This window comes from Capsicum annuum, chromosome 10 (genome assembly GCF_002878395.1).
Source record: "Capsicum annuum cultivar UCD-10X-F1 chromosome 10, UCD10Xv1.1, whole genome shotgun sequence".
In the NCBI taxonomy this organism is placed as follows: domain Eukaryota; kingdom Viridiplantae; phylum Streptophyta; class Magnoliopsida; order Solanales; family Solanaceae; genus Capsicum; species Capsicum annuum.
Genome location: NC_061120.1, coordinates 97,638,323 through 97,710,411, shown reverse-complemented (window position 1 = coordinate 97,710,411; position 72,089 = coordinate 97,638,323). Strand labels below are relative to the sequence as shown.

The 72,089-nt window shown below is 33.4% G+C and overlaps 1 protein-coding gene across 1 annotated transcript; it reads right to left on the bottom strand.

The window, feature by feature from the left end:
* Nucleotides 1-37,652: 37,652 nt before the first annotated feature.
* On the bottom strand, nucleotides 37,653-41,630 carry LOC107845883 (squamosa promoter-binding-like protein 8). Its single transcript, XM_016690381.2, has 3 exons — nucleotides 40,703-41,630; nucleotides 39,816-39,976; nucleotides 37,653-38,000 (listed from the first exon to the last, which is right to left on the bottom strand). The coding sequence occupies exons 1-3, from the start codon at nucleotides 41,344-41,346 to the stop codon at nucleotides 37,906-37,908; spliced, it is 900 nt and encodes a 299-aa protein (XP_016545867.1). The 5' UTR covers nucleotides 41,347-41,630; the 3' UTR covers nucleotides 37,653-37,905.
* Nucleotides 41,631-72,089: the final 30,459 nt, after the last annotated feature.

The window sequence follows — 72,089 nt, the reverse complement described above, 5'->3', positions numbered from 1 at the left end:
GACCTAAGAAAGAAAATATGCAAACCAACAGTTAATTCCTAAACAAGAAATGAAAATAAAAATAAACTTAACCTCAAACTAGACATGCAAGTACACCACCCCCATAAAAAAGAAATACATTGTACTCAAAGTATCAAATAAAGTACAAAGAAGTAGGTATACTTGCATTGCCTCTTATTCATCTGAGGCATTTGTGAAGTGTGGTGAGGCTTCAGTATCCTCATCGGGTGCAATATTGACCCCATAGTGTTGGGAGTGCTCAAAATCTCTCCCTCTAAAATCGAAGGTACCACATATCTGACAGGATCTAAAATTTACCCCCTAGCTGGGGCGGAGCTTGTAGAAGTACCTACAGCTTTATCCAGCAGTCTCTTCTTCCTCTTTTCCTCTGATCTGTTCTATTTTTTAATTGCCTTCTATATTTGATAGTCTTTTAACTCTTCGGGTGACATGGATGAAAGTTTTCTTTTCTTCTCTACTCTCTTTGCAGCTTTCTCAGCTTTTTCATCTATTTCTACTGCTTTTTTACCCTTATCTTTGATCGGTCAACCCATTAAGTCAACAATACCTTCGTCCTCGTCACTTGCAATTTGGACTGGATCAAGTATAGTCTGTTGTGGCTACTAATTCATTTTATCTATATTTTTTTGAATTTGTTTAACTTCCTCAATCAATTTTGCAAAATCTGGGATGGACATGGTATCCAGCTACTTGTTGATTTGCTTGTCCATGTTGTCCATTCTTAGCTGGATGTTCTTGAAAGGACGTACTACTTCTTCTATAATTCTTTCAACAAAGGGTTTGAAATCTGCCCCCATATAGATAATTGCTTTTCAACCCTTTTTTGTGCTTGGACTACCTTTGTGAATTTCTCCTGGTTCAGCCTATAATCTGAATATTAGGGTGAAACTGATACAGAATCTGCAGTCCCACCCATGGGCATCGAATCTGAAACTGCAGAGGTGGTAGGAAGCATGCACGTAGCAAGGGGTAATGGCATACCTGAAGGACCCTCAAATGATTCAAGAATTGGCGCAGACTAAGTTTGCTGAGCTGGAGGCCTATTGACTCGCATATCGAACTTCGTGTCATCCCTTGTCTTTTTAATATCTTCCCTATGCACTGCCCGAACCTCATTATCAAGTCTTCTAATCAAAGGAACATTTGATTACTTACATAAATCAGTGATAAGACATAGAAATAGAAGCGCAGTCGTGGTCTTGTGAGCTCTGAAGAATAACTCATCAGCAATAAGGTGACCGAAATCTACTGTTAATCCTTCGATCAATGCAACAAACATTACCTCTCTAGTGATGTCTAAACGGTCGTCACCTCCTGTTGTCATCAGCCTCAATCTCACAATTTCCCACCAGAACTTGGCCCTAAAGCTCAAGGACGACTTAGATATCCGTTCGCGTGGGTTGTGTAACCACACAGGCTCTCCTTCGTCTGTCAATACTCTGGCCAGCTACGACCTTTGATTCTTTGCTTTGAACAGTCGATGTTCCAATTCTGGGATTGTACCTAGTATTCGATAGTCAAGCCCGAACAAAAATCTGTTCAATGTATGCTCTAAGATATCTATGTCGACTCCACGAGCAGGAACTATATCCATCCTTTTCATGTCGGCTGCTGACGTACCTGGGGGACAGTTCTTCTTCAGCAATGCCAAGTAATTGATGAAAAAGTCACGTACCAAATTGGGTTGATAGGATTCGAGTGGCCTGCTCATTCATGCCAATTCAAATTTATTGAATCGGCGCTCAAGTTTCGAATACTCGTGCAGTGTTGTCGTTATAATTTGATACTACTAAAAAATAGGTCTCTTTGTATCCAACCTATCTATAGGTGCAAGTCCTTCATAGAAATACTTCCGAGCTCCTTTGACTTACCATCTTATATCTTCCCATAGTTGGGGGTCCTTGCGTCGAACCATGTTCGGGTACTATTCAAGAATATTCTCTTAGACGGGGTTAGATTTTTCAACCCCTTCCTCAATTAGAATGTAACTTAAGCTGCTGCTGCTACTGCTTTCACCCTCCTCTTAAAACTGAGAGGATGAAGAAATCACCTGATGATTTCATCGAGTATTGCATGCTGGTACATCCGAACTTTGTGATGGCCCTTGCCTGACTTATTGGCCTCTACCCCTGCCTCTAGTTGGTTGTAATTTGTTAGCCATAGTACCTAAAAGTACAATATTTATCAGTCCACAGACTCAAACTAGATGATAGTAAAAAATTTGACCAGCGAAAATTAGAGTGATGGTCCATCGACCCAAATCGTCGGGGATATTCTAGTAACTTTGTTTCTGAGAAAGTGGTGATGGTTTCAGGTAACGGGTCGTTGGGTATCCGATTGTCCATCGCACTGACCGTCGCCTGCGATTTTCAACTTCAAGCCTCATTTTGGTATTTTATCAAACACTTTGCATGCTCTTAATGTAAACACGATTCTCAGGGCATTTTCATAAATAATTCATTACTAATTTTATTTTTCTTGATCCATGGGCTACTCAAACTTCACCTAGGATAAAGTTTTACGAGATTTCAACTCAGTTTAGACCACCACAGAATAACTCAAAATTAAAGAGGATTGCTTCAACATTGAAGCCTTCACATGATTTTTTGGTTCTTATTGATGAATAACATGGAGAGTAATGGAGAATTCATACCTTAGTGTTGCAGTACTTGATCACTATCCTGACTTGCACTCTAAACATGGGACACAATATGACACCTACTTTTGTGAAAAACTTTTGTTGCTTGTGATTGAAAGAACAAAGAGGGGGAAAAGTTTAAATAGATAGGGGGAAAGAACAGAAGAAGTTTAAGAAGGTAATGAAGAGTCTCAGATACGTTGAATACAGGGACACTACATAGTCTCAGGCACTTGAACAGTTGGGGCTCTATTTAACTACTCTTAATTATCCATTTAAACCAGTTTGAATTGAATAAGAATGAAAATTTTGGCAATTTAAATTAATTCGACCCAGCCTGATGGAATAGGGTTTCATGCGATGATTTGTCGTATGTGCAATGATCCATCGGTCAACCCATCGTCCCTTTCCAGTGAACTTACCTAGAGATATACTGGCGATGATTGAGTCGATGATCCATCGAGTATGCGATGGTCCATCGGTTAAACCGTCGCTACTCTTCCAGTAACCTTATTTCTGGACTTTGTTGCAATGGCTACCATGATGGTTTGTCGAGTTATCGACAGTTCATCAATCACCCCCAAACTCTCTCAGCTTCTATTTTCCTACACTGTCAGACCTGCATACTTAAACAAACCCTTCAGCTTGCATAAAACAACGAAATAAACTTAAACTAATGCATTACAACAACACACTATGGGTTGCCTCCCACTAGCACCTGATTTATCATCGTGGCATGACTCAGTTACCTCGATTACTTAGAATTTATCAAGATATACATCATCAATACTCTTTATCGAGTCTATTGGATTAATATAGAGTTTTACATGCTGCCCATTTACCTTGAAGACACTTTTGTCTTCATTTTCAAGTTCCACTACTCCAGATGAGTAGATTTGACTCGCTTTAAATGGTCCGAACCATTTGGATTTGAGCTTACCTAGGAACAGTTTGAGTCTGGAGTTGAACAGAAGCACCAAGTCACCTCTCTGGAAATCCCACATTTCAATCCTGCGGTTGTGGTACTTCTTCATTCTTTCTTTATATAGATCAGCCCGATCATAAGCTCCAAGACGAAACTCGTCCATTTCATTCAGCTGCTCCAATCTCATATTCGTTGCCTCATTCCAATTCAAGTTAAGTCACTTCAGTGCCCACACCGCTTTAGCGACATGCATGTAGGTGTCTTGAAAGCCGTTCGATATAACCATAAGGCATCATCCAGATTCCTAGACCAATCCTTCCTGCTAGCATTTACAGTCTTGGAAAGGATAGCTTTAATTTCTCGATTAGAGATTTCTACCTACCCACTGGTTTTCGGATGGTATGGTGTAGCAAATTTATGCTGCTTAACTCCATATTTTGCCAAGGTATCTCTGAACATTTTGTTGCAAGAATGTGATCCTCCATCGCTGATAATGGTATGTGGTACCCCAAAGAGAGAGAAGATGTTTTTTCTCAAGAATACTACAACTCTCTTCCCTTCATAATCTGCTAGAGCCACTGCCTCCACCCATTTTAACACGTAGTCAATGACCTCTAATATTTACTTCATCCAAAATGAGCTCACGAAGGGCCCCATGAAATCAATGCCCCAAACATCAAATAATTCTATCTCCAACATTTTTGACATCGGCATCTCATGGTGCTTTGAGATGGACCCTTGCCTTAGACATTGGTCACACCTCTTCATGAACTCATAGGAATCTTTGAATAAAGAGAGCCAATAGTAGCCATTCTGAAGCACTTTCATTGCATTCTGATCACCTGCATGGTGACCTCCAACTGGGGAAATATGAATCACTTCCAGTATACTCAACATATCTACTTCTGGAATGCACCGTCTAATAATACCATCCGTACATGACCAAAAAAGATACGGCTCATCCCAGAAGTAATGGGTCACATAATGGAGAAAATTTTTCCTTTGATAAAAAGAGAGATTATCTGGTATCACCTCGCTCACCATATAATTTGCGAAATCAGCATACCAAGGTATCTTTTCCATAAAAGTATCTAAGATTTCCTCATCAGGAAATGCATCATTGATCTCAAATTCATCTATAACTGCTTGTTCACATTCAAGTCTGGACAGATAATCCGCAACTTTGTTTTCACAACCCTTTCTATATTTGACTTTAAAGTCAAATTCTTAAAGAAGCAGCACCCATCTGATCAACCTTGGTTTTGCATCCTTTTTATCCATCAAATATCTCAAGGTTGCGTGGTCAGTATGGACCATCACCTTGGTTCCTAGCAAATAAGCTCGAAACTTCTCAAAAGCATAGACTACTGTAAGAAGTTCCTGTTTTGTGATAGTGTAGTTCTTTTGAGCTCCATTCAGCTCTTTGCTAGAATAATAGATTGGATGAAATAATTTTCCTTTCTTTTATCCCAGCACAACTCCAAGGGAAACACCGCTTGCCTCACACATGATCTCAAACGATTTTGACTAATCCGGTGCAACAATAATAGGAGCATCAACCAGATTCCCTTTAAGGCATTCAAATGCCTTCAAGCAATCATCATCAAAGGAGAATTTGACTTCCTTCTCCAAAAGTTTGCAATGGGGGTTTGCAATCTTTGAGAAGTCCTTTATAAACCTCCTATAGAAGCCAGCATGACCAAAGAAACTACGTACCCCCTTTACTAAAATAGGAGGTGGAAGCTTCTCTATAACCTCAACTTTGGCTCGATCAACTTCAATCCCTTTTACTGAAATTTTATGTCCGAGAATGATGCCCTCCTTCACCATAAAATGGCATTTCTCTCAATTAAGCACAAGATTGAAATCCTCACACTACTGCAAGGCCCTACTCAAGTTCACAAAACATAGCTCAAATGAATATCCTACCATAGAAAAATCATCCATGAACACCTCCAAGGTGTCTTCAACCATGTCTGAGAAAATAGACATCATGCACCATTGAAAGGCAGCGGGTGCATTACACAATCCAAACAACATCTGCTTAAATGCAAAAGTACCATATGGACAAGTGAATGTCATTTTCTCCTGATCCTCCAATCGATCAAGCATCTGATCCATGAAAGGCATTGGAAGTGGTCCTTTAATGTTTATGAGTTGAGTTTTTTTGTAATCCATACACACCCTCCATCCAGTAATAGGCCTGAGTGGAATCAAATCGTTCTTCCCATTAGCTACCACTGTCATGCCCCCTTTCTTGGGCATGCACTGAGCAGGACTTACACACTTACTATCTGAGATGGGATATACCACTCCTGCATCTAGCCACTTGATGATTTATTTCCTTACCACCTCTTGCATAGATGGGTTTAGACGATGCTGATACTTAATAGTCGAGACACAAGCCTCCTCTAGCTAGATTTTATATGTGTATATACCAGGAGGAATACCGATAATGTCTACAACCATCCAACCAATAACCCTCTTATATATCTTAAAAATAGAGATAAGGGCTTCCACCTATTATTTACCTAAGTCAGCCACAATAATAATAGGTAGTGTATTCTCGCTGCCTAAGAACACATACCTCAAATGATCGGGCAACTCTTTTAGCTCCGAATTAAGTGGTTCTTCAATAGAAGACTTGGCTGGTGGACTTGGATAATTTTTAAGTCCAAATCCATCTTCTTGGGTGCATAAAAATAAGACCCCATGCCTGTCAAGGTATATACAGTCTCCTCATAATACACATCCACAATAGAAAATACGCTCATATCTTTATGTTGTTTCATGGATTGGCATACATCGAATTGAACTACTTCATCATTTAGCCTAAATAGTAGCTCATTTGCCTTTAGATCAATAAGTATACTCCCGATTGCGAGGAAAGGTCTACCCAAAATTATGGGCACCTCGAAGTCCACCTCGCAACTGAGAATGACAAAATCAGCTAGAAATATGAAACTGGCCACCTTAACTAATACATCATATAGAATCCTCACGGGCTACTTCACAGAACTGCCTACTATAACTAATCTCATATCTATGGGAGTAGGATTCCCCAAACCCAGTTTTCATCCCCCAAACCCAATTTTTTATACAAAGTAAGCGGCATAAAATTTATATTAGCTCCCAAATCACATAGAGCTTTTGCAAACTCAAGACGCCCAATAGTGCAGGGAATAGTAAATGCTCCTGGGTCTGCCTTCGTCTACACCAACGACCTTGTGAAAATAACACCACAATGATGGATATTGTCCTTCATCTCATAACTAACTGTCTGCTTCTTCATAACAAGGTCTTTCATGAACTTTGCCTACCCAGGAATTTGCTTTAATGCCTCTACTAACAGTAAGTTAATTGTCAACTACTTAATCATGGCCATAAACTTCCCAAACTTTGTATCATCAACCTTCTTTTTCAACTAATGGGGAAATAGAGGAGGTGGTTTGGTAGTATACTAACCACCACTTTGGTATCCTTTCCCTTGCTCTTCTCTAACTCATCAACCTGTTGATGGTTGGATGGCGTATTATCAATAACTTCATCCAATTTTTCAGACTTCACTGGATAAGTCTCTTCATGCTCAATATCCTCTGCAATCATAGCTTTGCCCATAGACAGGCCTGGTAATACCTTACCACTCCGTGTGGTAATTGCCATAAAGAAGCCATCATTTTAAGGATTCTGAACTGTATCACTTAGCAAAGTTCTATTTTTCCTCTGATTTAATGCTGATGAGAGTTAGCTCATTTGCTGCTCCAACTATTTGATAGAACTAGAGTGTAAGTTTACCAACTGACTCATGGAAGACAGATCACTCTTCATAGTAGTCACCCTAGAGTTGATAGTCTCAACTCCCTTTAATAATTTCTCCATCATGTCCTCTATGGACATCTTGCTAGAGTTAGTTGAAGCATTATCTCTGCTTCAAGGAGGTACATATAGTCCAATCCTATTATTTTTTCTCTTCCAGTTCCCTTGATCTCTATCCTTGTAACCAACCTTATCATAATAATTCCGACTTTGATTTCCTTGGCTATTGCCTCGAAACCCCCTTGATTATTTAAATAGTTCGCCTCTTCTTCTAAATCAAAATTAGCTCTTCCCTAGGATGCTTCTCCATTTTTCTAGACAATAGATGCTTAGTCAGCAAATCCATATATGTTTTTAAATGTGCCATATCCTGGTCATGTTCTTCCTTCTTGCGTTGCTCTGTAGTTATACTACCAGACACAGTAGGGTTCACTACCACAGAATCCCTAGTATGCCAAGGTTTACTCTGTTTGATCATTCGATCAAGTACCTTCGAGGCCTCTGGAAAAGTAAGGTCAACAAATGCCCCTCCTACAACATTATCCATGACTGGCTTTGTAATAGAGTTCAAAGCCTGATAAAGAGTCTCTATCAAATAAATATCCATCATGTTATGATTTGAGCATTGCATCAGTTCTTTTTAAACCTCCTCCAGGTCTCATGAAGAGCTTCAGTGGGAAGCTATCAGAAGTTACTGATTTCATCCCTCAATTGTCCCCTTCTAGAAGGTGGAAAAAACCTTTTTAGGAAAGCCTCTTTCAATTGCCTGCAGTTGGTTATGGAGTCAGAAGTTAGTTCATTTAGCCATAGTGCTGCCTCTCCAGACAAAGACAACGGAAATAAATGCAGGCGAATAACATTCTGACCCACTCTGGGATTATCAAAAGACTTGTAAATGGTGACAAAATTCACCAAATTCATGTTTGGATCATCTCCAGGAAAACCACCGAACAACCCCTTAAGATGAAAGAGTTGAATCATCATACTAGTAATATTGAATTTAGCTCCTGGTGCTAGAGGTGGAGGAATGATAGCTTCAGTTGCACCTACTCCATCCATTCCATCTTCGTCGTTGTTCAGATCAAACTACACTGGTTGGCATTCTTGCCTTACCCTAAAGGGGCAATTTTTTTACCATTCCAATTCACTAGTATAGCCACATTCTCTACACGCCTTGGGTTACAGGATTTAACAAGTTTTCATCCCCCAAATCATCATCATCATCAGGTTTAGGATGACGTGCCTACTGGCTGCCATTCTGCTGATTAACTGTTATAAGCTCTATACAGAGCGGCTAGTCTTTCAACATCTTGGGGCTCTACCATTTTGCCAATTAACTGCGGTTCTAGATGTATTGGTAATAATGGTTCACCCGATCTCCTTGTACTTGGCATACACAATAACTCCCCTGCACAGAACAAAAACAAAAACCAAAAGTAAAATTTGGTAAAATTGACCAAAGGTTAATTAACAAACACAAACTTAATTGACAGTCGTTGTCCTCGGTAATGACACCGAAATTTGATAAGCCCAAATTACAATTTTCTTACAAAAGTGTAAGCGGTCGCTATCAATATAGAACCCAACTGGGTTGGGTGTCGAATCCCACAAGAATACTATGTTCACTAAGTATTGTGATTGTTATTAGACTGTTGATCTAAGGTTCCTGAGTAAAAGAGGGTTTTGATGTGTTAATAAAGCTCTTTCATTCTTGTATCACACAACGGTCCAGCTAATGAGAATTAATGTAAGTGTAATTTCAATGAAAATGAGTTAACTAGAGTTATGCTCACTAAGATGTTCAAACGGTTAGGGTTGTGAGCTTGTGCTTGAATTCTAACTTATAATTTCAATTGCAAGAAGTATTAAAATCTAAGAATTACCCACTTGTTTATCAACCTAATGGGTGTTTTACCCTTTCTCTATTTCAAACTTAAAGGATCTATGTATCACTCAATAGAAATCTCATTAGGGCTCACCCGTTAGGGCATCAACCCTTGACCCAAAGGGTAAACCTATGGATTTCATGTGAATCACCTCTTTTCCCAACATCTACTTTCTTGTCAGACAAGTAGTGTTCATAGGCTCACTTCTCAAGTTTGCAACCAAGAGATCTTATTATAAGGAAGAGAGATTCATGCAATTTAGATAGATAATAAAAATTAAATGGATTCACAACCCCAAATAGTTCTCTACATCAAGGCTCCCATAACCCTAGTTATGGGAGTTTAGCTACTCATATCCATATAAGATATCAAAGATATATTGATGTTCATAAATAAGTTCAAGAGAGTACATATAAAATTTACAATATTATTCTTCTTAATCTTCAATGAAAACAAATAGAAAATAATAATCAGATCTTAATTTCTAGCTTCTAATCTCAAGAAAAAGTGTTACACAACTCTCAATAGAGAAGAAAGTATAAAACTACTGTTAAAAGATACGGAATAAAATCTAATACTTAGTATTTATATGATTCTAGAACTGGAGTTTTAAAATTCAAACTCAAAGTTGCCGCTTCAGGCTTGATGGGTCGAGTGACGGTTCATCACTAGAGTGATGGTCCATCACCTAGACAGTCGTTGGAGCTCTAGTGAGTCAATATTCTGCTTCTGGGCGACAGGTAGGGTGACGGTTTATCGCAGGGCCGACGGTCCATCGCCTGATCCATTGCATGACTTCCTGTGAATATGTATTCTATCTCTTGGTAACGGTTCAGGCTAACGTTTTATCGCAGAGTTGATGGTCCATCGCCTGGACTATCACAGGATGTCCAGAGTTACTGTCTTCTATTTTTGGGTGATGGTTTAGGCTGACGGTTCGTCATAAGGTCGACGGTCCATCGCCTAAGCCGTAGCTGATCATTTTTCCTTTGTTTTGCCCAGTTCATCCAAGTTATTCTTCATACTCAACTCTTATCCTGAAAACACCAAAGTACATTGTTAAATTCAATAATAGTTACTTGAAAACACACAATTATCTTAAGAGAAAGGCGTAGAATGTTCCATCAAAATCTGGGACATCAATTGTCATTAGGATCACTATCATCACATGGTCTTCTTGCATCCATGGGTGAAATGGGTCCACTAGCTGCATCACCTGGCTACATAAAAATGCAAAGTATAAAAACCAATCAGATAAACTTTTAGTGCTTATTATATTTACATCTGCGTACAACTAAAAAACATCATGATAAATATAAATAGATCAATCACAAGTTCGCAATTTCAAGTAACTACACTTAATCATTTTCAAGTCACTACACTTAATAATTTTCAAATAACTTATTCACTAGTACACATTTCAAGTCACATCACTCAAACCATTTTCAAATAGCTAATTGACATTTCAAGTCACTATACTTAACCATTTTGAAGTAACTACACTTAACCATTTTCAAGTCACTAGTACACATTTCAAGTCACTATACTTAACCATTTTTAAATAACTAGAAGACATTTCAAGTCACTACACTTAACCATTTTCAAATAATTAATTTACATTACAAGTCACCATTTGTAAAAGAATAATTCACATTTCAAGTCACTATACTTAACCATTTTCAAGTAACTACTTCACATTTCAAATAACTATACTTAATCATTCATTTCAAGTCACTACACTTAATCATTCATTTCAAGTCACTATACTTAACCACTTTCAAGTAACTAATTCACATTTCAAGTAACTACACTTAACTATTTTTTCAAATCACTAGTTCACAATTTCAAGTAACTACACTTAACCGTTTTCAACTCACAAGTTTGCAATTACAAGTAACTACACTTAATCATTTTCAAGTCACTACACTTGATAATTTTAAAATAACTTATTCACATTTCAAGTCACTACACTTAAACCATGTTTAAATAGCTAATTGACATTTTAAGTCATTATACTTAACCATTTTCAAAACACTACACTTAACCATTTTCAACTCTCTAATTCACATTTCAAGTGATTAAACCTAACCATGTTCAAGTCATGAATTCACATTTCAAGTGCCAACACTAAATGAATTTCAAGTCATGAATTCACATTTTCAAGTGATTACACTTTACTAATTTCAAAACACAAGTTCATCTTTCAAGTTGCAAATCCACTTCTCAAGTGACTACACTTGATCAATTTGAAGTCACCAGTACACATTTCAAAATACTACATTCGTAATTTAGTATTGGAATCAAATAGTCCCAGTAAGAGACGTAGTTATTGAATTTTACCCTCCACTATCTTGTACAACTCCCAATGACCAAAAGAAAGGTAATTAAACCAACTCAAGATGACATAGAAACTAACACAATTACTTCTATTGTAAAAAAATATCAAAGATTTGGGAATTTTTCACATGTGACATCATACATTATTAATCAACACAAATCACAAAGATTTTAACAAAGTGCTTAATCAAATTAAGCCAATCACGAAACCTGTCAAATTAGAAAGTAGAAAAATGAATTAAGAGATTAAACCTGTGATGGGTTCTCAAGAACCCATCAATTTTCCGACAACACTTGATCGGAGCAAGCGGCGGCGAAGTGGCAGAAGAGTTTCCCATTGTTGCAATTTGGTCGGATAAGAGATGAAAATAAGGAAAAGGGATGTCAGAGTATTGGCGACATGGTTGAGCAGCTGCAATAAGAGAGGAGGCTGGTTTGGCGGTGGTGTCTCGGTTGGTTCATCGGTGGTGATAGCGTCGATGGCACAACTAGGGTTTGACGGGGAGCCTGCCGGTAGTCACATCCGTCGAGGCTTATCAGCGTGAGAGAAGAGCGAATTGAGGGGGAAGAGGGATATGGAGGCGGTGGTGAGCGTTGGGCTTCGCCGACCGGTGGCGAGGAACAACAAAAGTTTAATTTCTAAGAGAGGAATAGAGAGAGAATTGAGAGAAGGTAGAGAGGTGTGCGACTGTCCTTTGTCAAAAATAAGGGATCAGTTTTTCTTTAGGTTTAAAAAAGGTAAGAAGAGATGATTTCATCTTGGCCGTTAGATCAAATTTAATTGATGGCTGAGATTAAAATTAAGTTTAAAGGGGTCTAAAGATTAACCTTCAATTTAAGCTCAAAATTAATATCAATTTGGCTATAATTGCCATCAATTGGATATAATATTGGCTAAAAATTAAATATGCAGGAAAAGTTAAATGAGATCGGCTTATAATAAATATGATAATGACGAGAGAAATAAAAAGATGTCGAGATTAACATAAACTAAACATGTAAAAATTAATATTACATAAAATTATTATATAAAATTGTTGATAATAATAATAATAATAATAATAATAATAATAATAATAGACAATCCATTTGTAAATTGTGAGTGTGCACATTTACGTGAAAAATAATTTAATAAATATTAATAAAATTATGTAAAATGTCGAATTTGAATTAAAAATGATACTAAAAAGTAATAAAATAACTTATACATTTTGAAGTCATGAATGTGACACGTCAATGTTTGTTCGATACCAGAATAATGTGTCAAATGCTAACATTTAAAATAATAATTTTGCTAAAATAGTAGACTAAAAGGAATATCGAGAGGTCAAAAATTGCATGTCAACACCAGTGCCATCGATTACAGCTCAAAAACCTGTTGAAAAACCGTATTGATTATAGTCTCAGTTTGAGATAGCGGGTTAGGGAATTGACATATGACGAGGAGAGACGAGGCACTATAAGCGATCCATGAGTAACCAGTGAAGTTCGGTTGCAAGTCAATTGGTGGCTCGAATTTGGAATGAGAAACCACCGATGAATGGAAATTGAAATTGAGTTCAATTAAACATAATTTGAACTAGAATTGTAATAATTTGAATAAAATTAGGCTAAAATTATTATAAATTGGCAAAATCAGGTTAGAAAATAAATTGATTGAAAAAAATTAAATAGATTAAAATTATTGATGTGACACATCATTATTTATTTGATATCAAAAACGTAAAACTATTAATGTTAAAAATTAATAATTTTTAATAAAATATCAGCCTAAGAGGAGCATCGGGAGGTCAAAATTAGGTATCAACAACCAAAATGAGCATACACTGTACAATTATTGTTGTTCAGTGTTAAGAGTTCACTTCAGAGTTTTATACGTATAAACTGCTACTTCATGAACTTAATACCAAGAGTAGTATGAGAAAAAATTAAAAATTATCTTACAAATATATCAAGGCTACTATTTATATATAATAATAAATTCATAGTAATAATAAATTAAAAAATATTATAAAAATTATTATTCTTACAAATAAATTATGTATGTCACATAGAAAATATTATATAAAAATTATCGATAATAAATTTGAAATAAATTGAGCATAATAATAATAATAGTACTAATAATAATAATCAATCAATCAATCAAGGTAACATCTTTTGATTGTTTTTTCTATGAGATTTTGAGAAAATAATACAACAACTAACTCGATTTAGTCCAACAAATTGGGGTCTGTAGAGGATACAGTGTACGCAGACCTTACCGTTAAAATAAATAAGTTGTTTTCAATAGGCCCCCAGTTCAAGAAAAATAGTCTGAAGCTATCCAATTTCAAGAAAAAAATAGTGAAAATTGATTTAACATTGACCGTTGATCAAATATGATGAACGGTTGAGATTAGAATTGGTGAGATGAGTTAAATTGGGATTAGAAATTGGGTTAAAAAGGATTGAATTGAGGATTTCGATTGAGTTAAATTAAACTCAATTGACACAAATTGAGTATAATATGGCTAGAATTTAAATAAATCATAAAAATTAAATTGAATTAGGTTGATATTTAATAAATATAGTAACTATACAAAGTTAATTTTTATTTATTTTTAACAAAAGCGACACTGTACGTTTCTTTTTGTAAAAATACAGAAAAAATAAAAATAATTAAAAATTACGACGGATGGCGTTACTTTTCAATAATTAATATTTTAAAAATAAAATATTATAGCAACGTTGTCCATCGATTTTAATAAAAATAAAAATTAAATTTAAAAACTGACAGACAATATCGATTTTTATGATAAAGTTAATTTTAATTTATTTTTAACAAAAGCGATACTATCCGTTGATTTTAATAAAAATAAATAAAAATTAAATTTAAAATTAAAAATAAACGGACAACGTCTCTTTTTAAAAATTAATTATTATTATTTTAAATAAATAACGACGCTATCCGTCGCATTTATTAAAAAAACCTATAAATTGTTTGTTAATTAGTTGGCACAATAATCCGCAAAAAAAGCGACGGATATTAAGATGTTGGCCATCAATTTAAATAAAAAATAAATAAAAATAAAAATTAAACTAAAAAAAGAAACGAACAATGTCGCTTTTCTTATTGCTTTTTAAAAGCGACACAGTTCGTCGCTTTTTGTCCCTTTTTAGTAGTGTTTTGGGGGAAAAATAGCGAGGTAATTTTTTTTAAGTAAAAATGAGCCAAGTTTAGGCACTATTTTTTCGATGGATAGAGGGGATTTTAACCCCCAATATCCATCGAATATATTTACGGGGGTTTTTAACCCTCGATATCCATCGAATATATTTGTGGGGGTTAAAAACACCCGCAAATTTATAAATTTTAGCGGTAAGTTTTTAACCCCCGCAATTCATATAATTTTACAGGGGGTAAGATAATCCCCGCAAATAACCCCCGCCATTAAACCTATTTTTGTAGTACTTGTTCTCAGAATTTAATTGTAAAGAGTCTTCTCCTATCTCAGAATCTAAATGGTTAAGGCTATTTTTTCATATTCAAGATTTTCTGCCTTTTTTGTAAGAAGATCCTTCTCAACAGTAATCTCACATAGAGAATCAATCGAGATATTTGCAAGTTTTCTTAACTTCTTAGGAGTGTAGTCATTCAAATTTTGTTTAATGTTAAAAGGAGTTATCTCATCTTCTTCTTCATCACTGACCTTGCTATGAGAGTAAAAAAAGAGTTAAAAGTAGTTTCACCATCTTCTACAACCATCACAGAGGCATCTTTGGGTTTTTTCCGACTCATCTAATTCACTTGATGAATCTCCCTAGTAGCTAAGGCTTGCTTCACTACATAGTCAACTACAACTTTTCTTCTAGACTTGTTAGGGACTCGGTTCTTTTTCTTAGCTTTGTCTCCTCCAGATTTCAGATATGCTTGATAATCTATCTTGTCCAAGGGACAATTCTTGATGAAATGTCTTGGTTTGCCACAAATGTGGCATAATTCATTTGCACCCGTTAGCCTGTTACTGCTTCCCTTCTTTTGAAAATTTTCATTCCTCTTCATAGACCTAGTGATTTTTTTAGCTAAGTAGGCAATATCCTTATCATCTTCACTGGCGTCAGATTTGGAAGCTTTTAAAGCAAAGGATTTCTCCTTTTAGGCTCTTTCTTCTCTTGATCTTGTTTTTTTAGTTTATAGGTCTTTGGATTCCCAATCAAATCATCCATAGTAAGAGTATTATGATCTCATGCCTCAGAGATAGCATTCACCTTACTCTCCCATAACTTAGGTAGTACTCTTAGAATCTGTCTCACCTATTTGCTAGGTGAAATAATATTAGCAAGGCAGTATAATTCATTTGTGATTGAAGTGAACCTGGTGCTCATATCTTGAATAATTTCACTTTCCTTCACAGTGACGACCTCATATTGGGTAGTAAGCATTTCTACCTTGGATTCCTTGACTTAACTGATTTGTTTATGAACACTCCTTACACAATCCCAGATTTTCCTTACACTTTCACGAGTAGAATTATGATTGTACTCATCAGGTCCTATTCCACATACCAAAAGCTTTTTGGGCTTGAAATTTTTTTCAATCTTTTTGAGATCCTCCTCATTGTATTCCCTTTGAGTTTTGACAACCAACCTAGTAATTTCTCCTTTCATAACTTCTCTCATGGGAACATGAGGTCCATCGTAAAATAGATCCCACAGCTCACTATCTTCAGTCATAATAAAGTCATACATTCTTGTCTTCCAGCAACCATAATATTGTCCATTAAATATGGGTCGTCTGGTGGTTAACTGTCTTTCCTCCAAGTTTGGTGGTGCTTCCATATCAAAGGATTCACTCTAGATGTTAATCGTTTAGAGTTAACCACTCCGATACCAATTATTAAATTGTAAGAGTTAATCACCACTAAGGGACTAGGTCTCTGAGGAATTATGAATAACGATAAAACAAGATCACAAAGTAAATACTCAAAAATAAACACAAGAGATTTTTATGTGGAAACCTCCTTGCTCAAGTGAATAAAACCACGACCTATCCTCATAGGATTTCCTAAGCTCCATTATAATCAAGAAACTCTGATTACAGAATCCAACAAGATTTAAATCTAAATCCTAAAGCTTGTAATACCTCTATAAAAAACCAACCAAAATAACTCTATCTCACCCTTCACTCAATCGACTACTCTAGTCAAACATCCTTAGGAAAATCTACCTACGCAAGAAAAATGAAAACAAAAGGAAAGTTTACTCACAAACACTAGAGTGAATCATTTTTAGAACAATACTCAAGATAATGCAAATTAAATAATAAGAGAATTTCTGGACCTTTTGTAAGAGAGCTTTTGCTGCATTTTTGAGAAAATGAGATTGCAAAAACTGAAAACCAAAGCTACTCTCCTTTGCTTATATATATGCATGAGAATTTTAGTTGGAATTCAATTTGACTAGGTGTAGCATATTTACACTTTGCACCTGCACAATATTTATGCTATAGGACAAAACTGTGCAGAGTGTAACAGTGTACAACTGTCCTTCAATAATCTTTAGTAGGTTGATCTAGCGGACCTAGTTTCTGAGCATGTTACTTAGTTTTCATCAAAACATACAACAACAATATCATTCAAAATGGTACTACACTTGTACTAGACTATCATTTGGCATTGTTACAACTTTTTGAAGCAGGTGATGTTAAGAAGGCAATTTTCACCATAAATAGTAATAAAAGTTAAGGTTCTGATGGGTTCGATAATGGGTTTTATAAGTTTGTTTGGTACATAAGTGGTGATGCAATAGTGTAGCTATGTTAGAGTTTTTTTAAAATGGGAAAACCTAAGCAAATAAACTTTACACTTATAGCTCTTATACCTAAGTTGATAATTCAGAATATGACAGCCAAATTATAGTTATTTCTTATTGTAATGTCATATACACATGTGTTTCTAACATGATTTACAAAAGATTGTAGCTTGTGTGAATAACTTAGTGGATGAGAATCAAGATTCCGTTATTCAAGGAAGATCTATGATCCACAATGTATTGATATGTCATGATTTACTCAAGCAATACTATGGGAAAACCTATACCAAATGTCTTGTGAAGATAGATTTAAAGAAGGCTTATGACATGGTAGATTGGGATTTTTTAGAGAAAGTTATGATGGGGTTTGAATTTCCTGAGATATTTGTTAGATTGGTGATGACTTATGTTACTTCTACCAGTTTTTCAATTAAAGTGAATCGTGAAAGCAATGGACTCTTTGAAGGAAGAAGAAGGTTGAGGCAGGGCGATCCAACTTCTCCCTTTCTACTTGTGCTAGTTATGGAGTATTTAACAAAGTCAATAAGGACATGAGTATCTTATCTGATTTTAAATATCATCCATTATGTAAGGTGTTAAGACTTACTCATTTGAATTTTACTGATGATGTAATGATATTTTGAAAGGTTGTCGCTGGTCCAATTAATAAAGTGATAGAGGATTTAACTCAGTTTAGTGATGTTATAGGGCTAAAGGCTAACATGGAGAAGTCTAGCAGTTTTTAGCAAGGGTGACTGATGTAGTAAAAGCAAAATTTTTGGCAAGAATAGGCTTTTGTGTTATACAGTTTCCTATCATATACTTAGTCTTACCACTCTGTTCAAAGAAGTGGAGTAAGCTTTAATGCAAATAATTAGTGGACAAGGTTACAAACAAGAACACAGTGGTGCCTTCCAAGCAATTGTCATATGTTGGAAGGCTTCTAGTGATTACTGTAGTGTCCTTCTCCATTTATAATTTCTGGGGATCTATGTTTATTTTACCTCAAAGTATCCTAAAAGAGGTGGATAAGAGGTACAAAAAATACTTATGGAGTGTAATCGATCAAAGGAAAAAAATTCTTATTAGTGGTCTGGGATACCATCTGTCATCCCAAGAAAAAAGGTGGTCTGAATGTAAAGAATTTTAGAATCTAAAACATAACTTCAGTTGGTAAGTTGTTGTGGCAACTTATTATAAGGAAAGATTTCTTGTAGGTTAAATGATTTTATGAATCCTACATGAAACAATGAGAAGACATTTGGACACATAAAGCACCTACTGACAATAATTGGTACTGGAGGAAATTGCACTCTCTTAAGGAGAAATTACAGAGTTGGTATGTTAACAAGAAGTATAGGCTTACATTAACATAGGACTAATCTATCACTAAGAGTTATCTAGAGTTAATAGGCGAGTAGAGGAAGGTGAGAAGTGTTGAATTGATATGGACTAGTGTAGCTAAACTATCACGACCCAATTTACGAGTCATGATGGCACCTACTAAATCCCGCCAGTAGGAAAGCCAATACCATAACCCAGAGCTAACGCAATGGGTTAATTCAGTAGGGAAATTCCCAGCATGGACCGAATTCAATGAACACAAGTCATAAGTAAATAAATTGTTCTAAATAAATAAACAATCAGCACAAGATACCAATCCCACAACCTGATAAAGCTAGTACAAGAGCATATAATGTCAATAACACAACCCAAAAGACTTAGAAAATAGTCAATACATCTATTTCAATGTAAATGGCTAAATAATAATAAGATAGATGGAAATGGGAGACTCAAAACTCCAAGAGTTCACCCTATCTCTGAAAGATCAACTCTGCACGAACAAAGGTCAATGACGACAGCTACTACTTGGATATGCACTAAAAAAGTACAAAAGTATAGTATGAGTACCAAAACAATGGGTATTCAGCAGACATCATTGACCGACTGAGCTAAATCATGATATAAAGATGATACAATGCAAGATAATCTTAACTAATTCAGGATACAGAATCGAACCTGAATCATCCTCATCATCACTATGCATAGTTAGTACATAAACCAAAATAATAACGACAACATAATGTAAAGAGTCAAATATATGCTAACATACAGACAAAATTGGTGTATAAAGCAAAGAAATCATCACAACATCCCACACTACTAGAGAGTACACCCAAGAGAAGAGCAAAGCAACTATTTGGCATTATGGTTAGTCATTTGACCATCATTCCACAATTTCTGATACCTAACAACCTTATTATCACTTATGCACTAGTCGTCATTTATAACTAACTCTTTATTAGTACATAGTCATGTTACTACAAGATTCCACTAATGTCACGCCACATTATGACTATTACCTTATTTTTTGATTTAGTTAAGCCACTACCTTCAATTTTACATTCTGATATCATCAATCATATTATAAGTGCATCACCATATTATAATAGGCATATCCAAACTCAAATTGATAATATCAATATCCAAACTTGAATCAGTAAATATAGTCGATAGATGGACTTAAACCGATAATATAGTCAATAACCGGACTTGAATCAGTAATTTTAATTAATACCCAAACATGAACAGTTAAATATAATCAGTACCCGAACTTGAACCGATAAATATAATTAATAACGCCATAATCATCCTCTGAAATTGAACTAGGTATATTCATACATAATCCTTATCATAATTAGCATCACTAACAAAGTAACTAATAGCATAACCAATGGGATTCAACCCTCAAGTTAACCGACATAACCATTAAATATAAAGATTTATCCGTTTCTCATCCATATGTCTTTCCAAGAGTAAAATAAGCATAAAGGTTTACCAAAGATACCATATATCTTAGCCTAAAGTGGATTAAGAGGCCAATTCTAATCCATGAGTTTCATTTTAGGCAATTTCTACCCCAAACCTAGGCCGAAGGTATTTAATTCTGCTTTTAGATGTCAACAAGCCTTGATATCCCTTAGAAAATTAGCCTAAACATAAGTAACTAGGTTAATTATACCTACTTTGAGTAGTCTAAAATATTCTCATGCTAAGCATGAGGAATAAGGTTCAATTCATCTAAAGGCACAATGAAATAGGCTAAGTGTCAAGGTTACGTGTCAAACGAGCCTAAACGACTCAACTAACTCCAAGTCTTTAAATTCATCAAACCAACACCTAAAACCCCTCCCAATCCAATATAATATCATAAATATATATGAAGTAGCTCAAATTAACAAGAGTTAAACCTAACATACCTCAACCCTGAAGAATGCTCAGCAATCCACTAAAGCTTGACTTTTTTCTTTCAAGAAGCCTCTTCAAGATGCAAAGCTATCAAAAACACGTTTTACTCATTAATACAAGAACATTGATATCCATATTTCACCATTTTGCTCCTGGTCCAAGAATCATACCAAAAATCTATGTAGATCCCACTTTAAAAAATCATATTTTCGAGACAAACCGAACATGATATCAAGCTCATGAAATCAAAACCCCAAAAAATTGGTGAAAACCAAGGTAAGTTTAGGGATAAATCAAGCCTTAAAGGATTTGGGGCTTTGGTAAAAAATTTAAGAAATTCAAACATGAATTTGAAGGATTCTTAACCCCAAGACTCAATTCTAAGTTATCATACTCTTTTATGGTTCTTGTCTCTCAAGGATGAGTGAAAAATGACCAAAATGCGGCCTAAGGGGTCATTTTATACCCATACCAGGTAATCACGTAGGGCTAAGCACAACAAGGGTGGAATCGCACTACTTGAGTGCAGGAGCAGGTATGGAGATCGCCATCCTTCTTTGTGTGATCGCAGCACTTGTTGTCAGCACAGCTGAAAACTTGGAAAATTTCCAAGTTTCCACCAATGCCTTAGAATTCATTCGAATCCAATATACGCAAATGAACTATGTAACTATACTATATTAATCGTTCCATACGCAATGGCGATGTTAGATTTTTAATCCGATGTCGTTTTGACCAAATGTGGGTCCTAAACTCTTATTTCTAACTTTTAAAATTTCCAACCAATAGGTCAAAATGAGCTCGGGTGCGTTAGGACCTGAACCAAAGGTCTACCTAGCCTAAAATTGATATTCCAGAGCTATTGGCACAGTTAAAATTTGCATCCAAGATCATTTTACTGAAATTTTAACCCAGTAGCCATTTCAAACCAACGAAGACTTCTAAATAGGTAATTGTCTCTAAAAACCAAATGAACTGCCCGGTAACTAAACTGTTAGCTCCAGGACGTCATAAATGACTTGGGGCATCTATGGAAAAGCTCTAACAGCAAAAATAAGTGGTAATATGGAAAATGAATTTAAGGGTCATTACAATATCCAGTACTAAAGGAACTTTTGTCCCTAAAATTTAAAGATTAGAAAATACCTGAAGTCTCAAACGGGTGAGGATACTGGGCCTGCATCTCGCTCTTGATATCCCAAGTGGTCTCCTCGCCTAGAAGGTGTCTCCACTGAACCTTTACTAAACGAATCTCTTGAGAGTCCAATTGCCTAACATCATAAGCCAAAATGAGCACTGGTTCCCCTATAAAGGTCAAACGCTCATCCAACTGGAGTAAATCTCATCCAAGCATATGCAACGAGTTAGGAATGTACCGTCGCAACATAGAGACATGGAAATTTGGATGAATGGAAGAAAAATTTAGAGGTAAAGCTAACTCATAAGCTACCTCACCAACTGTGTGGAGAATCTCAAAAGGGTTAATATACCTCGGACTGAGCTTACCCTTTCTCCCAAACCTCATCACACTTTTTATAGGCGATACACGGAGGAACACATAGTCAGCAAATCCAAATCTCAAGGAATGAAGCCTACGTTCTACATAGGCCTTCTTCATACTCTGAGCCACTCTTAACCTATTTTGAAGCACCCTGACACTATCCAACGACTCTTAAAGTAAATCGGTACCACAGGGCCTTATCTCAAAATTCTCAAACTATCCAACCGGAGAACGATATCTCCTACCATATGAAACCTCAAAAGGTGTCATCTCAATGGTCAAATGGTAACTGTTTTTGTATGAAAACTCTACCAAGGATAAGTTTTGATCCCACTGGCCCCCAAAATCCATAATGCAGGCTCGGAGCATATCCTCGAGCACCTGATAGTCTACTCGAACTGACTATCGATTTGTCGATGAAAGGCTGTATTAAGATCCACCTAAGTTCCTAACTCCTCCTAAAATACTCTCAAAAACCTCAAAGTGAACACCGAACCACAATCTAAAATGATAGAAATAGGCACCCAATGCAACCGAACTATCTCCCAAACATAGATATGGGCTAATCTCTTAGCACTGAAAGTTATCTAAATAGGAATAAAATATGCTGAATTGGTCAAATAGTTCATAATAACCCAAATACCATCCAAACCATATGAAGTATGAGGTAAATCACTAACAAAATCCATAGTAATCCGTTCTCATTTCCACTCATTAATGGGCAACCTTTGAGATAATTCACCTGGTAGCTGATGCTTGGCCTTTACTTGTTAACAACATAAGTAACGAGCTACATAGTATGGCACATCTCTCTTTATACCACTCTACCAATAGTGTTGCCTCAAATCTCTATACATTTTAGATGTATCAGGTGAATAAAATATATGGAGTTATGAGTATCATGTAAAATCGACTAAACTAAATCATCAATCTGAGGAACACAAATATACCTTAAAAACTTAAAATCCCCTCAGAATCAATAGTGTTCCTTTCAGACTCACCATTCAACACCTGGTCACGAAGGAAACGAAGCTAACCATCCTTAAATTAAAAATCCTAAATTCGCTCAAATAGAGAAGACCTCACCTCAATGCTAGCAAGTATCCTCTTAGGATTTAAAATATTAAGACAAACTATCAAATTTGCTAAGGACTAAATGTCTCGTGCCAATGGCCTCTGAGAAACTGAAATACAAGCCAAGCTACCCATACTCACTGCCTTCCGACTCAAGGCATCTGCTACCACATTTCCCTTGCCCAAATGATACAAGATGGAAATATCATAGTCCTTAAGCTACTCCATCCATCTACGCTGTCGAGCATTGAACTCCCTCTAGGTCATAAGATGCTAAATACTATGATGATTAGTGAAATTCTTACTATGCACACTATAGAAATAATGCCTCCAAATCTTAAGTGCAAAAACTAGTGCCACCAACTATAAATCATGAGTGAGGTAGTAGCATTCATACACCTTAAGCTATCTAGAAACATATGCAATAACATAACCATGTTGTATCAACACACAACCTAGGCTAACACTAGAAGCATCACAAAATAGGGTGAATATTGTAAATAGGAATAGCTAACACAAGAGATGAAGTAATAAAGTCCTTAGGCATTTTGAAGCTCGACTCACACTCCTCGGACCATCAAAAAGTAACTTTCTTTTGAGTCAATCTGGTTATAGGGGCTGAAATAGTAGCAAAACCCTCAACGAAACATCTATAATAACCAGCCAAACTAATGAAGCTACAAATCTCATTCGAAGATGTGGGTCTAGCCCAATCACGAATTGCCTCAATCTAGGTAGGGTCGATCATAATACCTTCATTAGACACCACATGTCCAATAAATGTCACCGATTGGAGTCAAAACTCACACTTGGAGAACTTGGAAAATAGAAAATGATCCCTCAAAGTCTGGAGCATAATCCTCAATATTGTGCATGCTCCTTACTACTCCTCAAATACACAAGGATGTCATCAATGAACACGATCATGAAGGAATCCAAATAAGGCCTGAATATGCAGTTCATCAAATCCATGAATGTGGTTGGGGTATTAGTCAACCGAAAAGACATAACTAAGAACTCATAATAACTATAATGGGTCCTAAAAGCTATCTTTGGGACATCCCCACCTTGAATCCTCAACTGATGGTAACCAGACCTCAAATTAATCTTAGAAAACATGATTTTACCGTGAAGATGGTTAAATAAATCATCAATGCTATTCAAACAAATCATCAATGCTATGCATAGAATAACGGTTCTTCACCTTCACCTTATTAAGCTGCCTACAATCAATGCACATACGCATGGAACCATCCTTTTTCTTTCACAAACAATACAGGAGCTCCCCAAGAAAACACTCGATCTAATAAAACCCTTACCAAGAAGATCTTGAAGCTGAGAATTTAGCTCCTTAAGCTTAGTAGGAGCCATACAGTAAGGTGCCAAAGAAATAGGTTGGGTGCCAAGATTGAGATCACTGGAAAACTTAATCTCACAAATAGGGGAAATACCAGGCAAGTCGGTAGGGAACACATTAGAAAACTCACAAACAATAGGAACAGAGTCAAACGATGGACTCTCCACACTAGTATCACAAATATAAGTGAGATAAGACTCATAACCCCTTTAAATAAGTCTACTAGTGTACATATAAGAGATAATCCATATTGGCTCATGGCTAATAGCTCCCTTCCACACGATTGGGGGTATGCCGATCATGGCTAAGGTAACAATCTTGGAAAAATAAACCATGACTGTTGATAGTGGTATAACTAGTCCATGCCCAAAATCACATTAAAATCTAATATATCCAGAATAATAACATCAGCACAAGTATCAACATCATTAACTATTATAAAACATGATCTAAATACTCCATCCACTACTAATAAATTACCTACGAGAGTGGATACATGCAATGACACCGATAATAAATCACTAAACAACTCCAACTGTGGTGCTTAATAAGTAGAAATATAAGAATAAATAGATCCTAGATCAAATAAAGCAAGGGTCGGCTGGCGATATATCAAAATTATACCTGTAAGAACAACATTCGAAGTCTCATCCTCGGGCCTAGTAGGTACTCCATATAACTGACCATGTCTGCCACATGGATGGGCACCTAATCAATCTCCTATCCTGCCTGTCGAAAAATATCCTCGATCCCTCTGAGAACTACCCTACGACCATGAGAACCATATCTACTCGATGGAAAAACTACTCTAATAGAGAAAGCACCCTAGGCTGAAATAACCATCGCCCCACGATAAGGGAACTCACAAAAAAGTGACAAGGAGCTCTACAAGTATAACAGGCTCCTGAGTTGAACTAGAACTAACAGATCAGATAACCCTGAATAATCACCATGACAATAATAACCAGAGGAAGAACCCCTCGATGACAGAATAATTAGAGAAAGAACCCCTCGATGACTGACCACTGCCCTAATGGGTGATCACTGGTACTAGACTTACCCCCTTAGTAATCTGAAGAGCAACTTGAACTGATTGACTGGGACAAACTTGAGACTGATAGGATGGACGTGGAGAATACCTACTATGAAAACACTACTTCTTAAATAGGAACTACTATGGCTTCTACTGAAACTACCTTGATATCTACCCCTCTTATCATTGCCCCCTTGGGACTCACTTGCATCTCATTCATTAATTGGGCATCATCTGAAACCTCAACAAAAGACCTACCTGCAGCGACCAAACTCTGAGTAGCCATACAAATAGGGAGTCTTAACCTTCTAACAAAGAAATAAACTCTCGATTAATCAGTGTCCAGAATAGATGTTGCATGCCTAGCCAACTTGTAAAAATGAGCCCCACACTCGACCACTACCATGGAGCCCTGCACCAATCTAGAGAAATAATCCCTCGATCGATGTTGCGAGGCATATATTTCTCTCAGAACCTCAAAAAATTGAGTCCATGACAAGGGAGAAAACCCAGCTGGCCTAGAATTTAGACAACCTCTTCACCAATGACGGGCAAACAAGTCCAACTAAAATATAGTGTAATCCATAACGCGATTCTCAACAAGGCCTAAACCATGAAGGCTATCTGAGGCATTAGAAAATCTAGGTAGAGCCAATCTCAAGAACCTACTTAACATCTTCTATTCCTCAGAACACATAGCAAGTTGGGTAACCACTAGGTGAGCATCTAATGGATGAATAACTAGTTGTACAGGAGAAACCTCAATTCTGAGAGCCACAACTACAGGCTATGCCTCTACCTCAATACCACTCTAATCAATAGACTATACACCATCAAACAATAAACTAATAACTAAACCCAACAGTTGAACCAATATATCTCTGAGCAATAAGGAAGGAATAAAACCTAATGGAGCCTAGGCTGGTCCCTAGACCACCGCTAGTTGTGGTAGAAGAATCTCTAGCTTAGGTGTAGGAATAGGGTCTGAGGAAGGCAGCCTATCCTGGCCCCTAGCTAGGGATACATCACGAGGTTGTTCACGATCTCTAGATCATCCACAAATAAAAGAATAATCCCTAGGCTCGGTCTCAGGACCCTCATCTCGTGTAGCAGTAGCACATGTCCTGTCATCTGTGAAATAGTAAAGTCAAAGTAATGCTTCTACAAACCAACTCAGACTCTTGCACGATGTGAGTGAAAGAAGTAAAGAACTCCTAATAATATCTCATAGCCTTCTTAAGATAGAAAACAAACATTAATATTCCAATCCACAGGACTCTACTAGACACTTAATCTTGTACCAACAATATCGGTAAAACCTAGGCTATGATACTAATTTGTCACGACCCAATTTATAAGTCATGATGACACCTACTAAATCCCACCAGTAGGTAAGCCAATGCCATAACCTAGAGCTAACGTAATGGGTTAATTCGATAAAAAAATGCACACTATAGGCCAAATTTAATAAACACAAGTCATAAGTAATAAAGTATTCTTAATAAATAAACATTCATCACAAAATACCAAACCCACAACTTGGTAAAGCCGATACAAGAGCATCTAATGTCAATAATACAACCTAAAGACTTAGAATATAGTCAATACATCTGTATCGATACAAAAGACTGAGTACCAATAAGATAGATCGAAATGGGCAACTCAAAATTCCAAGAGCTCACCCTATTTCTAAAAGATCAACTCTATATGAAAAATGGTCAATGGCAACAGCTAGTACTCAGATCTGCACAAAAAATGCACAGAAGTGTAGTATGAGTACCAAAATAATGGGTACTCAGTAGGCATCATCGGCCGAGTAAGATAAATCATGATATAAAAACAATATAATGCAAGATAATCATAACTAAGTCAAGGTACAAAATCAAACCTGAATTATCTCCATCATCACTATGCATTATTAATACATAAACCAAAATAATAATGACAACAGAACATAAAGAATCAAACACATGCAAACATACGTACGAAATTGGCTCTGGTGCAAAAAGTAAAGAACTCATCACATCATCCCATACTACTGGAGAGTACACTCAATAGAAGAGAAAAACAACTATTCGATATTATAACAAAGCTTCATCATCATTTGACCATTATTCCATATTTTTTGATACCTAACAACCTTATCATCACTTATCCACTAGTCATAATTTATAACTAACTCATCATTAGTAACTAGTCATGTTTCTACTAGATTCCACTTATGTCATGTCAAATTATGATCATTACCTTATTTTTTGACTTAGTCAAGCCATTACTTTCAATTTTACATTCTGATATCATCAAACATATTATAAGTTCATCACCATATTATACTAGGCATATTTGGACTTGAACCGGTAATATCAATGTCCAAACTTGAACCAATAAATATAGTCGATAGCCAAACTCGAACCGATAATATAGTCAATACTCAGACTTGAACCAATAATTATAATTAATACCCAAACTTGAACTGGTAATATAATCAATACCCAAACTTGAATCGGTAACTATAATCAATAAAACCATAATCATCCTCCGAACTCAAATTGGGTATATTCATACATAATCCTTATCATAATTAGCATCACCAATAAAGTAACTAATAGTATAACCAATGGGCTTTAACCCTCATATTAACTAACATAACCATTAAGTATCAAGATTTAGCCATTTTTTTATCCATATGCCTCTCCAAGAGTCTAATAAGCATAAAGGTTTACCAAAGATACCATATATCATAACATTAAGTGGATTAAGAATCCACTTCTAATCCATGAGTTTTCTTTTAGGCAATTTCTACCCCAAAGCTACGCCTAAAGTATCTAATTCTGCTTTTAGATGTCAACAAGCCTTGATAGCCCTAATATAGAAATTAGCCTAAACATGAGTAACTAGGTTAACTATGCCTACTTTGAGTAGTCTAAACTATTCTCATGCCAAGCATGAGAAATAAGGTCAAATTCACCTCAAGGCACAATGAAATAAGGTAAGTGTCAAGTTTACAATGTCAAACTAGCCTAAACGTCTCAACTAACCCTAAGTCTTGAAATTCATTAAACTAACACCTAAAACCCCTCTCAATCTAATAGGCACAATGAAATAAGCTAAGTGTCAAGCTTGCGATATCAAACTAGCCTAAATGGATCAACTAACCCTAAGTCTTGAAATTCATCAAACTAATACCTAAAACCCCTCCCAATCTAATATAATATCATAAATATAATACGAAGTAGCTCAATCTAACAAGAGTTAAACCTAACCTACCTTAACGCCGAAGAATGCTCAACAATTCTCTAAACCTTCATTTTTTTTCTCTTCTAGGAAGCCTTTTTAAGATGCCAAGCTATCAAAAATGCATTTTACTCATCAATATGAGAACATCGATACCCATATTGCACCATTGTGCTTTGGATTCACAAATTATCCCAAAACTACATGTGGGTCCCACTTATGAAAAATCATATTTTAAAGACCAACCCAATATGAAATCAAGATCATAGAATCAACCCCCCCCCCCCTAAAAAAAGGATGACAACCAAGCTAAGTTTGGGGCTAAATTAAGCCCTAAAGGATTTGAGGCTTTGGTAAAAAAATACAAGAAATTCAAACATGAATTTAAAGGATTCTTATCTTAAATCCAAAGATTCATAAAAATATATGTTTATCAAGATCCCAAGCCACCCCCACGACTCCATTCTAAGTTATCACACTTTTTATGGTTCTTGGCTCTCAAGAATGAGTGGAAAATGACAAAAACGTGATATAAGGGGTCATTTTATACCTATAACAGGTAATCATAGTAACAACATGGAGTGAAATTGCACTACTTGAGTGCGGGATCAGGTATAAAGATCGCCATCCTCCCTTATATGATCGCAATACTTGTTGTCAGCACAGCTGACAGTGAAAGTTGGAAAATTTCTAAGTTTTTGCTAATGCCTCAAGATTTATTCAAAATTTTATATACATAAATGAACTATGTAACCATACTAAATTTAACGTTTCGAATGCAATGGCGAAGTTGAATTTTCAATCTGAAGTTATTTTAACCAAATATGGGTCCTACACCTATATTTTCAAATTTTTAACTTTCCGACCAATAGGTCAAAATGAGCTTTGGGTGCATTGAGACCTAAACCAAAGGTCTAACTAGACTAAATTTGATATTCCAAAACTGTTGGCATAGTCAAAATTTGTGTTCGAGATTATTTTACTAATTTTTTTGTCCGATGGCTATTTGGAACCAGCAAAGACTTTTAAACAGAGAATTGACTCTAAAAACTAAATAAACTCCTCGATAACTGAACTGTCAGCTCCAACAAGTCATAAATGACTTGGGGAAGATATGAAAAAGCTCTAACAGCAAAAATAAAAAGTAATATAGAAAATGACCCGAAGGATCATTACATAAACCAAAACACAGATTCCTTGTTTAGTTAGCAGTGCAGAATCAACTCCTTACAAAGTATAGGATGCAGAAGATGAATGTCCCTGTGGATAATCAATGTTGTTGTTTAAGTGTTAAACAGGTTCAAGATATTGTCTATCATTTATTTATTGTATGATTGGTTCAATGAGGTGAAAACAGGATGGAGAGGATTATTGGGCTTAGTTTGATTACATGATAATGTCAAAGAAAAGAGATGCAACAACTTTCAGAAGCAGATATTGGTAGCAATTTATAAAGTAGCATACTATAATGTTTGGAGAACTAGGAACTGGAAATTATTTAGAGGAGTTCATCTGTAGCCGACTAATATAGCAACACAAATCAAGAGAGATGTTCTAGATAGATTAGAGAATAATACTTCAAAAAGAGCATATGGACGTAGATGTTTTATTCATAGGATGAGTAGTTAGTTTTCTTTTTGATTGTTTCTGAGGGTTGACTTTTATACACTCTTTTGTGAGGTGGTCTATTGGTTAGGTTCTCTTTAGTTTGTAATTTGGATGTGAGTAAATTCAGTAAATAGTCATCCATGTTTAAGAAATTACCTAGTAATATTACTTTTTATTTTTTTAGGACCACAATATCATCCAACTATTCCTAATTCTTTTCCTCAAAATATACTTGACATAATACCAACATCCTTCTCTCTCCTAATAGGATGCCATGTCATATTTTTCTTTTTTAATAATAATATTTTTAACTTTTTAAACCACTCTAATCTTTTATATGTGAAAAGAAGATTACAAAGAGGTAAAAATTGTCTAATCAAAAAAAGTTTTCTAGGGTTCTGAGGTAAATTCTAATATGAAATATTTTAGTTCTTCGAGGAAAATGTGGGTTCCTTTAGTTCTTCAAGGAATAAATTAATAAATTATATCCCGAATAGCTATATACCTTTGATGTCGACCAAAGAGATTGCCACAAGGTAAAATTCAATCTTTTTTTAATCTTTGAAGTGTAAACTGTGAAATAATATGAATACTTAAAATCATGATTTTTGGAACTATCTAAATTTTATCATCCAAAAATGTGGGTGGATTTACAAATGAATTTGAACTTAACGAAGCAGTCAACTAGAATCAGGTAATGAGTTCTTAATTAATTTTTTCCATTAATTTTATTGCCAAGTTATGTTTTTTCCCATTAGTTTCATTGCTTAGTTGTTTTGTTTTTCTCTATTGTTGGCTCAGGGAGGTGTATATGCTAAATTTGTTAGATTGACCTTCTTTTATAACAAAGAGATAGCAAGGAGAGAAAGCTATTTTGAAAGAGAAGTCATGACAGATTATCTAGTTTTGCAGAAGAAAAAAAAAAGAAACTCTAGTAAAATATAGGGATTATGTATTAGTATCTTTTGTTAGTTATGTGAAGCACTTATTTAGACACATTATGTGTCTTCTTTTGCTAAAAACTCTATTGTTGTGTTGTATCCTTTTGTCTGTTTCTTCTGTTACGGGATAAAACCACCATCTTTTGTCTCAGCATTAACAATTTGTGCGGTAGCATTATTGTTGTGTTTTTGTGCATCTATGTTGGTCTTATCATTCACTTGCTCATATATTTTTTGTACAAACTTCAATGGTGTTTTTTAAATGAATTTTGCTTTGATAACTTCTATTTTGGGTCTGTCCATTGTGAATTTCTCAACCACCGTACATCTGCATTCATCCGCCATCACGTCATAATAGTCAAAGGCTATAAAGATGACAACTGGTTTGCTATTATGTGTGGTCTGTCTCGCCATTACAGTAGGAGAATTGGAGCTAATGCTCAAGCTAGGACCAATAGTAAGAGTTATGGAACAAGTTCCTTTTTTCAATTGGTTCCATTGGTGGTCAATTCTCCACGGGAGGGTCCTTAGGCTGCGTGATATGCACAGGAAGACTGGCCTAAGTAGCTTCCATGGAGGAGGCGCGTCGATTCATGCTCTACTCGTTGGGAGAAAGATCGTTAGGGGGAAATGTTTAGAGAAGGAGATTTTTTTTTCTTTAGGCAAAATTTTGAATAGATAGTCTCTTATAACCACCTAATTAGGCAGATTATTAGAGTGAATTGAGTGGTAAAAAATTTAGGTGGTTTAAAAATTACAAAAAAATCATTATTAAAAAGGAATAATGTCGTGGCATACTATTAGGAGAAAAGGAAGGATGTTGGTATTATGTCAAGTATATTTTGAGGAAAATATGAATAGTTGGGTGATATTTTGGTCCTAAAAGAAACAAAAGTGATATTACTAGGCAATTTTTCAAATATAGGTAACTATTTAGGGAATTTACTCTTTGGATGTTGGTTTTGGTAATAATAGTTTACAGTTGGTATAAAAAATATAATGACAATATTAATTTAAGTTCACAAGTAATTGAGAATTACTTAACCAATTTAAGTGAGAAAGAATTAAGGGTGTGTTTGGTATGTAAAAAAAACAATTTCTACGAAATTTTTTTTCCTAGAAATTTTTTTTCATGGAAAATAAGTTTGTTTCTTACTTATTTTCTCATGTTTGGCTGGAGAATAAAAAATATTTTTCAAAAAATATTTTCTAGTGTTTGTTTGGTGAATGAAAAATATTTATCAGACTAATGTTTTAGCATTTGGCTAGAGAGTAAAAAATTACTTTTTAGGAAAATAGTTTCTGGCTCGGCAATCAACCACGACGATCGATCTAGGATCAGACTCCGACACCAAAATTTGGATCTGATTCAGACAACCTATTCAAGACCCAACCCGGACTTTAAATTTGATAATTGAACCGATAGTCAAACCGGGACCCAACCCTAACACCCAAGAATTGACCCCGAGACTCAACACTGACACCCAACTTAGAAACCAACTCCGACAACCAACTGGGACCTGACCCCAGCACCTGACCCCGACCACAACTCTTGATCTGAGACTCAACCTTAGCAACCAACTCGAGACCTGACCTCGACTCTAGACTCGAAATCCAATCCCATATCTCAACTCATGACTAAATCCCAAATCCTAATTCCCAATCCAAGACCCGACCTTGACTCTTGACCAGTGACCTGTCCCTAACTCCTGACTTGAGACCTAACCTTGGCTCCAACTCGAGACCCAACCCTAAGTCTAAACCTGACTCCTGAATCAAGACCCAACCTCAACTCCCGACCCTGGCATCCAACTCGAGACTTGACCTCGACTCTCAAAAGATAATTTTGACTCCTGACCCAAGACTTGACCCTGGCATCCAACTCGAGACTTGAACCCGACTCTCAAAAGATAATTTTGGCTCCTGACCCAAGACTTGACCTAGACATCCAAACTTGACTCTTGACTCGAGACCCGATCTAGACTTCTAACTCGATACTGGATCCCGACTTCTAACTCGAGACCCGACTCTCGAATTGAGACCCGATCCTAACTCTAGACTCGAGACCAGACCCCAACTCTCGACTTGAGGCCAAACCCCGATATTTGACTCGAGACCCAACCTTGACTTTTGACCCGAGAATAGATCCTAACCATGACTTGAGATCCAACCTCGACTCTCAATTTCAAATCAAACCCTACTCTCGAGCCTGACTACTAACTTGAGGCTCAACCCTGACTTTTGACTTGGGATCCCACCCTAGCAACCGACCTGATATCCGACCCCGACTTTTGAATTGAGACCTGACCTCGACTCTCAACTCGAGACCCAACTTAGACTCCCAACCTGAGATTCAATCTTGACTCCCAAATCGAGCCTTGATCCTCAATCTCGAATCGAGACCTGAACCCGACACTCAATTCGAGACCCGACCACGGTACTTGACCCTGACTCTCGATCTGAACTTGACCTAGACTCCTAACCCGAGACCTGACTCCGATCTCTACTCGACAGCCGACCCTGACCCCGACTCCAACTTCTGGCCCCAATACCCAACACCGATATGTGACCATGACATCTAATCCTGACTCTCAATTCAAGATACAATCCCAACTCCTGATTTAAGACCCGAACCTGACTCCTGACTCGGGACTCGACCTTGCCCCCCAACCCGAGACCTAATTCTAAAACCCAAAGTACGACCCGACTGTAACTCTCGTCTCCAGACCCGATCCCAACTCTTAACCCTCATTTCCAAGTCGACAATTAGGGGTCAAGGTCGGGAGTTGGATCTGGTGTTAATATAAAAAATTGGTACCCGAGACTTGGGATAGGGTGGAAAGTTGAGGTATGGGGTTAAAAGAGAGGTTTGGGAAATATTTTTCTTACTTTTTTAAGAAAAATCATTTTTCTTAAATTTGAGAAAATAAGTTGATTTGGAAAACATTTTCCTAAACCTTTAAGTCAACCAAACATGAGAAAATTCAAAACATTTTCTGAAAAATGTTTTTCTTTATACTAAACATACTCTAAGGGGTCGTTTGGTGTGAGGTATAAGTAATAATATCCTTGGGATAAAATGTGGAATTATTTTATCTCATGTTTGGTTGGAGTTATTAGTTTGTCCCGAGATTATTTATCTCATCATTTACACCATAGTGATGGGATAAGTTATCCCATATACATGGTGGAATAACTAATTCCGAAAAACTAATTCCAGAAATAATTATCCTGGGATAAATCTTTCCCAACCAAATGACGAGTAAGGGTTACTTAAGTTCTCAATATCATGGATAATAACCTTTTTTAGGCCAAACCCATCGACAGCCCCCTGAACTTGGCACATTCTTTCACTTTGGCACCTCAAGTGGACCTTGTTCATTTTTGACATCACGAGTAGCTTTAAAGTGTGTCATTTTGACACTTTTTGCTGAATCAACAAAAATCGTGTGCTACACGCACGAAAAGTGCGTTTGAGGGGCATTTTTGTAATTTTTTTGATTTTCCTCCTCGCTCTTTCTCCTTTTCCATCATTTTTTCCTTTACAAGCTTCCATTGTTGAGGAATTCATTTTCTTCACCATTAATTTTAATTTTTGATATTAATGGATTCTCTCCTTCATTCCTCAAACTTTTGATAAATTTTAATAATATTTTATTGAGTTATACTATTAATTTTATTTTTTTTTAATTTTAATTTGATACAACATACAACTTTTCCACCATGAACAATACACACCATGAACACAAAATAATACTCCTTCCATTAATCAACGGAACACACCCACTGTTATTCCTAACACTCAGACTTTTCCTAAATATATAGTATTAACATAATTTAAACTGTGCATACCCATATACTTTTCTTAACACTTCAACCAAATGGCATCAACTACTTAATGGCTGTAGGAATTTTTTTTAACACAACATGATACGTAAACCAAAACACATAAGATGTCTTCGGTGAGCTTTGGGTGTGCACGTTTTCGGTGAGTCCTGTATGTGTAGCTGTGTGTATGTGTATTCAGATGAAATGGAAGCTGTGTGTGCATTTTCGTGGCGAGGTAGGTGTCTCGATTTGGGGGTGAGGTGGGTTGAGAAAGATGATAGGGCGGGGGAAAGGAGGTTGCCAAACAAAAATGGTAGTTTGTAATAGGGGTGGGGGTGGGGGGAGGAGGGGAGGGGCGGGGAGGGGAGGGGGTATGAAGAAGATGACTTAGGAGGTTTGGGGTGGGGGGTGGGGAAATTAAATTTTATAATTTTTTTATAATTATTTAAGATAAAAATTGCCAAGTGGCAATATTTGATTGGTGTTTTTTTATTTTAATTAAAAATAGATATTTAACAATTAATTTGGAGAAAAATGACAAATGTCATAATATTATTGATCATTTTACACATCATCAGCACGTGTAATACACGCACACGATATATTTTTTGCTGATTCAGTAAAAAGTGTCGAAAAAACATTTGCATATGCTACTTGAGGTGTCAAAAGTGAACAAGATCTAGTTAAGATGTCTAAGTGAAAGATTGTGCCAAGTTAGGGGTGTACCAATGTGTTTGGCCTTTTTTTTTTTATGAAGATGGTCGCACGAAGACATAAAAAAAATGAAAGTGAGAAGAATAAAAGAATTCAACTACTTTATTGACTCTACTTATTACTTTATGATGATAAGTTTAGCTGAAGTAATATGCATTTTTAGGGTAAATAATTTTTACTTCATCAAATCTTTTACAATCATAATAGATAATAAATCTTATTTCTAAATCCAGGATACATACTTTAAGACTATAAATGCATAGACAATGTAATATTTTTTTTAAAAAAAATTATACTAATAATGGAAAAAAAAGAATTCTTTAATTATTTATGAGTTTTTGTCCGTTTATGATTACGAAAGCTCAAAGAATGAAGCAAACAAGAAACCAGTTGCCATACGTCCAAAGCTCGTCCACTCACTAAAACTCATGATTCATTCACCCAATGCACCTAACCACCTCGACGCATGAGAGTAAACATCAGCAAAATTCTCTTAAAAGAAAATCAAAATGAAAGAAAGGCGGCCATGAAATATATCTAGATGTGGAATTGTTCATTCAAATTCAAATCCTTACTATGGTTTAGTGGACCCTCACCACATAAAAACTTTTAATCAAAAATAGCTTCCATGCAGGAGACAGCTTGACTCGTGGACCTTGTACTCTTAGCATTATATTAACCAATAGAATTACTTATCAATTTCACACTTCTTTTTTTTTATGAGTTTAAGTTTGTATGTATTTTCTTTTTACATGATGATGTAATTTTTATTTATTGTAGTGGGTTATTTATTTTTATATTTTTATCTAAAAAATAAATTATCTGCTACAACTGGTAAATATTACTTGATAGCGTAAAAAAATACAACACCAAACTTAATTTTTTTTTAATACCCCATGGAAATTAATACTAGCAGTCAGTTTCACAGCTCTCCTTTTAACCTTGCCTTCTTTCTTCTTATACTGCCACTTTGTAGGGAAAAAAAAAAATCAAAGTACCAGACAAAAGAAAACAATGCATACACTATAAATGGTAATGTAGCTGATAAAAATTACCTGATAGCATAAAAAAAAAAATACACCACCAATGATGCACCAAATTTAAATTCTTTTTTATATCGCATGAAAATTAATACTAGCAGTCAGTTTCATATCTCTTCTTTTAACCTTGCCTTCTTTTTTCTTACTGCCACTTTGTAGGGGAAAAAAAATCAATGTACCAGACAAAAGAAAATAATGCATACACTATAAATGGTAATACACCTGCGTGAGCTTGCCTGCCATACCCAACTCTTGTACCAAAAAAGAAACTGAGTTTAATTTATGTACTATATACTATCAAATTACCTAGCTAAAAGATAATAAACTATAATAGTTCTTCATAACAAGTGAAATTATTTACTTCAAAAGTAAGATAGACGACATGCTATAACGAGTTAAATAATAAAGATTCTGCCATGGATATGAACTAAAAAAAACAAGGAACTGTCTTTTTTTTGTTTGCAAACACGTTGAGATAATTTCGCTTTGCCGTTGGGAAATTGGGAAAATCAACTTCAATTCTTTCCCATCTGCACGATTAATAAGTTTCTACATGTGACAGAAGTCCCCTATACATAATATTCAAATTCCACTCGTTTGTGAAAGAGATTGGAGTTAATTGAATAGGGAAACGAAATACAAGGGTTAACATAGTTCTAATACTACTAAAAGAGATTGAAACTAATATTGGGAATTCATTAGTGGGACAAATTACAAAGGGGTTAACATAATTCTAACACTTCATGCATTCATATATATTAATCATTTTACCCTATTAGTAGATAGTAGTAAGTAGTGATACTTGGTGGTAGTAGCCATTAAAGCTTGAAATCATAATTTAAAGGAAGTAGATAGATTCATTGGAGAACGAAAGTGTTGTAGATGCTGATTTAAAAGTAGCAGCAATTTGTTATGGTCTTTGCCTAAAACAATCCAGTGAGATTCTTGGTGAAGAAATTGCTACAGTCACTGATGAAGAATGAGCTCCTGAATCAGGTGGAGACCCTAAAACATAAAAGGATAATATATACAATTCAATATACTTAATATAACTTTCTATTATAAACATTAACTAAGAAGCTGATATAAACGATTACTATGTTATGAACAGGTTAAACCAGACTTAATAGTTTAAAATTCTATTTAAATTGTCGGTGTATATAACACAAATATGTTTGAAAATCCCAAAACATCACGTTTCACGTTTTACACTTTTTTTTTTGAACAAAATTAAGAACGGAAAAGGCTCAAAAATACTCCTGAACTATCTGAAATAGCTCAAAAATGCCCCTCGTTAGATTTATGGCTCAAAAATACTCCTCCGTTAAATATTTGGCTCAAAAATACCCCTCCCTCTAACGGAATTCGGAAAAGGATCAAAAATACCCTTGAACTATCTGAAATGGGTTAAAATACCCCTCTGTTAAATATTTGGCTCAAAAATACCCCTCCCCTTAACGAAATTAAATTATTTCGATTGAATTAAATCCTAACTTTAACTTTTTAACCCTAATACTTTAATTTTTTTTACATAAAAGTATTTTTTTAATTTTAAAAATAAGATAATGGAAAAGAGTAATTGAATTATAATATAAATTGATTGAATTTGATTTAAAAAATAAACATACATTTATTCTAAAAAGGTATTTTCACTTTACATCTTTTTAATCTTTAAAGAAATTAACGAAATATAAATTAACGAAATCAATAAAATATAAATTTTCACTTAAAGAAATTAACGAAAAAAATAAATAAATGATGAACTTTATATAAATTAACGAAATAATCGAAATAATTAATTTCGTTAAATATCCATCTGTTAAATATTTGGCTCAAAAATACCCCCCCCCCCTTAATGAAATTAAATTATTTCTATTGAATTAAACCCTAACTTTAACTTTTTAATCCTAATACTTTAATTTTTTTAAATAAAAGTATTTTTTTAATTCTAAAATAAGATAACGAAAAAAAGTAGTTGAATTATAATATAAATTGGTTGAATTTGATTTGGAAAATAAACATACATTTATTCTAAAAAAGTATTTTCACTTTACATCTTTTTAATCTTTAAAGAAATTAACGAAATATAAATTTTCACTAAAAGAAATTACCGAAATATAAATTAAATGATGAACTTTATATAAATTAACGATATAATCGACATAATTTAATTTCGTTAAATACCTCATTGTTAAATATTTGGCTCAAAAATACCCCTCCCCTTAACGAAATTAAATTATTTCGATTGAATTAAACCGTAACTTTAACTTTTTAACCCTGATACTTTAATTTTTTTTACATAAAAGTATTATTTTAATTTTAAAAATAAGATAATGAAAAAAAGTAATTGAATTATAATATAAATTGGTTGAATTTGATTTGGAAAATAAACATACATTTATTCTAAAAATGTATTTTCACTTTACATCTTTTTAATCTTTAAAGAAATTAACGAAATTAACGAAATAAAAATTTTCACTTAAAGAAATTAACGAAATATAAACTAAATGATGAATTTTATATAAATTAACAAAATAATTGAAATAATTTAATTTCGTAAAGGGAGGGGTATTTTTGAGCCAAATATTTAACAAAGGGATATTTTTGACCCATTTCAGACAGTTCAGGGGTATTTTTGATCTTTTTCTAAATTCCGTTAGAGGGAGAGGTATTTTTGAGCCAAATATTTAATGGAGGGGTATTTTTGAACCAAAAATCTAACGAAAGACATTTTTGAGCTATTTTAAATAATTGAGGAGTACTTTTTAGCTTTTTTCCGAATTAAGAATATTAATATTAACACTTGAATCAAAAACTTACTAGCAAGACTGTCTGATGAGGAATTTCTGGTACTTTCAAGTTGAGACTTGCTACTGTTTTCTAGGTTAGCTTGTTGATTTTTCCTCCTCCTTCGGTTATGATCTGCCAAACGTTTTCTACAACTTCTCTTGCCGTTATCAAATTCCGACAGCAGATGGAACCTGTGATGTATGTATATTTTTTCCAGAATATGAATAAGAATTAATCAACAAACAATGCAAAATGAAATATTGCTAACTCTAAAAAGAAATTAAAGAAAAAATAGTAGTAAAGATGATTCATGTTTTGATTAGAAAGCTGATTGAGTTTTATTGAGGACCCGGAATGGAAAAGGAAGTATTTCCTATAAAAAGCAAAGATAAACAAGTACTACCACATATTTACTTGAAAACGGGGTAGGAAACTCATGGGGGAACATAAAAATTTACGGACTCGAATGCCCTCGGGATCAACCCATGTACGACTCCTCATTTTCCAACTCTAATCATTTGATCGTAAAAACTCCCAAGTGCATTTTCGTCATAATATTATTTTCTTCCACCCGTTTGAACTGCTTTTCACCTTGTTATTGAAATGTCGAAACTACATTTTGCCATTACTCTTGAGTTGAACAATATTTCCTTGTCTCATTTAATGTGAACTGTTCTGGGGTATGAAGACTCAAAATATCTAATATTTTACAGTCAACTGAGCAAGAGTTCGTCAAATCGTAAAACTTTCTGTGAAATAAAAATACTATATATATGGAGTACTGATCAGCTATACTAAGAAAATTTAAGAATTGTTTAAGAAAATCATGTTGAAAAAACAGTTTGTGCGTGTGTGTGCATATACTCGATATATATATCATAAAACATACTGTCTCTCGTATTATGGAGAAACACAACCTGCTGCACTGTTGGCAGAATCTTTGAGTCAAACCTGCAGCAATAACAGTGGAAGCTTTGGAGTGAAATTCACAAACTTTGTGTCTCCTATGGTAATGTTTGGCATGTGTTAGATCAGCACTACAACCTTCAACTTGACATCTAGGGGTGTTTACTGAACCCGCTTCAACTGCCCTAGTACGTCGGTAAAGTCGATTAACAAAGTCATCTTCAGAAGAAGAAAAATAAGTCCTTCCACCCAAGTTTAACCCAATTCTACTACTACTACTACTCCCAAAATCAATCCCACCAGCAGACACAAACTGGGGTTCACTTTTTGGCACAACCATGAAACTACTATTTGGTTGTAGTACTGAGGGTATGGAATTACCTTGGGAATGGGTGAAACAAGTTTCATAAGCACGTGGGTCATAAAGGCTAGTAGTGGTCAAATGGGGATTGTTTTGGGTTTGGAAAAATTGATGATTTTGTTGTTGAATGGTAGGAAACTGTTGATGAGGGTTCATTAGAGATGATGGATTTTCAGTGAAAGATTGAGTGTTAGCATAAGGGTCAAAAAACTGACGATTTTGGTCATTTTCTTCATTTGGTTCGTTGCCAGAAAGCATAACGGAGGATTGCTCTCCCCAGTCATAGTCCAACATTGTTTTACTTTGATCTATCTGCTCCAATAATAAGAAGAAAAGAAAATATATTGCACAGTTAATCACGTTGTGTACAAATAGTAGGGAATAAAACAAAGGGAGGGAGAAAGATGAAATTAAACCAGTTGGTTGGGTATTTCTTCTTGAGGGAACGGGGGGGGGGGGGGGGGGGGGGGGGGGGGGGGGGAGGGGGGGAGGACTAGTGGGAGTGGTGGGGTGGGGGAGGAAATCTGCCAGCTTTAATAGATGAAGATTATATGGAGTTGAAAAGGCTGCAAGCCAAAGACTTTGCTTTTTAGCATTCAGAGTGAGTTTTTGAGTAGGCTTTATAGGACTATATAATAATAGTAACAGCAATAAAATAAGTAGAATTTTCTATATATTTCTTTGAGTCTAAAACAAAAGGATAAAAATTAAGGATTCCTTTGACTTGAAAATAAAAAATATATTTATTTTATTTAATAATTTTAAAGTTGAAAAATATATTTATTTTATTTAATATTTTTGAAGTTGAAAATAAAATTAAAATTGTGTTTGATCAAAATATTTTGAAAATGAGTTATTTTTTAAATTAAAAAATATATAAAAAGAGACCTTTAAAAAAAATTACAAAAAATGAGTTATTTTATGAAATAAAAATTTTAGATTTTTTTCAAAAACAAATTAAAAAATACAAAAAGTGAATCCAAAAATAAAAAAAATATCTCGTGTTTTTCAAAAATTCAATTGTGAAATATATTCTAAAATATTTATAACTAAATAAATATTTTAAAATAAATTAAAAATATATTTTAAATATTATGAATAATATTGATGACAAATGCCTATCAAGTTTCTGCTTGAGGTTGTAGTGACATGTCGGACTATTAGTGGCTTGTGAGACGTGAGATTTTTTGAGAGGAAGAGCTAGCTAAGAGAATTATTTAATTATGATGGAGTTCGGAGAGGAGAGTAGCTCACCTCATGAAAGTTTGGAACTCTCAGAGATAAAAGTAAGCCATTCAATACGAACCCTATTAATGTACTAACACTATAGGTTGGCCATACACAACTCTCCAACTCAATTTAAGAGAAAAGGGCAAAAGAACCATACTTCGAAAAAATTTTAACATGGGCGAGGCACACGTATTGTTAGTTGTGTGGAAGATTTTTAAATTGGTAAAATAATATGTTGTGGGACTCATTATATTAACTTAATTAACTTATTCTCTTTCCTCACCAATTTATCTTTTCCTTTTTTTTTTCCTTTTATTTATCTTTCCTTGTTACTCTTCTCTCTATTTTTCACATTTTCTTGATTTATGTATTATAAAATCAATTTGATCATTCCCTTGATTTTGTTTTATTTGGTTATTTAAAGATTCAACTTTTTTTATATTTGTTAATAAGTAAAAATTAAATATTATTTTTAATACTACTTTCATACTTACAACAACATATTCAGTATATTCGCACATAATAAATTCTGGGAAAGGTACATTACACACAGACCGTGCCACTACCTCAGATGAAGTAGAGAGGTTGTTTAGATAGACCCTCGGCTTAGAAAAATACCTAAGATATTAATTGTTAAAATTTTCAATGTGAGAAAATTGTGTAATTTTTTATTTTTTTTGCTAGAAAACTTTCAATAAAAAAATTTTAAAATAAGAAACTAGATTAAATGAACAAAAATGAAATTTTAAAAATTCATAACTGGATTCAACTTAATTTAATGATATTAAAAATAATTTATGGTTTATCCATAAACTCTAAATATTTATGTAATTTAATAACACATGAAGGTCTTTCACTATTTTGTTATGAGTTTATTTTTTTATACATAAATTAAATTGTGTTTGTATTAAAAAATTATTTTACTAAATTAATCCTATTAATTATGTTTTGAAAATTTAAATTTAGCTGCTAATACTTTATATAGTTATTTAATGATAAATATCAAAGAACTAACATGAAATTTTTATTTGTTAAAATAAATAAATAAATAAAGAGAAAAGTTATTTTTAGCGGACCAAATAAAAAAAATTGAGGGAGTAGTAAAATTGATTTTAAAACAGATTAAAACAAAAGAAAATTGTCTAAAAAAATAGAACTTGAAAAAATATAAGTGAGAGAGATACTAATCTATATCTATATCTATATTTATATCTATATCTATATCCATATCTATATCTATAATCTATAATCTATAATCTATATCTATATCTATAATATATTAAAAGTGTGAAGGGCTTTAGAAATGTTGTTTGAATTTTTTGCTCTTCATTAAAAGTCTTTGTTTTAGACAAAATAGTCTTTTCACTATTTTTTTCTAATATTTAAAAGTTAATAATTAATTAAATATACTTATGGTAAGACCTTTTCTTATTAGAAGTGATCAGCATTAATGAAAATTAATACTTTTTTACTTTAAGAATTTTAAATCAACTATTTTTTATTTTAAAAGTCTAGAAATAAATATAAAAGCGTTAGAATAAGAAAAATTTAAGAAATATCAATTTTTTTAAAAGTAAAATATATATGTGCTTACACATAAATATATGTTTATGTTTACATTATTATATTAAAGTGAAGAATTTTTTAAAAGTGATTTATACTTTTACACTTCATTGAAAATCTACGCAATACATAAATCATTTAATTTTAAATAATCAAACGTTACACATGCGATTAAAGTAGCTAACCAAAAAAAAAAAAAGAGACAGAGAAAGACTGAAATATACTTTCTCTGTTTCAATTTATGTGTTAGTTTTGATTTTGAGATTCAAATAAATTTATTTTGATAGTAATTTTTTCATATATTTTAAAAATATTTTAAATTGGTCAATAATTGTGATTTATAGTAATTTTACTTAGTTTTTGAATATATAAATTGTACCTAAAAGCTTAAAGATTATGTACTCAAATTTATGATTAAATTATTATTGTTTGATTCTTAAAAAATGAAAAATAACATAAATTCGAAAAGAAATTAAAATAAAGAAATATAGTGTAGGAAAAAAAAAGGAAATAAAAAAAAAAGACCAAAATAGCGGCACTTAAGAATGAGGACATGAAGAGATGTATATTTGCTGACACAAGAAGGCCCATAAATATATTTATTCATAAATAAATGATGCTTCACATAACTATTGTTGATTGGGTCTCACCCGATTTTCCCCACACTTCTATGTGACACACTTTTATCTTCTTCCTTCAATAATATATTCTCTCATGTGCTCTACTCTACCTAAAGAGAGAGGGGAAAGCTGAGAATAACTCCTGACTGATGAGGCGGCTTTGCTCAGGGACTGATTGTGTAAACATATGCCAAGTACTTGATGACTATTTTACCCTGGCTTGTGAATGGAAATTTCTTTGAAGCCTCTTGGCTTGAAAAGTTTGTGGCTATTGGTTGTTCCTGTCACTGTCACAGTAATAATTGTGTAGTTGAAAAAAAACTTCAAAGCAAACTTTTGCTCAATAAAGAATAGTTTTGATTTAAGAAAAAAATAGGAAAAGACGTAAGTACTCCTTAAACTTTAATCATAATTTTAATTATACATATGTCCTTTCAAAATGTATATTAAGCCTTTGAAATATTTTAAAATAGAATATATACTTCCTTTTAAGTGTTAGTTGGCAAGTCATACAAGAAACAAAAAAAACTTAAAATCTATTAATGTTAATATATGTCATTTTTTAATTGAATTTTATAAATAATTAATACACATAATGATGAATTAAAATTTAAGCATATATTTTAAAATTATTTTCCTTTTTTCTTTGTGAAATAAAGTTAAAATTTATTATTTTCTCCTCTTTAGTAATTGAAACTATTGTTGACTATCTTTTCGACGTAGAATTTTTTTTCTTCTAATTTTGATGCTACATTTAGTTGTTGAATATAATTTTTTTTGAAAAAATTGGTCTTTTTCACAAAATGTTAGGGTTCATTGTTTTTAGTTGTTAAGCCATTTTATTGTAATTTTTCAAAAGATAGATCCACTTTTTTATTTATATATATTTAGTTATCTAAAAGTCCTTTAACTCATGACATTATATTATTATTGTGTTTGCTTCTAGTAGTATCAATCACTTTAAAAATGAAAAAAAAATATCAGTTTGATTGTGCGCCGATAGTAATATCAATAATTTTTTAAATAGAATTTCTAAATTTAAATTTGTTATTATACAAATATTAACCTGTTTATGCATCATCATTAATATCAATAAGAACACTGTCACAAATTATAATCTCCATAATAAATTAATACTCTTTAGGCAGTCTAAATTCAATTTAATTAATGTTATATTTTTGTAGCGCCAGTTTCTAAACAGGGAAAAAATAATAAATTTTGACTTTCTTTTACAAAGCTAAAAAATAAAAGTAATTTTAATAATATATGCTTAAATGTTGACATATTATTATGTGTGTTAATTATTTATAAAATGTTCAATAAAAAAATGATATATGTCAATATTAATAGATTCTAAGTAATTTTTGGTCTCTCACATGACTTCTAAGAAGTAAAAATTATCCTAAATAGACGGGTAATTTCCACAGATAGTCACTCATATTTTGACAATTGTATACAAATATCACTTTTGTTTTTTTAGGACAAAAATATCATACAACTATTTCTATTTTTGTCAAAAAATACTTAACATTTTAAAAACCTTCTTCTTTCCTACTTGACATACCATGTTGTTAAAAGCTTATTTTCTTAATCATAAACCTTTTTAATTCTTCAAATTCATTTATTCAAACCTACATTTTATAAACTGCAAGAAAAATCTAAATTATGTAAAAAAAAATTATTGAAAATTTGTAAAAGAATTTACCGGTAATCTAATTCTCTACAAGTTTTTTAACCAAACTAATTCGACGAAATCAAACAAAATTTGAAGGAGAAAATCTAAGTTTTTTTTCGTCAAACGAAATTCGATTGAAAAATCTTAAAGATAATTATCACCTAAAAATTTTAATTCGCATGTAGATCATCTGCAAAATTTTAAGCAAGATTTTTTTGATAAAAAATGATAAAAAATAAATTCGTCTTGCGGATTTTCCCCAAGTAAATTCATAAATGAATCAAATAAATCCGTAAAGTTAACATGGGTAAAAAACTTTAGAAAACAAAAATTTATTATTTTTAATTTAGTATTTTCATATGAATTTTTATTTCTACACTTTTCTGTCTTGATGGGGTTATATCAAGGTTTGACGCTTAGTCCGTTTCTTTTTGCCTTGGTGATGAATGCTTTAACGCAACACAATTAGGATGGGGTGCCTTATTGTTTGCTTTTTGCAGATGATCTTGTCTTGATTGATAAGACTCGTAGTGGGGTTAATGCTAAATTGGAGGTTTGGAGGCAAACTCTTGAGTCTAAAGAATTTGGTTGCGTAGGTCCAAGACAGAATATTTGGAGTGTAAGTTCAGCGAGGTGTCTTATGAGTCTGATTTGTTTGTTAAACTTGATTCTCATCCTATCAGTAAGAGAGATAGTTTTAAGTATCTGGGGTCGATAATTCAGGAGGATGGAGAGATTGACGAGGACGTCAATCACCGGATCGGGGTAGGGTGGAAGAAATGAAGGCTCGCATCCGATATCTTGTGTGACAAAAAGGTACCTCCCAAGCTCAAAGGCAAGTTTTACAGAGTGGTGGTTAGATCGACTTTGTTGTATGGAGCTGAATGTTAGGCCGGTTAAGAAGGCCCACATCCAGAAGATAAATGTGGCAGAGATGAGAATACTTCGATGGATGTGTGGGTGTACTACAAAAGATAGGATTAGAAATGAGGTAATTCGCAATAGGGTGGGAGTGGCTTCGGTGAAAGCCAAAATGAGGGAAGCGAGGCTGAGATGGTTTGGGCATATGATGAGGAGAAGCACGGATACCCTAGTACGGAGGTGTGAGAGATTGGTTAGGGACGATTTCAAGCGTGGTAGAGGTAGACCGAAGAAGTATTGGAAGAAGGTGATTAGACACGACATGGACTAGCTTCAGTTTACCGAGGACATGACCATGGATAGAAAGGTGTGGAGGAGGTGAATTAGGGTAGAAGGTTAGTAGGAGTTTAGGCTATTGTATGCTTTGGTGTGGTAGTTGGAGTATCTTGTTTTTTGGTTTTATTGAATTTGTTCATGTCTATTGTATCTTGTTCTATTACTATTCCTTATCTTATCTTAGATTGCTTTATTTTGAGCTGGAGGTCTATCAAAAAAAGCTCTCTATCTCACTTTTGAGGTAGTGGTATGGATTGCGTACACTTACCCTCCCCAGACCCCACCTGGTGGTAATATACTGGGTATGTTGTTGTTGATTATACTATATTTTATATTATTATATAATTAAACGCTAATTTATATTCTTTTCTCATCCTAAACCCACAAAAAATAAACGATAATTGGTTGCATACTATTTTAAAGATTCATTTGTAATATTAGATCATATTGTTAATATTTTTTAAAAAATTTAATTTGTTTCATGACTAAATAATTTTTCTTTCCTTCAAAAATAGTACATTTAGTACGTATATGAAAATTCGAAAGCCATCATTTTTATTTCATTTACATTTTAAGAATCTTTAGTATATGAAATAAATAACCAAAAAATATTAAATTAGTACCAATTCATATAAATACCTTGAGTTTTTAAAATATTATTTAGTAGTAAAATAAATATATTAGAAAAACTATGAAAAGTATCAAATAAAATAATTCAAACATTTAGACATCAACTACTTCATTGATGAGTAATGTGCATAGCATTACCAAGCGAATTATTTCCCTTTAAGTTGTGTGATTATCTAATATTTTTATCATGTTTAATAATTTTGCTCGTATCGAATAAAGAATAAATATAATTTATATATATATTTTTTTAAGAAAAATAGAATAAATATAAAATTTAAAGTACATAGTTAAATTGTTTCTCAATGATAAATATATCATATGTGTTTATTTAAAAAAAAAAGAATAAAATTTTAGTTAAATAAATTTGATAATTTAAATAGATTTATTTATTATATATATATATATATATATATATATAAATTTAATGACATGACATATCAACTAGGATAGAAGAAATATTTTTGAAGTATCAAGTATATTTTAAGGAAAATAGGGATAGTTGAGTGATATTTTTATCTTAAAAGAAATAAAAGTGTATTTGTAGGTAATTTTCAAAACATGAGTGACTATCCATGAAAATTACTCTAAATAGACTTATTAGATTGTTAATTACAAGTTATAGAAAACTTTTCAATTATTACAACCTATAGCAACTTTTTAGAAAAATCTATTTTAATTAAATATCCAAATATTAATTTTCTAATATTTATTATTTATATTATTTCCTTATTTTTAGCATTTAACATTTATCACTCTTAATTAAAGCTTTGAATAATTATGACAAGTTATATTATTGGTATTAATGATTGTTTTCAATAATTAAGTATTAAAGTTTGTTCACAATTTAAGGAGTCATATATGTTAAATATATTTTTTGAAGTTAAGAATTGCTTTTTTACTTTTTATTAACTTTAATAATTAACTTACTTCTACATTTTTTTTTTACCTTTTACGGTCTTTCATTACCAATAGAAGTCTTAACTCTTTACCTTTTTCAACTTCTTTTTTCCTTCTTTTAACTTTCTTCAATAATTTTTCACGGTTTTCGGTATATCATTATAAATATTCATACACAAGAGACCTTTACTTTTTAACTTTCTTCTACAATTTTTCATGTTTTCTTATACGCATGTATTATATATGTGCGACTTAGAGGGTTGATTTTAATTCAAAATTGATTTTTCAAAAAATTCACCATCCTTGAAGCAGCCGCAACTCAACATGCAAAGCTATTTAGCGTAAAAAAAGGTTGTTGTTCCATAATATAAGATGGTTGATGAGAGAAAAAAGATTGTTGAACAATCTTCAGATTCTGATTTTGAAGATGGAATTTTCGCTCATAAAACAAAGAAATCAAGAATAAAAAATCGTGCAAAGCCATTGTGAGTGTTGGCAAAGTTGGTGGTAAGAAGGTTGACACGAAGAAATCAAGAAAAGTTTGTAACGTTAATATAATTTGATTTTGATTTTTTTTTTCTGGATTAAATTGGTATAAAATTGATATTGAATCATTTTTTCTATTTACCATTTGTTTTTCTAAGATAATTAATAATTTAATTTAATTATTTGGTGCTCATTATTGATTGTTTTTCTAAGATTGTTGGCATGAACAAAGTTTATTTTTTGTATTTAAGTAGTATTTTTATAATGTTATACTACTTTATCATTTGTTTAGTATTTTACATCATTGAATGAAATTGAGATGAACTAAGTCGCATCAGATGGTATTAAATTTGATGTCAACTACATCAAATTGTACATTTTTTTGATTCTGCAATCAGTAACATTTGATATTAATATTGTATTTCGATGTTTATTGGTGCTCATTACTCCTTGTCTTTATAAGATTGTTGGTATGAACAAAGTTTAGTTTTGGTATTTAACATAGTATTTATATAATGTTCTCCATCTTCTTTTTCTAGAAAATAAACATCAATATCAATCATGGTTAATACTGATTATTTTTTTATTGCAATAAAAAATTATTTGACATCAAATAATTATCAATTAATTTATTTTCATTACTTTTCGGTGATAGTTTTTCATGTAATATCCATTACATACACGAAAAAGGTTATGTAAAATAAAACATAATTTTTCTTATCGACTGTCACATTCATAAAATTCATTCAATACAAATGTGATATATGGGAAACTGCATCGATACCAATTTTAATATCAACTTAATACATTGAGAACTCAAAAGAAAGCATTACTTAAGTATGAAATGATATATAAACTGGTTTCAACGTAATTTATTAAACAATTCATGGATATTGTATTGTGTAATATACTAGTTTCACACACTAAAAACAGTAATACCCATTGTCATATATTTTGTTGTCACATACAATAGATATTTAACAAAAAAATTGACAATACTATTTTTTTTATTCTTAATACACCATTACTCCCGTGTCATTCTGTATGAGCATTGGTGGACATGTATCACTTATCAAAAACTTAATCTCAATTTGGATTGAGGTAATGTCAGTCTTCAACTATTTTGATATTGCACTAACCAATCTTCTATACTTTGAATCTGCTTCTTATATAATTCCATCTACAGCAAAATCTTTAGGTCTCCCTGTAAAAATATTACATAGTTCATTAGTAGAAATTATTTAAAATTTCATAATTTGAAAATATGAAAATTTAGAATTTCAACATACTATATTTCATAATTTCAACATACAAAAAATATACATAGAATAATATAGCAAAATAAACATTATATCAAAATTGTTCTACTCAAAGCAATCAGAATAACATTATGGAAAATAATTAATGTATGAAACATGTTCACAGATTGAATATTATTTTTGGAAGAAGAAACCGTTTATATGTTAATGAAGTTGGAACAATACTTTAATTCAACATTTTAACAATAAAAAATTTAAGAAACATATACAAAAATTATTTAATTCTTTAAATATGTTTGATTGAAAAATATCAATTTGCTAAATAATGTAACATACCTGACGAATCCTATCTCCCTCCATGACGTAACATGATTGAATGCAAATTATCAAAATTCATATTTTTATAACACAAGAATTACTTTTGTTTGCTTTTCTTTCACAAAATGATTCTCAACAATTGCATAAAAGAAACGAAAATTACGAATTTGATTTACTGAAAAAGTAAATCGTGTAGAAAAAAAAGATAGTATATGAAGATGAAAACTCTTAATGGAAGCAATAAAATAGGAGAAAAGAAAATGGTTAGAGGGATTTGGGGGTAGATTGATATCAATAATTAAGGGTAACAACATTTAAGGAAGGAATATTGTATATTAGTTGTATTAAATCTTTATTTTTCTTTTCAGTAATTACTTTTTGATATTATTTAAAAAATAAAAAAAATTATTTTTTACTGCTTTTCTTTTTAAATAAAAGTTGCTATAACTTGAAAACTAAAAAGTTTTGCTATAACTTGTAATAAACAATCTAATAAGTTTATTTAGTCAATTTTCCCTTCTAAGAAAGTGAATACAGTTTCTTTGCCACCTAACACTTAAGGGTGTATATATTTTATTTTAAAGTAGTTTAGGGTGGGGGTGGGGGTGGGGTAGTAGGACCTTTTGAAAGAAAAGATACGTAGTTAAAAATATGATCAAAGTTCAGGGTGGTACTTATGTCTTTTCCCAAATAAAATTGTGTATAAATTTTGTATAAAATCTAGCTGCAGGTTTATTTGTTTCGCTTGTTAAGATACATTTTGTTTTTTTTTTTCTTACACACTATATTTTGGTCTGTAACAACAAAAACAACATACCCAGTATATTTCCACCAAGTGGGGTCTGGGGAGGGTAAGTGTACGCAGTCCATACCATTACCTCAAATATGAGATAGAGAGGCTGTTTTCGATAGACCCCTTACTTAAAATAGAACAATCTAAGATAAGGAGCAATAATAGTAAGAATAGTAAAAGAATAAGATATAATAGGGATTAGCAAACTCAATAATATCATAAACAAGATACTACAAGTAACACACCAAAAGATACCATACCCTAAACTCCGACTAACCTTCTACCCTAATCAGCCTCCTCCACAACTTCCTATCCAAGGTCATGTCCTCGGTAAGATGGATCTGCTTTATGTTATGTCTAATCACCTCCCTCCAATATTTATTTAGTCTACCTCTACCACGCTTGAAACCATTCCTAGCCAACCTCTCACACCTCTGCTCTGAGGTATCCATGCCCCTTCTCATCACATGACCAGATCATCTCAACCTCACTTCTCTTATTTTTGCTTCCACCGAAGCCACACCCACCTTATCTTGAATAACCTTATTTCTAATGCTGTTTTTCCTAGTACATCCACATATCCACCTAAGCATTCTCATTTTCGCCACCTTTATCTTCTGGATGTGGGCCTTTTTAATAGGCCAACACCCCGCCCCATACAACAGCGCCGGTCTAACCACCACCCATTAGAACTTTCCTTTAAGTTTGGGATGTACTTTTTTGTCACACAAGATTACAGAGGTGAGCCTCCATTTCATCCACTCTATCCCAATCCGATGAGTGACATCTTCGTCAATCTCTCCATTCTCCTGAATCATAGACCCTAGATACTTGAAACTGTTTCTCTTACGTATAGAATAAGTATCAAGCTTAACAACCATATCAGACTCATGAGACACCTCACTGAACTTACATTACAAATATTCTGTCTTGGACCTACTCAACCTAAACCCTTTAGACTCAAGAGTTTGCCTCCAAACTTCCTATTTAGCATTAACTCTACTACGTGTCTCATCCATTAAGACTACATCATCTACAAAGAGGAAACAATAAAGAACCTCACCTTGAATATGTCGCGTTTATCCATCACCACTGCAAATGAAATGAACTAAATGTCAAACCTTTATGGAACCCCATCAAGATGGGAAAGTGCTCCAAGTCCCCTCCCCCAGTCCTAACCCGAGTCTTGGCTCCGTCATACATATCCTTAATCGCCCTAACATACACTATAGGTACACCTTTAGCCTCCAAACACCCCCAAAGAACCTCCCCGGGAACTCTATCATAGGCCTTCTCTAAGTCGATAAACACCATGTGAAAATCCTTCTTCCTATCCTTATACTGCTCTACCAGACTCCTGACGAGATGGATGGCTTCAGTAGTCAAGCGCCCTGGCATAAATCTAAAATAATTTTCAAAAATAGTAACAATCCTTCGCAACCTCAACTCTACCATCCTCTCCCAAACCTTCTTAGTATGACTCAACAACTTGATACCTCTATAATTATTGCAATCATAAATGTCGCCCTTATTCTTATACAACAGAATCATCGTGCTGCACCTCCAAGCCTTAAGCATCCTTTCTGTCTTAAAAACTATGTTAAACAACTAAGTCAACCACTCCATACCTAGCCCTCTTGTGCACTTCCAAAAATTCACCAGAATCTCATCTGGCCCCGTCGCTCTACCTATATGCATCCTATGAATAGCCCCCTAAACCTCCTCAACCTTAATACACCTACAATAACCATAATCATAAAACCTCTCAGAATGTTCCAAATATCCTAACATAATGCTAGTAGCCCTTCCTTCGTTCAGGAGCTTATGAAAGTAAGACTGACATCTCTTTCTAATACAACCTTCCTCTATCAGAACTTTGTTGTCCACATCCTATATACACTTTACTTGATACAGGTCCCGATCCCTCCTCTACCGAACCTTGGTGATCCTATATAACTTTTTATCACCACATTTACTATCCAACGATGTACATAACTCTCAAAAGCAGCATCCTTAGCCCTCATAACCGCAAACTTCACCTCACGCTTAGCAATCTTATACTCCTACCTACTCTTCCGTATATCTTCTTTATCCTTACTATCAACCAACTTTGCATACACTCTCTTCTTAGCCTTCATTTTCCCTTTCACCTCCTCATTCCACCACCAGTACCCTTGTGCTTGCCCGAGCGACCTTTTGAGACCTCCCAACACCTCTCTAGCTGTCTCTTTAATGTAATTGGTAGTCTCATCCCACATACTATCAACATCCTATCCACTCCCCTAAGCCTCCCTCGCTATCAATTTATCTTCTATATCTAATGCATTGGCCAAAGTCAGACTACCCCATCTAATCCTCAGGTGATCCTCCACCTCTCTCCTCCTCCATTCCTTCCTGATCTTTAAGTCCATAACTAAAAACCTATATTGGGTTGAAAGACTCTCACTCGGTAATAACTTACAATCCTTCCAAATACCCCTATCTCATTTTCTAAGAAGCGAGAAGTCAATCTGAGTCTTGGACACTGAACTACAAAAGGTAACCAAGTGAACCTCCTTCTTAGTAAAGTTTGAATTGACTACCACCAATCCAAACGCCCGAGCAAAATCCAGAAGTGCCAGTCCTTCAACATTTCTTACACCGAACCCATAGCCTCTATGTACATCATTACATCCTCTCGAATGAGACCCTATGTGTATATTAAGATTGCCTCCTATAAAAAGCTTGTCATTACTAGGTACACCCCTTACCATCTCGTCTAAATCCTCCCAAAATCTCTTTTTCTCTTCATCATCTAGGCCTATATGTGGTGCATACACACTAATAATATTCCAACAAGACCCTCTAATAACTAGCTTAATCGACATCATCCTATCATTGACTCTCTTAACCTCTAGCACTTACTTTTTAAGCTCGTTATCTACTAGAATACCTACAATATTTATGTTCCTCACGCTTCCTGAGTACCAAAACTTGTAACCATCTACTACCCTTGCCTTAGTACCTACCCTTGCTATATTAATTCGCCTTTTCCTAAGAATTTTCACTAGCTCTAATGACTTCTCCGATAAGGACCCTATGTTCCACGACCCTACTCTCAGCCTATAGTCATCCTTAGCCCCTTTTCCACTCCTACCCCTGCCCTAGTCCCTGCCCCTAACCCCTTCCTCGACCTAACCACCACCTGAAGACATGATCCTATGCCAACACCATCTATCACAGCCACCGGAGACAGCACAGACTAATTACACTAAGAGCATAATGCTTAGACAACAAAGCAAACCAAATAAGTACTATCAAGCCCACACTACCGAGCTACTAAGAACAACAAAAATGGCTAAACACAAGTAGAATAAACAAGTAAAACACTACTATGAAATATATAAATAAACAAGTAAATAGTCACCCATAAATAAGATAGTCAGCCAATACCTGAAGAAAATAGAATTGAAATAAGAATAGTAAACAAGACAACCCGTAGCAGCCACTAATATCAAGAAAGCTATACACACGACTAGTAGAGATGGAGTGACTGCACATGATCGGAAATGGGTCAATTTAGTTTGTTGAATCATTGGCTTCTGGCAATTTGAGGCAGAAATTGGTCACCAAAATCGTTTTGTTGCCGCCTTAGATGGTATGCTAGATATGAACTTGAAGTACCTACAAGGGATTAGAAAAATAAAAAAGAGAAGAAAGATATTGCCGAAAATGGGTCGCCGGAGTTGCGGTGGTTCAAGAAAAAAGAGGTCGGTTGTGAACAAAAAGGTCGCCGGTTGTTTGGGTATGACCAGAACTGGACGGCGGAGCGGTTGGGTATGATCGAAATATGTTTTGATCTTTATTAGCAGAACCTGTCGTCACTAGAGATTCACCGAAGATGGTGATGGAGAAGAAGATCAAAGGGTCGTCGGTCGCTTGGGTCTGATTGGAATTAGGATCCCGACCGAAATAGTTTAAGACACTATATAGTACTAATACATAGTGGTATATATGTTTGATTATAAATTTTTGTTCATTTTGAGAAGCAGAGAGAAGGACACTTTGTATATATATATGTGACCATTTTATTTAAATTTTTTGTCACATATACAGTTATGTAAGAAGCCATAATACAAAGCTCATCTCCTATAGAAGTGAACCTAGGGTTTGAAGATGGTGGGTGCACCACGAAAAGGGATGCAAGTTTGTCGAAGTAGTGTTACGTGGCACCTGTTGGGTTCAAAATTAAGAGGGAGTCATGCGGAAGCTCATAGTTTGCAAACCATAGAGATGATAATGCAGACGACAAATAAAACTATAATAAAAAATATATTATTAATATTATTTGTCTAATTGACCTACGCATGAAAACTAATATTAAAGAAAATATAAATTGTTGGGAGAAAATCTTCCCTTAAACACAGACTCTTTAATGACTACATTATGGATGATATTGTGTCATGGTATGAGAAGGGGATCTTCTATTTATAGATGTCCAAAGAAAGAGATTTGCCAAATTTGAAAAAGTGTTATATTTTCCTTTAAGGAGAAAATAAAAGTAATTATGGTACTATTTTTATTTTCCTTCAATATAAAACTAAAACTCAATTTGGTAAGAAAATCAAGGAAAAAAATCTTAACAAATCTTTCCTTTTTGGCCTATTTTTTTCACTTGATCTGCTTTCTTTACATATTTAATCTTTATTCTTCACATAGTCTTCATCACTGCTGCTTGACATGCTTAAAAATAGAGCTTTTGGGTTAAAAATATATGATCCCTTTTGGGTTAAAAATATATGAGCCCTTTCTAGGGTTAAAAGTAATTTTTATTTTTAAATACGTGACAGCAGGATTGTTGAAAATATGATTGACAATTGTCTCCACATGTAGTTTTATTTTGACAAATATTTTTACCATCATCAAATTGGTTGAAGCTTGATTTGAAACCGATTTGAACCTGTTTAATCTCGTCTCAGCAAACCATTGGACCTTTAAACCATAGGCTCTGATAACATTTGTTGGGTTTGAAATCAAGAGAGCATCATGGAGAAGCTATTAGTTGCAAACCATCGTGGTGATGATTCAGACGACAAAGAAATAACATACTAAAAAATATATTGTTGATATGATTTGGTCAAACAACCCACATATTATAAACTAATAAACTAATATTGAAAAAGTATAGAACCTATTGGGAGAAATCTTGTCACGACTCAAAAACGAGGGTCATGATGACACTTGTCGCGGCGTACATTGACAAGTAAGTCTATCACCCAAATTGATTCGAATAGAAAAAATGACAGAAATACCCCAAGGTAAGGCTTCTAGAATGAAGTCGAACCATATAAATAATCATAACAATGCAGAAAGAACTTATCCAAACTACCAATCATGCCCAGAACCAGGTGTCAATACTGTAAGAACTACTAATACAATTCAAGAGTCAAATACATCAGAAAAATAACCACAAAGGAATAATAACTGTCTCCAAACACTAATAAAGACATAACTTGTATAGAAAGATAGAGGTGAACTTCGGACGCATGAATGTCCAACCACTGCCTTGGAAGCTCCAACAACCGCCGAATCAAGTAAGCTGAGGCGCACTCGAGCTAGAACCTACACCAAAAGGGCGCAGTAGGCATGAGTACAGTCCACTTATACTCAGTAGGTATCATAGGCCGACTAAGCAAAGTAGTAAATAAGGCATACAAAATATACACTAAGGGCACGTCACCCGCAATCAGAAAATATTCCACAACGGTAACCCACACCGCTTGCACTAACAGTTTTAATATATCTCACATATATTGCAAAAACACATCAAGATATAAAACACAAGTATAGATTATGTCACATATAAAGTAGAGCAAGAGAGAACATGTAGATACAAGATCATTAAATACAAGTAAAGAAAGGTAAGACAAATACATAGATGACAAGTCAATAAGGCAATACAACACAACATAAACACAATAAAGTAAGTGCAATGTATATGATAATGATGATGATGATGATGATGCACAAGGTTGTCACACAACCTCCGGGATCATCGCATAATCCCCGCATACACTTACGGAGATAAAGCTTCCCGACATAGGACCCATGGAGGGTTCGTCAACCCATATACAATCTACATATCTCATATCTCCTTTCCAGCACATCCATCGGAAAGGGTTTTATAAGATGTTACAATATTTTTAAAAAGATGTTGCCAGTGTTTCTCAGATGTTGTCACGATGGTACCAATATTTCATGAATGAGTATGATATAAAGATGTAATGCTCACAACCAATCATAATAAGTATTTCCACAACCAACCACATGATATATTTCCACAACCAACCACAATAATACATTTCTATAACCACATGAGCCAATATTTACTCGTTATTTTCATTTTATCCATGAATTTTCACGTCTCATATGCCAGTATAATATGAATATAATCACAATACACCCATGGTACCACATTAAACAATACAATACAATTACTCACATGTATTCAAGGCTATCAATGTCACATAGGACCCCACACGGTCAAACATACCACATAATATTTCAATTTCGACAATTACATCACATATAGGCCTCCACACGGGCACAACACGTAGATAGCCATTTTTCATGATTAGTTCCCATCCTTAACATGAATTTTGTACTATCATTTACTACTCAAGCCAGTCTGAAGACTTAAGCCATAACCTACCTCGAAAGCCGAAATCGGTCCGCTATACTTGAACCGCGATCTTACTTTTCACGAACAATCTCAAACTCTACTAAAAATATCAAATATGAAATCTACGCATCTAAACAAAACCAATGAAACCCATATTGACTACTTTTGGTTCGGGGTCAAAACGGACCCCCAAAATAGGTTTCCAAAAAAAAAGGACAAAATTGAAACTTCAAAAATATGTTCCCTATATTTTTAGGAACCTACAGCTGAAAACCCAAGTTAAATCGGGTGAAAAACGGGGTTCAAATCGAAGAAAAATCATTTTTGAGCTTTACTAGGTAAAATCCTTGAAATCTGAGTTAAAATCAAGAATCAGAGTTGTTTTGAAGGTTAAATTGATGAAAAACTAGTAATTATAAGATAAAAGTATTATTCAAGTGAAAGGGGATGAAATTTGGATTTAAAATCATGCCATAAGATTTTTGGGGTTTTGAGAAATTAACGAAGAAATTACTAAGAAAAGAGTGAATTCTTACCTTAAATCCGTAATTAAAATCAAGAAATAGGTGTTAATCTAGCTTCCAAGCTCTCACAAACTTCACTTTTAAGCTCCCAAAATATTTAGGGTTTAAATCTCAGGAGGCAAGATAAAAAATGAGGAAAATGGATCAAAAAGTGAAAAATCTGCTACATTTATAGCAGAAAAATCTGCAATAGCTGCTGTTTTTTTTTCCAAATCCATTTCAGACTTCGACAGGGTGCTCGAAATTTGTTTGGAGTTCGATTTATGCAAACGAACTATGGAATCACACTAAATTCGATGTTCCAGACGTGATGGCATTACCAGATTTTCCAGAAAAATTTGTTTTCACAAAATTGACCCCCGAGATCCGAAATCACAACTTTCCAAACCGAGGGTCGAAATGAGATTTAAAAGCCGTAAAATCACAACAAATATGCTAACACACTAAAATCGACATTCTGGATCAGTTGGCAAAGTTGGATTTTCTATACAAGGTCGTTTCGATCAAATATGAGTCCCACACCCATATTTCCAATTTTCCAACTTTTCGATCAATAGGTCGAAATGAGCTCGGGTGAACCAGGACCGAACCAAAGGTTTACCTAGCCTAAAATCGATATTTCGGAGCTGTTGGCACAGTCCGTTCGGTCATCCATTGCACGGATCAAAATATAACCACATAAGTCTAAAATAAGGCTTTCGAAGCCATCAAAAACCACAATACTGCATAAATGATACCAAAATGCATCAAAATCATGTCAACCACTCCCACACCTCATAAATACCATAATGCAACTACGGGGAGGGGTAAAATATTTAAATCATATAAAATCACAAATTTCACATATTTCATCAAATTTTTAGGTCGTTACAAATCTCCCCCTAAACCAGACTCTTTTGAGAACTACATTATAGATGCTATTATATTATGGTATGATAATGGGATCTTCTATTTATAGATATCTAAAATCTTTCCTCAAAGAAAGAGGTTTGCCAAATATAAATTTTTTTTATATTTCCGTTTAAGGAAAAATAAAAGTAATTATGGTACTATTTTTATTTTTCTTCAATATCAAACTAAAACTCAATTTTGATAAGAAAATCAAGGCAAAAACCCTAACAGCACTATGCTTCATCGGAAAATGCTATTACACACACATAAAATCAAATGTACTAGATAATTAAAACTAATGAAACCAACAAAATTCTATGAATGGTTTAATGGTCCTTGCACTCTCTTTATGACTTAAGGATCGTTTGGTAGAGTGTATTGGAAAGTTAATACATGCACCAATTTAATGTAAATTAGTAGTACCTTGTTTGGTATATCTTTTTACCCTATGTATAACTAATGCTTGTATTAGTTACACACTCTATTGTATATTGAGGTGTGTATTACTAATACCTCAAAATCCATGACATTAGTAATGCAATGGATCTAATGCATGGATTAACATGCTTAGAGATACTATTATCCCTCAAAATTTTTTTGCATCCTTTCCAACATATATATTGAGGGTATTTTGTAAAAAAAAAAAGGAATTTAGAAATTTTGTAATTCATGTTATTTCTAATACATCAAATCAAATACCGCATAAGAAAAATACAAGCATAACTAATGCAAGTATAGCTAACACAAGCATTGCTAATACAAGCATTACTAATACACCATATTTTGCATTATTTTTATAGACTCTACCAAACGACCCCTTAGAGAATCAGGTTCGAACTTGGTACAAGCAATTTTATCTATAATTTTTTTTTTGTAAAAATGACAAAAATATGACAAGAAGAATGCAACAATCAAGCTTCGAACATGGGATATAACACTTGCGTAAAGAGGCAAAAGGCACTCGCCAAATCAGTGCACTAAATTGACTTTTGAGTTTAAGAGTGCACAAACTGATATATATTCCTTGTGTGGTTATATATACATAATTTTCTTTAGAACTCAACGGGTGCATGTGCACTCCTAACCATCAATGTGGGTCCTTCGCCTCTGATCTCCTAGATATGTTAGGCGCCTAAGATCTATACACTTACTCAAGTATATCATTTTGGTCTATTTATTTTATTTTGATATTTAAGGTTCGTTTGAATATGCAATATGGAATCTTGATTTGATATCGGATTGATTTGAAGTTGAAGTTTTGGTTTAGACATGCATTTTTTTCTCATAAACATATAAAAACCCTACAAGTTATACAATCTATTGAAATTTCTATACTTATACAATTTTACCGATGAGCAAATCGTAAGTATTAAACAAGATATTGAAATATCCAAAATCGACGTATTAATAAATCACATGTTTCTATGTTTTTATAAATAAATGTTTGCGACTACAAATTTCTAAACACACATAATTTTATAAAGACCACTAGTCAATGCTCAACAACAGTAGTAAGTAATAAATTAGTTAATCTTTAATATATAATCCTTTCACCTTGTACTAACAATCTCTTCACTCCAAGCATGAGTTTTCGTAAGAAAAAAATTAAAATAATGGCTATTTCTTTTTTACACAATATAAACTTATGGGTCAAGTTTTACATTTTTAAGAGAATTAAACTTGTGACTGGAATTCCAAATCATATTTTTTTCAGAGAATTTGGGATTACAAATCATGATTTTAAAATTTTTTAAATGTAAAACATGACCAACAAGCTTATATTTTGTAAAAAGAAAGATCAATCACTTAAATTTTATAAAAATAGACTCATATTCGGGTGAAGAGATTGTTATTACCATATGGAATGGTTATATTAATAATAACTCGTTTCTACTATTGTTGACTAATGGATCTTTATAAAATTACCCATATTTGAAAGTTTGTAATCACAAATTTATTTATAAAGGAATATGAAGATATGTGATTTATTATTGCGGCGCCTTATGATATACAATCATCTTGTTTATGAACTATGGTTGTTTATTTTTTGTAAGATTGTATAATAATTAAATTTTTTTGATAGTTTTCACACCTTATGGGATTTTCTGTTTATGAGAAAAATATAATTTAAAATATTTAGATTTCTCCTATTGTTAACTAATGGATTTTCATAAAATTATCCATATTTGGAAGTTTATAATAACATATTTATTTAGAAAGGAATATGAAGATATGTGATTTATTAGTGCGGTGCCTTATGATATACAATCATCTTGTTTATGAAATATGGCTTCTCATTTTTTGTAAGATTGTATAATAATTGATTTTTTTTATAGTTTTCACAACTTGTGGGGTTTTCTAATTTATGAGAAAAAATATAATGTAAAAATTCAGATTGCAGAGAACGTACAGGAAGTTGATTGAGAGTAAGGATGAAGAAGATAAATGGAAGAATAGGAAGGAGTATAAGATTGCTAGGTGAGAGGTGATGTTGGTGGTCACGAGGGCTAAGGATACTGCTTTTGAGAGTTTATACACAACGTTAGATAGTAAAGGTGGGGATAAAAAGTTATATAGGCTCGCCAAGGTTAGGAAGAGGAGGTCTCGGGACCTGGATCAGGTGAAGTGTATTAAAGATATGGATGACAAAGCTTTGGAGGAGGATGATCTTATTAGAAAAAGATGACAGTCTTACTTTCATTAGCTCCTGAATGAAGGAAAGGATACTAGCATTATGTATGAGGATTTAGAGCATTCTAAGAGGTTTCACGATTATTGTTATTGTAGGTGGATTAAGGTTGAGGGGGCTATTCATAGAATGTGTAGAAGTAGAGTGACGGGGCTAGATGAGATTTCGATGGATTTTGGAAGTGCATAAGACGGACATATATGGAGTGATTGACTTGGTTATTTAACATAATTTTCAAGACAGTAAGGATGCCTGATCTTGGAGGAGGAGTACGATGATTCCGTTGTATAAGAATAAGAGTGACATTCAAGATTACAGTAATTATAGGGGTATCAAGTTATTGAGTCACTTTATGAAGGTTTGAGAGGTAAAGTTGAGGTTGCAGAGGATAGTTACTATTTTGAAAATCAGTTTAGATTTAAGCTATGACGCTCGACTACTGAAGCCATCTATCTCATTAGGATACTGGTGCAGCCGTATAGGGAAATGAATAAGGATTAACACATGGTGTTTATCGACTTAGATAAGGCCTATGATAGAGATCCTAGAGAGGTTCTTTGGAGGTGTTTGGAGGCTAGAGGTGTACCTATGGTGTATGTTAGGGAAATTAAGGATATGTATAATAGATCCAAGACTCGGGTTAAGACTGCGGGAGGGGACTCGAAGAACTTTTCCATTTTAATGGGGTAATATCAAGGAGCGATGCTTAGTACATTTTTTTTGCCTTGATGATGGATGTTTTGATGCAGTACATTCAAGGTGGGGTGCTTTATTATTTGCTTTTTACAGATAATGAAGTCTTGATTGATGATACACGTAGTGGAGTTAATGCTAAATTGTAGGTTTGACGGCAAACCCTTGGGTCTAAAGGGTTTAGGTTGAGTAGGTCCAAGAGGGAATATTTGAAGTGTAAGTTCAGTGAGGTATCTAATGAGTCTGATGTGTTTGTTAAGCTTGACACTCTTTCTATCAGTAATAGAAATATTTTCAAGTATCTGGGGTATATGATTCAGGAGAATGTAGAAATTGATGAAGATTCCACTCATTGAATTAGGGTAGAGTGGATGCAATGGAGGCTCGCCTTCTGAATCTTGTGTGACAAAAAGGTAAAGTTCTACAGAGTGGTAGTTAGACTGGCTTTGCTATATGGGACAGAGTGTTGACCTATTACGAAGGCCCACATCCAGAAGATGAAGGTGGCAAATATGAGAATGCTTTAGTGGATGTGTGGGTATACTAAAAAATACAGGATTAAAAATAAGATTATTCGAGATAAGGTGAGAGTGGCTTCGGTGGAAGCCAAGATAAGGAAAGCAAGGTTGAGATGGTTCGATTATGTGATGAGGAGGAGCACAAATACCCAGTGCAGAGGTGTGAGAGGTTGGCTAGGATTGGTTTCAAGAAAGGTAGAGATAGACCGAAGAAATATTGGAGGAAGTTGGTTAGATATGACATGGAGTAGATCCAACTTATAGATGACATAGCCCTGGATAGAAAGTTGTGGAGGAGGCAGATTAGGGTAAAAGGTTTGTTTGAGTTTAAGATGTTGTATCTTTTGTTGTGTTACTTGGAGTATCTTGTTTATGGTATTATTGGATATGTTAATTTCTATTGTATTTTGTTCTTTTACTATTCCTTATCTATACTGTTTTATTTTGAGTCAGGGGTCTATAAAAAAATAGCCTCTCTATCTCACATCTGAGGTAGTGGTATGGATTGTGTACACTTACCCTCCTTAGACCCCACTTGGTGAGAATATACTGGGTATGTTGTTGTTGTAGATTGTATATCCATACAAAACATCAACTTCAAATTAATTTGATTTCAAATCAAGATTTTATATCGCATGTTCAAACGAGTCCTAAATATCAAAATGAAATAAGTAGACCACAACGCTATATTTAAGTAAGTTTTTATACCTTAAGGCCCAACATATCTAGGAGATGAGTTTTGTATATAGGGCTTTTTACATAATTGTACATGTGAAAATTAATGGTCTTATGTATATGTAATAGAATGATGTTGTATAAATAGTTATGTAATATATCGATACTGTATAAATAGTTCTCTCCATTTAAAAAAGTATGACCTATTTTTGACTTGCCACAAAGTTTAAGAAAATAAAAAAGACTTTGAATCTTGTTGCCTTAAACTAAAGTTGTGTCAAATCTACCAAAATGTCCTTTAATCTTGTGGTCTTAAATATGCCATGTGGAAAGTTGAAATTAAAGTACTGCCAAAAAGGAAAGAGTCATTCTTTTCTAGACGGACTAAAAAGGAAAGTATGTCCTTTTTTTTATACGGAGGGAATATATAATTATGTATATATAATATATAACACGCGCGCGCGCACGTACGCACGCACACACACACATATATAGAGAGAGAGTAAAACATACACATGCAAAAAAATATTCATACATTATAACAGCTCATATTTTTTAATGAGCTGGTTTTTTTCAATCCTGACCAACTCAAATATTCTCTAAATAGTCCTAATATTTTGATATGAGCTCCTCTCGATTTTGAGTCTTTTGATATATTAGTCAGTTGAAATGATTCACATTAGCAGTATGTCGATTTTTAAAATTAAATTCTAAAGAAACTTTAATGGCTAATGGAGTCATTCAACTCTGACCAAATTAAAATTTCCTCTAAACATTCCTAGATTTTATCCTCACGAATTTACGTTTATGAAAAGTCAAATTTTAAAGAGACTTTAATGATGAACATGAAGTCTTAAGTTTACTTTTACATTTCCAATCATAAAAAAGAAGAAAAGAAACAACGAAGAATGAGAAGAAAGTAGAAGAAGGAGGAGGAAGAAAAGAAGAACCCCATGGTTGGAAGAAGAAGAAGGAAGAAGAAAAAGAAAGGTAAACTACATAAATGACTTCCATAATGAGTAGCTTTGTTTTTTTGTTCCCCCTTAAGAAAAGTTCTACAAAACTAGTCTTCCTTCATTTTTATGTATAACACAATTACCTATTTGCCCCTCTATACCTCAAATATTTTAAATAACTTTCCATGCTTATTTATTGTTCAACTTCAATTGTTTTTTATTTTACTCTGATTTTTATATTTTCTTTTCTTAATTTTTCTCAACCTCTACTTTTTTAAGTTTTCTCCTTTTAAATTCTATTTTTAGTAGTTTTTTCTCTTTTTAATTTTTCTTTGATTTTTATTATTTCTTTTTCTCCTTTTTTTTCTTTTTAAATTCACAACTATATATTTTTTGTTTTGTCTTTTCTTTTTTTATTTTTTTCTCAACCTTTATTTTTTCCTTTTCTTCTCTCAAATCCTATTTTTTTTCTCTTTAAAAAATTTTCTTCACTTTTTCTTTTTCCTCAATTTTTATTATTTTTCTGTTCTTTTTCTTTTTCGTTCTTTTCTTCGATTTTTTCTAAACAAAAAGTTACGCCCACATGGATAAGAGTTGACACTACCACATTGTGTCTTGATTTATGAAATGTTCTATAAATCTTGCCTTAGAGGCAAGACTTAGCCCAAGGACTTTCAAACAACAAGTTACGTCGACGGGCAAAAGTTGACACTACCATATTGTGTTTTTAGTCATGATATGTTCTACAACTCTTTCCTTAGAGAAAAGACTTAGCCGAGTGATTTTTAAAAAATAAGTTACGCCCCACAGGCAAGAGTTGACACTATCACAATATGTCTTGATTTATGAGATGTTCTATAACTCTTGTCTTAGAGGTAAGACTTAGCCCAAAAACTTTCAAACAGAAAGTTGCATACAATGGGCAAGAGTTGAAATTACTACATTGTATTTTGACTTGTGTGATGCTTTATAACTCATGCGTTAGAGGGAAGACATAGCCCAAGAATTTTCAAATAACGTGTTACATCTCATGGGCAAGAGTTGACACTACTGCATTGTGTCTTGATTTATTAGATGCTCTATAACTCTTTCCTTAGAGGCAATACTTAACCTAAAGATGTTCAAACAACAAGTTACTCTCCACAGGCAAGAGTTGACACTGCCACATTGTGTCTTGATTTATGAGATGTTCTATAACTCTTGCCTCGGAGGCAAGACTTAAACCAATGACCTTTAAACAACAAGTTACGACCCATGGGCAAGAGTTGACACAATCAAATTATATTTATGAGATGTTCTATAAATCATGCCTTAGAGGAAAGACTTTGTCCAAAGACTTTCAAACAACAAGTTACTTCCCATAGGCAAGAGTTGACACTACCTATTGTGTTTTAATTAATGAGTTCTTTAACACTTGCCTTAGAGGCAAGACTTAGCCCAAGGACTTTCAAACAACAAGTTACACCCCATGGGCAAGAGTTAACACCACCACATTGTGTCTTGATTTATGAGATGTTCTATAACTTTTGCCTTAGAGGAAAGACTTATTCCAATGACTTTCAAACAGTAAGTTACGTACAATGGCGAGAGTTGACACTACCACGTTGTGTTTGGACTTATTAGATGTTTTATAACTCTTACCTTCAAACAACAAGTCACGCCCTATGGAAAAACTTGACACTACCACATTGTGTCTTAATTTATGAGATACTCTATAAATCTTACCTTAGAGGCAAGACTTTGTCCAAAGACTTTCAAACGACAAGTTATGATCAATGGACAAGAGTTGACACAATCACATTGTGTTTTAATTTATGAGATGTTCTATAACTCTTGCCGTTCTCTTGCCTTAGAAGCAAGACTTAGCCCAGGGACTTTCAAACAACAACAACAAAAAATATTGATTGAGAAAAAATGAAAAAGAAAAAGATAAGAATAAAATAAAGGTTAAAAAAAAGAAAAAAAAGGAATAAAAAAGTAAAAAATAAAGATTGAGAAAAACAAAAACGAGAAGAAAAAATAAAAATAAAATTTGAGATAAATTAAAAAAAGAATAAAAAATGAGAAAAGATCAAAATAAAAAATAAACTAAAAATAAAGTTTGAAACAAATGAATTAAAAAAGAAAAAATGAGAAATGAAAAAAAATAATGCTTGAGGAAAAAATAAAAAAAATAAAAAAGGTTGAGACAAATGAATTAAAATTAAAAAAAAGAGAAAAGAAAGAATAAAATTCAAGGAAAAATAAAAAATAGAAAAAAAGAACAATAAAAATAAAAATTGAGAGATAAATGAACATGAAAAGAATAAAAATATTTAAGATGTAGAGGGGTAAAAATATTCTATATATATAAAAAACAGGCTAGTCCTTACAGACTTTTGTTATGCGGTAAAATCACCCACTATAATGATCATACCATGCAATTTCTTGAAAAAAGAAAGCAATGGGCTGAAATTACACTTCACTAGAACTAACTAAGACCAAATGACTAATTATTGTAATAAATAATAATTGGTTATTTTTGGATAATGAATTCAAATTCAATGAACATTTTGTCTAATATTTTCAAGGGAAAAGGGTCAAATTTACTCTACTTTGAAAAATTGATTAAATGCATCATTTATCATACTTTAAAGCTAAATTTATTTCCTATTTTAAAAAATTAACTAAATATATCCCTTATCATACTTTGAGGTCAAACTTACCCTCTTTGTTAATAAACATTTCACATGTATCCTTTCTTTAATAGAAAAGCTCAAATCAACGTTGAATAACTTATTTTTAAAAAATAAAATACATCCTAATCTACCCCGCCTGGTCCGATGCAAGCCACAAAAAAAGACAAACAAATATTCTCCTCTCAGTTCTGTTGATCAAAATTTTTCAATGAGATTAAGCCACTAAATATTTATCAGTGCATAACTCATGAAAATGAATCTGCATTAGTGCAAACACAAATAAATATACCCCTACCTCAGTTCATGAGTTTACATCGATGCAAAGCTCATGAAAAATAACATTTAGCGGTCAGATTCAACAGAATCGACCAACTGGATATTTCTCTGGATGAGTGAGTTAAGAGTTCTCTTTCTGTGTCAATCGTGACATCTTTTCATTCTTATGTCTTTATATACAATTTGGATCTACATAAATTTTTGATCATGTTATTTGTTTAGAAAACTTGTCAACTGATTCTAGAATCCAGATTTATATAGAATTACATACCAAAATTTAAAATATTAACATAATTGGAACAAGAACAAAATTTGTAATAGACATTTTCTCTAGTTTCATATTTCTGCATTATTTCATTCCATTTTACTTTTTGTTCATTAATAAACAATCTACCAGCACTGTACATTGAAAGATAAGTAGATTTGTTTGTTGGGAGGATTTGACTAACAAAAATGAGGGAGGGGCATATTTGTTTATGTATTTCTTGAGGTTTAGATCGGACGGATTGAATTAGGATGTGTTTTATTTTTAAAACATAGGTCATTTAACGTTGATTTGAATTTTTTTATTAAAGGAAGGATACATGTAAAAGTCTTTTAACAACAAGGGTAAATTTGACCCTAAGAATGACATGGAAGATAAATTTAGTCCTAAAGTATAATACGAGGATAAATTTATTTTTAAAATATGACAAAAGATATATTTAACTAATTTTTCAAAGTAGAAAGGTAAATTTGATCATTTCTCCTTCCCAATTTCCAAAGACGTGATAAGTCGATGAATGTGAAATTTAAAAACGACATTAGATATAAAAATGGTCACATGTGAATGAAGACACAAAACACACATTAATATCAAAATAAGAAAATGTCACATAAGATCATTTTATGATGACAGATTTAGACACTTAATTACATTGGGTATTCCCCCCCATTCCTTTTTAATTTCTCTTTTTTGTAATGTCAACCGATAGAAAGTTTAACCAACATTTTAAGATGTACTTATTAAACGAATTGGAAAAAGGAAAATTGTAATTTATAATAGTATTTTTCAGGTAGTTTTTGAATATTGAAATTTTAATTTTAAAAAATTAAATTAATTTACTATAATTTAGCTTCAAAACTTAGTCAAATTGACTTACAAAAATGAGGAGAGCATTAAAAGGGATCGAGGGAGTAGTTTGCAGCAGTGACACTGATGATTAAAGTTACTATTTGTTGCTCCGTTTCAATAACCATGCGAGGGTAGTTGATGGGCACAAACTTTAAAATGAAGAATTTTAAAATTTGTGTCAGTAATTATCTCATTAAGAATGATATAAAAAATTTAAAGTTAAATTGTTAATAAATATTAAAATAAATTTTTATTTTTGGAATTGCTTAAAAAGAAAAAGGTGTAACATAAATTGAACAAAGAAAATACAAAAAAAGGGATGTAACAGACTTAAAAATTATGTGATAGGAATTACCCCAAAAGGTTTAGAATCTCTATGATTCTTCATATATAATCTTATTATGAATAAAGTTAATGAAACACAAGATTTACTGCTTGACTTGCCTGAACTTCCTATGGACAAATTCATGGAAATGCCACCCGAAAACTAAAAATACAAATGAATTATCAATGGGGAAGTAGTCGTCGAAAAAATAAGGGATAGTGGTCAAATTTACCTTTTTACTTTGAAAAATCGCTAAATATACCATTCGTCATACTTTGGATTAAATTTATTCTCACTGTCATACTTTGCGATTAAATTTACCATTGTTATTAAAAAACTTTTTACCTATATTCTTCCTTTAACATAAAAGCCTAAATCAACTTTAAATGCCTCATTTCTTAAAAATAAACACAACCTAATCTAATCCGTCCCACAGAAAGGACATAAACAAATAAACCCCTCCCTCAATTCTATTTGTCAAATTTTTTTCACGATCAAATATACTTCTCTTCTAACGTGCAACATTAGTAGGTTGTGTACAAAAAAACAAAAAGTAGAATGGAATGGGATAACACAAAAGCTTGAAACGAGAGAAAATGTTTAGTACAAACTCTGCTTCTGTCCCAGTTATGTTCAAATTTCAAAATTTGATATGCAATTCTATGTGCATCCAGATTTTGTAATCAGTGGATAAGTTTTCTAAGTAAATGACATGGTGAAAAATTTATGTAGATTCAAATTGTATATAGAGACATAAGAATGAAGAGATGTCATGATTGGTACATAAGGAGACCTCTTAACTCAATCATTTGGAGAAATATCTAGCAAGCCTAATCTATTACATTTAATAGCTAAGTGTTATTTTCATGAGCTCTGCACTGATGCGGATCCATGAAACAAGGAAGGGGTATATTTTTAAGATTATGGTGTGTTTAATTTTTAAATGATGGGAGAATTTAATGTTTATTTAGGCTTTTCCATTAAAGAAAGCGTACAGATAAAAAATTTCTTAACAACGAGGGTAAATTTAAACCCAAAGTATAACAACAAGGGTAAATTTAGCCCCAACGCATGACAAATGATATATTTAGCCAATTCTCCAAAGTAGAGGAGTAAATATGACCCTTTTTCCAAAAAATAAACTATATGGGGTCAATTGGTGTGAGGTATAAGTTATAATAGTCTCGGGATAAAATATAGGATTATTTTATTCTATGTTTGGTTGGATGTATTAGTTAGTCGAAGGATTATTTATCCCACCATATTTACTGTAGCAATGGGGTAAGTTATCCCATATATATGGTGGAATAACTAATCCTCGGATTAATTATTCCGGGATAACTTGTTCCAAACCAAACGACCCCTAAAAGTCCTACTAATTTGTATAATTTGATATTTCTAAACTCAAAACTAATTTTGTACTTAATGAGATTACGAGGAGTATCCGAACTCACACGAAGTAATGAGGTGATTAGGAAGTGTATACACATCTATACAAGTTGAAAGAGTTTCAGGATAGTAGATGTTGATCAAACGATGAAACTGAACAAATACTACTAGCCTCCGAGTACATTTAAATTAGTTTTAACGACTATCAATCCAAAGTATCTTTGCAGGTAAAAATAATAAGGAGAAGTTGAAATAGTATCCCTGTGGATATGACTCGTGAACCAAAAAGAAAGGAGGATCAATCAACAATCAAAAAGAGGAATGGATCAACTCAGGATCAATCAAGGATCACAATCAGCACACAAAGAAGGAAGGAATCATAGATTGGAACTTCTCACTAATCAGAACTACAGAATGAAATGTAAACAATGGAAAATTAGATCAATCAAACATTATGTTCAAGGAAACATTGACAGACACATCGAAGATCGAGAATGGAAGAAGATTATGTCAATTGCACTGACATATATGATATGAATGTGTATGAACGTCTACACTTAATCAAGGAATCAATACAAATCTTTAATTAAATGGAACACCCTTTAATTTTCCTTTTTAGAGCAAGAACAACCTTAGCATAAATGATTGTAAGAATCAACCACAACAACAAAAGAAAATAATTCACTTCACTTGAACTTTGTATACCAACTCCCTTTTATCTTTCAAAAATCTCTATATTCTTTTTAGTCAATGATGTGAGGCTAAATAAAATGTTATTTTACTATCATTTGTCTCACATTTATTCCCTTTTTAGTATTGTCTTGAGCTTAAATATTAAGAATTATACTTGTGTTTCATGTTTTGTTTATGCAGGAGTGTCTTGAGGTATTTGGAGCTTAAACAAGAAGAAAAAAAGTACCAAGGAATCAATACAAATCTTTAATTAAATGGAACACCCTTTAATTTTCCTTTTTAGAGCA

Coding starts and splice junctions, on each gene's coding strand:
- LOC107845883 (XM_016690381.2), bottom strand. CDS start 41,346: ATGTTGGACTATGACTGGGGAGAGCAATCCTCCGTTATGCTTTCTGGC. Junction 39,977..40,702: donor TTCTGCCAACAGTGCAGCAG/GTTGTGTTTCTC, acceptor CATACATCACAG/GTTCCATCTGCTGTCGGAAT. Junction 38,001..39,815: donor CTCATCAGACAGTCTTGCTA/GTAAGTTTTTGA, acceptor TTTATGTTTTAG/GGTCTCCACCTGATTCAGGA.